At 37.8% G+C, this 72089-nt stretch overlaps 3 protein-coding genes across 3 annotated transcripts; all 3 read left to right on the top strand.

The window, feature by feature from the left end:
- The first annotated feature begins 5252 nt into the window (after positions 1–5252).
- Positions 5253–14719, top strand: LOC117668687 (vomeronasal type-2 receptor 26-like). Its single transcript, XM_087893597.1, has 6 exons — positions 5253–5295; positions 6192–6369; positions 7811–8084; positions 11031–11873; positions 14043–14270; positions 14696–14719. The coding sequence occupies exons 1-6, from the start codon at positions 5253–5255 to the stop codon at positions 14717–14719; spliced, it is 1590 nt and encodes a 529-aa protein (XP_087749723.1).
- Positions 14720–16319: 1600 nt separating this feature from the next.
- LOC148113989 (vomeronasal type-2 receptor 26-like) lies at positions 16320–19774 on the top strand. Its single transcript, XM_087894503.1, has 2 exons — positions 16320–16367; positions 18284–19774. Exons 1-2 carry the CDS (start codon positions 16352–16354, stop codon positions 19186–19188), a joined length of 921 nt encoding a protein of 306 aa, XP_087750629.1. The 5' UTR covers positions 16320–16351; the 3' UTR covers positions 19189–19774.
- Positions 19775–30956: 11182 nt separating this feature from the next.
- LOC132712407 (vomeronasal type-2 receptor 26-like) lies at positions 30957–40064 on the top strand. Its single transcript, XM_087893596.1, has 3 exons — positions 30957–31196; positions 35440–36270; positions 39822–40064. Exons 1-3 carry the CDS (start codon positions 30957–30959, stop codon positions 40062–40064), a joined length of 1314 nt encoding a protein of 437 aa, XP_087749722.1.
- Positions 40065–72089: the final 32025 nt, after the last annotated feature.

The following is a 72089-nucleotide window of genomic DNA, read 5'->3' as shown; positions in this document are numbered from 1 at the left end:
ATTCGCCAGTTGCAGCCCTTTCTTGATCGGGATTCCCTGTGCACAGTCACTCATGCCCTCGTCACCTCTCGCCTTGACTACTGCAACGCTCTCTACATGGGGCTCCCCTTGAAGAGCACCCGGAGGCTCCAACTGGTCCAGAATGCAGCAGCGCGGGTAGTGATGGGAGCAGCATGGCGCTCCCATGTAACACCGCTCCTGCGCGAGCTGCACTGGCTCCCAGTGGTCTTCCGGGTGCGCTTCAAGGTGCTGGTTGTCACCTTTAAAGCGCTCCATGGCATCGGGCCTAGCTATCTTCGAGACCGCCTGCTGCTACCGACGACCTCCCATCGTCCCATGCGCTCCCACAGAGAGGGCCTCCTCAGGGTGCCATCAGCCAAACAATGTAGGCTGGTGACCCCCAGGGGGAGGGCCTTCTCTGTGGGGGCACCTACCCTCTGGAATCAGTTGCCCCCAGAGATAAGGAGAATCCAAGACCTTAGTGCCTTCCGCCGTGCCCTTAAAACCCACTTTTTCCAGCAAGCCGGGCTGGCTTAAGAAGAAATTTTAAATGTTTTAATTGGTTTGTATTTTTAATTTTGGGCCAAATTTATATATATATTAATTGTTTTTTAATATTTGTATTTTATGTTTTTTAATTCTGGCTGTACACCGCCCTGAGTCCTCAGGGAGAAGGGCGGTATATAAATTTAAAATAAATAAATAAATAAATAAAATAAATAGCTACAGACTTTGATAGAAACAAATAAAGTTATATCTAGTGATGAGTTTGTTAAAAATAGATCATGCGAAAATAGTCTCTGCCAGTCCCAGTTAGGTTGCTCATATGGATGAATGTCCCAGTTTTGTTTTTTTAGAAGCCATTACAGATTAGTTATCACACTCACAGGAAACAAGGCCAGCAGTATGAACACTCTCAGACAAAATAATATTTAACAAAAAGAAAAAGACAGCTGAACCTGTGAAATGAAACAAACAAAATATTAAAAAGTTATGATATTTATGTAGTTATTTATCAAGCACATCTAAATTATATTAAAGTAACCAAAATATCTTTACAATCCCCAAGGCATGTTACGACTTTTGAGCACTCCTAATGTTTGGATATTGAAAGTTGAAAAATTTGATACATCCTACTATTACAGGGAAAATGTTTGATACCTCCAGCCTCCAGCCCCACCTAACAAACCCTCAGCAGGCTGGATGTTCAGCTGCTCTGGTAAATTCAGGGTCATTTAATAAATAATAAAGCTCCCTTTATTCATGACCTCATTGGAGAAATGCAAGCTGACCTGCATTTCTGATCATTTGGAATTGCTGATATACTATAGCAACCTTCCTGTCTCAGCTGCTAGAAGTTATCTCAGGCATGGCAGTGAAGTTCTTCAGGTCCTATGATATTTCAAACTTCCATCCCTAGGGTTGGTTTCAGAAGTGGCTCAGTTTATGGCCATCATGGCAGACACGGACCTATCCCAGATCATCCATGGCCAGATTCAGGACAGTAGCCACACTCCAGATATGTTTCTTTTTGTCAGAGCAATGGCAACATGATCTAATGGGGGAGCTCTCCTTATCCCCCAACTTGATCAGATCATTCTTCATACTTAGGGCTCTCGTATGTTACCCTATTCTGCAGAGTGGTTTGACTCATTCGAACAGCTATTTCTGGTGATTGAAGGAGCCAAGTTCCAAAGGGAACTCAGGGATACCCTGGAATTTTTGCTGCATGGTTCTACCAATTCTCTTGCTGCAACCTGGAATCAGAGGGCATCTGAGGCTATGAATCAGAATGTGCCTATGTAACCATTCTTCACCCACCACTCTCAGCACTCCTTGTGGTTTATGGAGGATTTCAAGGTGTTGAGAGAGGCCAATAAATTCCTAGACTGCTGCTGGAGGAAAATGAGGGATGAATCTGACTGGATATGGGTCAGAACTACAATTAAGGCCTACCTTGTGGCAGTAAGTGGTGAAACAGTATTTTCTCCACTATTATTAAATCCATTTAGGATCACCTATTGGTCTTGTTCAGGATCATCTGTTTTCTCCTGGGGAAGGGCAACTTCATCTCTATCTGAGGTGGTCTGAATGTTGCCGTTGCTGCCCTTCATATGGTCTGAAGGTTGTGACTATTTGGTGGGGAAATGAAGCAGTTTGGTCTAGTTCAGGGATGTCAAGCTCAAGGCCCATGGGCTGAATCCAGCCTGCCATGTGGCTAGATCTGGTATGCCGGGCTGCCCTTGAGACAAGCAAAGGACTGGCCCCCTTTGCCTCAGCCCTGGGCCAGGCCACCCAGGTGCTAATCTATAACTGGATGGGGGCCATCCAGCCTGGAACATGGTCAGCCTTAGATCTGTGGGGCAGCCGGTGAGGAACCATCCTACTGCCTCAGCCCCACCCTGGGTTCTAACCTCCTCCTGTGGGGGTGGGGCTGAAGCAGAGAGATTGACTTCTTGCTGGGTCAAGGGCTTCCTTGCAGATTTAAGGCTGACTATGTTCCAGGCTGGATGGCCGCCATCCAGTTATAGATCAGCGCCGTGGCCGCCACCAGTGCCTCCATGGCCTACTTGCTGGCCTGGTCTGGCAGCTTGTGCTGCTTCCCTTTCACTAGGACCACCCCCGCCCCACCCCACATGGGAAAGCCACACCTGCAATAAACATGGCCACTGACAGCAATGCTAAACTCTCTGGAACAAGATGGGAATGAGAAAGAGGCAGAGAAAGAAGGAAGGAAGGAAGGAAGGAAGGAAGGAAGGAAGGAAGGAAGGAAGGAAGGAAGGAAGGAAGAAGAGGAGGCAGCAAAAGAAGCAACATTCCTTGGCTGGGAAGTGGGCAAAGGCAGAAAGGGAAAGTAAACCTCAGACCCTGCAAACCAAACACAGTTCCTGTCCCTTGCAAGAAAGGAAGGAAGAAAGAAAAAGGGGAGCTGAAAGCTAAATCTCCAAGGCTGACATTGCTCTGGCTGGTAGTTGATCTCTCCTGCTCTGGCTTCCCTGCTCGATGCTGTCTTTAGTTCAGAAGCAGTCATGTGGGAGAGGAGGAGGCTGGAGGGGGGAGAGTTTTCTCCCTCTGACTTTGGATTCATCTCGTCTATGTGTGTGTATGTGTGTGTGTTTAGCTCTCTCTTCTTCTCCCTTCCTTCGATTTCTTTTTTTTCTTGGAAACAAAGGAGGTGCAGGGAGTAGGGGTGGGGTTGTCCCAAACAGCCAGACCCTAAAATTAAAAGTTATCTGTGTATTTATACACATAAACACACAACTCTGTGTGTGTTTGTTTGTTTCTCTCTCTCTCTCTCTCTCTCTCTCTCTCTCTCTCTCTCTCTCCCTCCCTCCCTCCCTCCCTCCCTTCCTCCCTCTCTCTCTCTCTCTCTCTCTCTGTGTGTGTGTGTGTGTGTGTGTGTGTGTGTGTGTGCATAAATGGAGATTTCAGACAAAATTGATAAAAGGAAATATTGAGGAATATGTATATTTTGTTCATGTATGCCAATAGGGATTTTCCCCAGCTACTGTATTTATATTTTTTCATATCATGATCTGCAAGATTTTGGGGATAGATCCATTTTCAGTTGGTACAAGTTCATCCTGTGATTTGGAACCAGGTCTTCTCAGTCATTTTCTGAGTTTATACAATGAGATATCAAAAATCTTCAGAAGAAGCTGCACTTTTGCTCTTCTTAATAACATCTATTTTTATAGATTTGTTTAATATTGATTAGCATATTACTTTGATTATTGGTTATCTGTTTCCTTTGTCTGAATGTGATTTGTGCAGTTCAAATTTAAGCATAAACTGTTTTGAGACATTTAAGATATTGAGTACAAACTCAAGGTAAACTGCTCCAAACTCGATTGCAGAAAATACGACTTCAGCAACAGAGTGGTCAACGCCTGGAATGCTCTATCTGAGTCCATTGTTACATCCTCTAACCCCCACAACTTCAACCTTAAACTATCTACCATGGACCTCACCCCATTCCTAAGAGGTCTGTAAAGGGGGTGTGCATAAGCCCACCAGTGTGCCTACCGTCCCTGTCCTACTGTCCCCATTTATTTATATTCATTTCTCTCATTCATGTCAATGTTCATATTGATACTTGCTATCTTGTACATGTTTGACAAACTAATAAATACAAATATAAATACAAATATTTAAGAAGCATTTTTCTTAGAAACATAAATTTTAAGATCGTCTTAAATGCTATCTTAAGAACTGTTTCTTAATTAGATAGTCATGTATGCTAGGATTAAACAAACAAGAACAGCTCTTCAATTTAAAAGATGATTAGCAAATTCAAGGACTATGGATATCTCAATTTACAGTTCCTACTGTAAGATTTGTTTTTATGATCATTGACAATATGAGCCATGGTAGCGCAGTGGTTAGATTGCAGTACTGCAGTTGCTACATCTGCTGACGGCTCACCCTGATTGTTGGGGGCAATATGCTGACTCTGTAAACCATTTAGAGAGGGCTGTAAAGCACTGTAAAAGTGATATATAAGTCTGTTGCTATTGCTATTCTGCTTTTCTCTTCTTGATAATAATGTGTAAACACCTCACTAAGCCAAGGAGAACTGCCTAGGACCATGATGGACAACCTATGGCATACGTGCCAGGTGGCACACGTAGCCATATTAGTGGGCATGCTAGCTCAGCTCTGGTGCACATGCGTGCACTGGCCAGCTGATTTTCGGGCCTCTGGGCCCACCAGAAATTGGGAAACAGGCTGTTTCCTGCCTCCAGCGGGCCTGGGTGGGTGGGGTGGGAAAGGCCCATTTTTCTTTCTCACCTGGCTCCAGATCCCCTCTATGCATCTGGGGAAGGTGATAACAGCCTTCCCCACCCAATCAGAGGCCCTCCAGAGGCCTAAAACGGCCCACTTCCCAACTCCCAGTTGGACAGGAAGTGACTTTTTTTGCTGTCCCCAGCCTCCAGAGACTCCTAGAGAGGCTCTGGAGACTGGGGACAGCAAAAAACTTCACTTCCTGTCCAACCGGGAGTTGAGAAATGGGCCATTTCAGGCATCCAGAGGGCCTCCAAGGGGGTGGGGAAGGTTGTTTTCATCCTCCCCAGATGCATAGAGAGGATCTGGAGCCAGGTGAGAAAGAAAAATGGGATTACAGGGCCATCACATGCCAGGAGCAGGAGGGGGAGGGGGTTGCGCATGCATGTGCAGGGCGGGGCACATAGAATTATGAGTGTGGCCACACGTATGCATGAACCTCTCCTGCTCTCCCGTCCTGGCACGCGATGGCAAAAAGGTTAGCCATCACTGTCCTAGGATATACTGCAGGTGAGAAGGCAGCTGCAAATGGAAAAATACACTTTGTTTCAAAGAGATGCAAAAAGGTACAAAGTATTCTGATATATATATATATATATATATATATATATATATATATATATATATATATATATATATATATATATATATATATATTTGTATGTAGGTCTTTGGTTATTCGGGTCTTCTCCCACGTAAAATTGGAAGTGTCTTGGCTCCTGGAAGCACGAAGCCGAGAACACCAGCCTGAAGATGACGAATGAGACTTCGTCGAAACGTCGCCAAGACACTTCCAATTTTACGTGGGAGAAGACCCGAATAACCAAAGACCTACATATGTGTGTGTGTGTGTGTGTGTGTGTGTGTGTGTGTATATACATATATATATATTATATGTATATATATATTTGGATCACAGGTAGAATAAAGATGGTCTGGCTTTTGAATGTAGCAGGAATACTTCCAACTTTGCCATGATTAATTTTAGCTTGTCTCAAAAACTTTTCTGTCATTACATGATGACATACCCTTACTATTTCAATAAAAATGTGAAGGTTGGAATTTCCTCTTTATCTTATAATTATCAAAAAAACTATTATTAACTTTGCTGTTCCTCAAACCTCTAATTGGCAAATTATTATGCTTGGAAGGATAAGAACTAAATGCTGATGGACAATTAAATATTTTAAAAATTAGGGGACAGATGAAATAATCTTAGTTATTCTTTAGAAACACCTCTCTGTCAATATTCATTTCAGAATGGATGTCGTGTGAGGAACAGATTCTGTTCAAGGTCATCCAATTTTGGGGACCCTTAAGAATTTCATGCCAACAATAGAAAATGTGTCAAACTGGGATTATTATAATATTGAATCTTCTGCTACTGCTATTGCCTTCTCCTACAGCTATGGCTTGCAAGTCTCAACCAATAAAATGCAGCATCCAAGATCCTATCCCCATTGATCACAAATATTTCCAACCAGGTGACCTAATCATTGGTGGCATGACTTCTTTTGTCTTCATAACTAGAGATGTAGGAAGCTTTGAGAAAGATCCCCATCATTCAACTGTGGGTGAATCTCTGTAAGACATAACTTTCTTTTTATAATCTATAGTTTATCTAGATAAAATTGTTTAGTACCTTTCTTCTATATGCCATAATTAATTATTGGCATATATAATTATTATTTTATAATTATTATTATAAAATAATATTTTCCAGCAAAGTATAAATGATATATTTTTCACTTAAAATTATTTTCTTGTACTCTTGTGAAGGAAATCAACAGCTAGAACCTATGTTCCTTAAATAATTTTTTAAAAATTCATACAAATTATTCAATATTTCATGACTCCTAGATACTGACAAGATGAGAATCTTCCCACTCCCACTCCCATCCAAAGGAATTGCAGCATGAGCTTTTAGAATTGAATCTATGGAAGATTTGACATAGTGTTGAACCAAAGGAATAACAATCTTCGATGCAGCATATTTTATATCAGTACATGTAGCTGGTGGTTGTATAAAGTACCGATGTGTGGATTTTATGCAAATTGCAATATAGTATTTTCTACTATGTATAATTTTAATCGACCATAGTTCATATAGATTGTAGCTAAAAAATTTTATAACACATGAACTATGAGCTTGACGGAGTGGTTTTTCTACCCCTGATCTTGTTGTTGTTTTGCATTTCAGTCTTATCGTGTGCCAGCTACATGCCTTGGATGTTTTGGTTTTTTGGTCTATGACCGCAATAAAGTATGCTATGCTATCAGTACATGCACAGAAATAATATTCTTATGAACTAAATAGAGGAGTAATATTCTTATGAACTAAAGTATTTTTTTCTGAGGAGTAGATGAAGGAGTAGAGGCAGGAGAACCACATATTCTCTATATTCTTTTATGGGTAAAATCCTCACTCTGCAATTCTTAATCCATTATTATACTGGGAAGAATAAGGAGTAAGTTTTGATGGACAATTAAATATTTTAGAAAATAGGGACAAAGTTTCTCTCATTTCCATATAATGTTTTAAAGTCAAGCATTATAAGAAAATGAGAAAAACTTTGTCAAACTGGGATTAATATTCATCATGAAGACATTGCTGCTTCTACTGCTAATGTCATATTCTTTAGTACATCTGCTCTATGTGTTATAATTAGCTACTTGATTAAAAATAATATTTCTAACTATTGAATAATGGTTTTGAGCTTACTTTTTTTTCTTGTACTTTCTGAAGGGACCATCATCTACAACCTATGTTCTTTAAATAAAATTAGAAGGAAACAAAGTAATCATTGCTAGCAGATTCTGATAAGAAAGAATCCCTTCGCCTTGACCTTCCAGTCCTTTCCTTTAACATAGGAATTACAGCATTTTTTGATGGAACTTAATTTATTAATCAGTTGACATGAAATTATTATTAATTTCAAAGACTCCCCCCCCATACTAGGTTTAGTTTTACTGACTTTTTTAGATGCACAATTTCATTTGATACCGCATCTAATTTCCTTTGCAGAATCCTGACTAAGTATTATCATCATATCTTGATAATGATATTTGCTGTGAAGAAGATCAATGAAGACCTCCAGCTCTTACCTAACATCACCTTGGGCTTCCGAATATATGATAAGTATGCTGGCTATCATGCCAAAATGGAACTTTTTTCCAATGAGAACAGATTTGTTCCCAATTACAAGTGTGGCATCCTGAACAAACTGATATCGGTTGTTGGGTCTATTGATCCTGGAATCTCTTTAGTAGATATTTTAGATACTTACAAAGTTCCACAGGTAAAATGGATTGGATTGGTCTTTTCAAACTGCAATGGATTGCAGGACCAAGATAGTTATAGTTAATTTGGATGTCAGGGTCACTAATTGAAACAGCATGTGACAAAGTGACACAATCTCATGAACTCACCTGTATTTTATTCTACCACTATCAGCTGAAGTAGGTTTATACTTCATGTTTCTATGAACCTATTAAACTGACAGCAGAAAAAGACCTAGTGGTCCATCAAGTCTGCCTTTAGAGATTTTTAATTTTTAATTTTTTGTTAGATGATGGATGCATGTTTATTTCAAGCATGTTTTAGCTCAGTTATTGATTATTCACCCACTACCTGCACTGGAAGTTGGGACCAAACCTCCACTACACTTTTTATAAAAAAGTGAATTTCGCTCCTGTCATTTTCAGGTTTTGCTCTCCCACTTTTCCTTCTGTCTCCAGGCTGTACAATGTACATAGTTCCATTAATCTTTCCTGATATGTTTTGTCCCTCAAATAAAAAGTGAGACTCGCACAAAATTAACCATTAAGCCACCATGGCTGAGGATTTTCATTAGAGTCTTTTTGTTCTTCATCCAGAATTTATTAATAATACTCCTTTGAAGCTGGGATTATCATAATAAAAATTAATAGAATATAGCTGTCAATCAAGAAGAAGTTTGTTGTAAGTTATGAACAAGAAAGAATCCATATTGGAAAGTTAGATAGAATAGAGTTGGAAGGTCTTCTAGTCCAGCCCACTGCTCAGGCAGGAGAACCTATAGCATTTCAGATAAGTGACTGTTTAATCTCTTCTTAAAAATCTCCAGTGATGGAGCACTCTCAACTTCTGAAGGCAAGCAATTCCACTGGTTAATTGTTCTCACTATTAGGAAGTTTTTCCTTAATTCCAGGTTGCTTCTCTCCTTGATTAGCTTCCATTTCATTGTTTCTTGTCTCTTGCCCTCTGGTGTTTTGGAGAATAATTTAACCCCCTCCTCTTGTGGCAGCTTCTCAAATACTGGAATACTGCTATCATGCCCCCCCCCCCTAGTCCTTCTTTTCTCTTGACTAGCCAAACCCAAATTCTGCAACTGTTTTTCATATGTTTTACTTACCAAGAAGTTGTCTGTTTTGTCAAATGCCTTCCTAAAATCTAAATATGCTATGTCCACAGCATTTCGCTGGTCTGCTAATTTAGTCACTTTGTCAAAGAATGAAATAAAATTGTTTTCGCATGATCTATTTTTAACAAGTTCATCATGCTGGCCATTAGATATAACTTTATTTGTTTCTAGATATTCACAAATCTATTTTTATTTTTTTCCAGTATCCTCCCAGGTATTGATGTTAGACTGATTTGTTTGTTTGTTTTACTTTTTTCAAGAAGGGAACCACATCAGTTCTTTTATTTCTGAGATAACATCTTCCAGCTCCTTCAGAATTCTGGGATGTAATCCATCAGGTCCCAATTATTTATATTCATTAAGATCAAATTCTTACCATGCTCTATTTATTCAAACCCAGATTGAATTAACTGTTTTGGCTGCTGCTGCACACTGCTGCCTTATACTCAAGTGATCATCCACTAGGACTCCAAGATCCCTCTCATAGTTACTGTTTTTGAGCCATGTCTCACCTAATCTATACTTTTACCTTTGATTTTTCCTGCCTGAATGTAAAACTTTGCTTTTCTCCACATTAAAATTCATTTTGTTGAATTTTCATCCATTGTTCAAGTTTGTCAATATCTTTTTGGTCTTCTGGGCATTGGCTATCAGTTTAGTGTCATCTGCAAATTTGATGAATCCCCCTTCTAGTCCCTCATTTAAGTCATTTATGAAGATATTGAAGAGTACGGGGCCTAAGACGGAGTCTTGTGATGCCTCACTATTTACTTTTCTCCATGTGGATGTAGTACTAAACAAATACTTGTTGAGTATGGTTTGCCAGCCAGCTACAAATCCATCAGATAGTGATGTTGTTTATTCCACATTTCTCTAGCTTACAAAGAAGTGGATTGTTGTCTACTTTGTGAAATGCCTTACTGAAATCTAAGTACACTATGTCCACAGCATTTTGCTGGTGTACTAATTTAGTGACTTTATCAAAGATTGAAATAAGATTTGTTTGGCAAGATCTGTTTTTAACAAACCTGTGCTGGCTACTAGTTATAATTTATTAGCTTCTAGTTTTTCACAGATCTGTTATTCAGCTACTAATTTTGATGAGCAATATATTTCACTAAAAGGAAAAAGTATTTTTGAATTTAGAACAAAGATGAATGATAGCAGTAAATGCAATATGAGCTAAATCAGAATTCTTCGTATCCTTTACAGTACAGCAGAAAAACCCTTGCTATAATCCCATTAGATGTTTTGTCCCTTTCCCTAATATCTCATCTTAACTTGAGAAGAACTTGAAGAGAATCTGGCAGGATTCTCTTTGGTTATGCAGTATCACAGCTGACTAATTTAACATTCAAGAAGCACATAAGCAATTGTAGTTCATAAAAGTCTAAAGTAGGGTAAAGCAAAAATACATTTTAAATTTTGTTAGGAACGTAGTTGGAAAATATATTTAAAATTTTGAGTTAAATAATTAAGAGGATAGTTTCTTAATATATATTTCAATATAGGGCAAGGTAAAAGAACTCCAAGTAACTAAATAAATACATAAATAAATAATAAACCAAGAGGAATTCAGATGTCACTGTTCTTATGGAAGCAAAATCAGAAGTTGACAATCCAAATAACCATAGAAATGTAGATGTGAAAGGGAACACAAGGATAATATACCCAATCATAATCTCTTAAGTATTTTGTGCACAGAATTATATGAAAATATTTGCTGACATACTTCAAGATTATTAATTTAGAGAGGATCTACACTTTCTTTTCTCAAACATATTTTTCTTGTCTACTTTTTTCTCTATTTTTTTCTACTTATCTACCTAATATTTTTCATAGTTCCCAACTGTTTCTTCACCAAATGAAAGCCCTTTCTACTACCACATGGTTGCAGATGAAGAACTTCATTACAGGGGGATTATTCAACTACTCTTACACTTCAGATGGACTTGGATTGGGGTACTTACAAAAAGACTTAGAGGAAGAACATTTGATCATCTAATCTTCTCAATGTTTCCTCTCCATGGCATCTGCACTGCCTTCGTGGAGCAATTGAGATCAATTTATATCAACAATTTTTTTGATATTTTGAAATGGCTTGTTGAAACCTTTCACTTTCTTGTTAAAAGCAAAGCTAATGTTGTAATACTTCATGATGAGAATCTCTTAAATGTAAGATGGTTGTTACGCCTACCTGAAATGGAAATAGTTTCTATAAAGCCAAAAGGTAAGGTGTGGATTGTGGCTTCCCAAAAGAGTCTTGCATCATTCTTTTATCAAAAAAGCTGGGATATCCAAGTCCTCCATGGGGCTCTGACCTTTGGAGCTTACTCAAATGAAGTTGAAGGGTTCCAACATTTTCTTCAGACAAGAGACTATTTCTCCTCAAAAGAGGATGGTTTCCTCAAAGATGTGTGGGAACAAGCATTTGGCTGTGTGTTTCCCAGTCTACCTGGGAATGAAGAAATAGAGGATGTCTGTATAGGAAAGGAGAAATTGGAGAGCCTGCCTGGGGCATTTTTTGAAATGAAGATGAGCAGTCATAGTTACAGTATATACAATGCAATATATGTTGTAGCTCATGCTTTACATGCCATGAAGTTGGGCCAACAATATAAGAGAAACATGAATGGGAAAAAACTCAGTCTTCAGAGTCATGGCAATCATTTGCAGTCATGGCAGGTAATTCTATGAATAATCAAAGATTTTAGAAATGGAATTTGAATTGCATTGCCAATCCAGTATTTCACAACTTTTAGATCACAAAAAATAGTGAGATGTAGATAGAAAATTAGTATAGGTAGTTCTCAACTTCCATAAGAATGGAAAATTATTGTCTTCTAGTTTCTTCTTTATCTATTTTTTCCTATTTTGGTAGTTTCAATGGCTTTCTTTTTGCTTTGAAATTCCCATCAGATTTATTTTCTAGCTTTCTTCTTGAGACAATAAACTGGAGATATATGGTTTGCCTATTCCTCTCCTCATCACATACTCATGTACAGAAACAATTTTCCATAATAAATTTTATTTCTGCTAAAAGACACAAGAAAGGTTTGCTCAAGTTGAGTATTCCTGTTGAGAAACTCCTAGTCAATAGATGTATGGGCTCAAAATAGTAAATACTGTCCATTGGAAACTTGTAATCAGTGTAAGAGCTGGTAGAGGTAGAAGTTTATATTTGATCATTCAAGATAAAAATCCCTTTGTAGCTACATGGCTTTGCCTTCGTGCTAGATAGAAAACAATATTTTGACTTTTAATGAATCAAAATGTAGCAATGGCAGATTTTTTAAAACATTTTTTACATTTAGAGAAAGATAATTTTTTTTAAAGTTTTATTAATTTTCTATTCTTTCCATTTTGTTAATCCTTAATAAACATCGTGTTGTCTGGGTTAATTTATTTGCTTAGCAATACAGATTACATTCTTAATCTCCACCCCCTTTTTCCAACCACTGGTAGAATAAAATCCATGTTTGATAATATTCTGTATCTTCTTTCTATTTAATCTTCATTTCTGCATAATCCAGTATCTTCCTAATTATCTCTTCATCTCATGATATTTCTTCATTTTTCCAATATTGTGCAAATATAATTCTAGCTGCTGTTAATACATGCAATATTAAATATACATTTTACTTATCAAATTTTTCTGTTGCTATACCTAATAGAAAAAGTTCAGATTTAAAATTTACATGTTTTCCTATCAACTTTTCTAACCACTTATGTATTTTTGCCTAAATTTCTTTTGCTTTACACAGGTTCACCACATATGATAATATGTGCCCATTTTTTGTTACATTTCCAACATTTGCTAGACATATTTTTAAACATTTTAGCTAACCTAGCAGGTGGTAAATGCCATCTATAAAACATTTTATATAAGTTTTCTTTATAAGAAGTTGCCATTGTTAATTTATAGTTTCTTTCCCATAAGTTTTGTCATTTCTCTAATTCTATATTATTCCCTCCACTGTACCATATTGTCTTTTACTTGTTCATCCTCCATTTCCCAATTTAGTAAGAAATTATATATTTTCTTAATTAGTTTTTCATCAGAATTCAACAATATCTGATTGAAGGCTGTTTGTCCTTTATAAAAGCCATACGTTTTCATGTTGTGAAATCATATCTCGATTGTATTTGCAATTGAGGACACCATGATAATTTAATACTCTGGTCTTCAAGCTCTTACTTAGATTTTAATTTCCCTTCAGTGTCCAAAATGTCTTTATATGTCACAATTTTTTCAAACCTCACCAGATTTGGATATGTAAACACTTCCACTGTTGAGAGCTATTCTGGGATTTTCAAATAAATCTTAGTTTTTATTTTTTTCCCATACAGATAATAGTGAATTTCTTATGTAGTGATTTTGAAAGTATCTGAGAAAAATAATATTAATAAAAATAATAATATTGAAAAGTAAGTCCAAGCTTGCCTCCTTCTTTTTACAGCTGCTTAATTTTACAAGTTACTTTAGATATTAAAATGATCTGATATTCCTGAACAGTTTTCTTCTTGAAAACAAAGCAGTAGCTTCTTAAAGTTCTTACAAAAAATAATGCAGCCTTGATTATATTTATTTGATATTTTCACAATAAGATATATTTTTGCATAATAAAACATATATGGTTTTCTGGCACTGGATTCTTTAAATTATTGAAGCTTAGTAGACTATTATAGAGCGATTTTGGATAAAGCTCACAGATAATTATGCTTAACATGAATAAAAGGACCTCAGAGTAGGTACAGTCTGCCACACATTTAAATTTTCAAGTAAAATGATTGCGATTGTATCACATGGATCTATACATTAACCATTTTTTTTCATTCTTTTTTCATATTCAGCTTCACTTCTTTTTGAAAAAGGTCTCATTTAACAACAGTGTTGGAGATGAAATTTCCTTTGATCAGAATGGAAAACTGATTACAGGACTGCAGATTGAGAATTGGGTCACTTTCCCTAACCAGTCCTTCCATCGAGTGAAAGTTGGGAAGCTGGATCCCTGGGCTTCTGAAGACCAAAAATTCACCATTCATGAGAAAGCCATCAGCTGGCCCAGCACTTTCAACCAAGTAGGTTCTGCATGTAGGTTATTTTATTTGAAATGATTGGGATGCTATTCTAAGAGTTAGTGTATAACACAGACAGTACTTCAAATACCAGGAAGAATTTTCAGCAAGGTAAAAAGACAAAATTTCTGAAAAAAAACATTAATTACATGAATTAGCATTGTTTTCCAAGCATATTTTGCTGTTAAGCTTTAAAAGACAAGGAAGATATGTAAAGTTTTTACAGCATTTTAAAGGATGAGGGCCAGTTTAGTTTAATGACTAAGCCACAAGGCTAGAGTCCTATCTTGGACACAAAGATAGGGCCTGTTATTTTTTCTCAACCAGCAAGAAGGCAATGATAAGACAAAATTATATTGTCTTATTATTATAAGACAATATATAATCTGTTATTATATAATAATAATAATAATAACTTTTATTTGCAGTTACAGACCCAAATACAAATATAATTGCAAAAGAACGTGGGGAAAGTAACATCATAAACAGTTGGCTACCAGAAGCCTTGGCTGAGAGGAATTACAGCATTCTCCTCTTATAGTTACAGCTCTTAAGAAGAATTTAGAAACCTGAAAAGTAATGTGTGAGGAAATATAAATTGTTTAGGGGATGGTTCCTCACACATTACTAGCATTGGATCCAGAGAGATCTGTTTCTAGGAGAGACAGTAATTTAGTCCTGCCTGCGTTATACATAGGGCAGTATAAAAGAACATGCTCCACAGTTTCAACCTCAGACATAAGACAAAGTTGTATGTGTGTGTATGTGTATTCTCTAACACTTCACATATTTATTTATTTATTTTAATTTATCACAGGTGACTCAGTGGCTAAGACACTGAGCTTGTCGATCAGAAAGGTCAGCAGTTTGGCGGTTCGAATCCCTAGTACAGGTTTCCTGCGTGAGCAGGGAGTTGGATTAGATGACCTCCAAGGTTCCTTCCAACTCTGTTACTGTTACATTTTTCACTTCTCATCTCCCATAGGGAGAGACTGTTAAGAACATGCAATGCTTAAAAATATGCTTTTACCTAATTAATATTTTAAAGTATTTTATTAAATTTCAGAAATGTATAAAATATAAATAACAAGAAAATAGGGTGATGCAGGGAAAAAAACCAAAATAGATGGTACAGTCCAGAAAAAAAGGAAGCCGTAAAGACAAAACACTATAGACTTTCTTCAGTACAGATATAAGCAAAAAAATATATTAACTCTTTGGATTAGAATATACCATAACACAAAGTACTTCTACAGTCCTAAAGAGTTTTAATCATCAAACACCAAGATTAAATTTGATTTTTTCATTTCAAGCATAAAAATCAAAAGTGTTTTTAACATAGTAGAGTTGAGTAGACCAATCAATTTTACCATCTCTGCCAACTCCAGTAACTTTATTATCCATTCTATGGACATTTGTAAGTCTTTCCATTTTTAGTCGTAAAGAAGCCTTTCTGTTTTTAATCATGTATAAGAACAAAGTTCCAGAATTTTTTAATAAAATATTTTTGTCCATCAAACCTAAAAAAAAGTTATTCATATCAGAATGCATTGTAAATCTCATTATTCCAGAGCTCAAGCATTATATTATATTTCAAAGTTTATTACACATTTAATCATATACAAAGTTCATATGATTCATTTACATATTCATTTTCAACAATACTTTATAAATCTTTGCAGTAAAATATTTATCATAAATTCAATTCAAATTCAGTCAGTAATGAGTCCCACTAAAATAATTTCAGAATTGGGGAATGGTCTAAACTGACATATTTCCTAGTTTCAGAGAGAAATGCCACCTATACAATTGGTAGAACTGAAAAAAAAAATCAATCTTCAGTAGTTTTAATGATTAGGTTGAAGAAAAATCCCAAATCCTTACAATTAGCATGCAATATTGATCAACAATGGTTTTTATTTTATTTTTTTAAATACATGATTAACATTTTCTTTCTTTCATTTATTGGATAGACCATACCTGTTTCAATGTGTACCGAGAGCTGCCCCCCTGGTCATTTCAAGAAAAAGCAGGAGGAGAAGCCATTTTGCTGCTACGATTGCCTTCCATGTCCCAAAGAGAAAATGTCAAGCCAGAAAGGTAAGAGATCTTGTGAACAAATTGAAAAATGTTTGTGCAGGTTATTTGAGACAGATTCATGAACATAAAAGTAAAAAGCTGAATTATATTCTTTGTGCATTAATAAGCTTGGATGGTCCAGCACATACCATTCCAGGGCACATTAACTTATTTTGAAAATACCTGAAATTTATTATTTCCCATTTAAAATTTTGATGCAGTTTTCAAAAACTCCAAGGAATTAACAGAATTGATTATATAAAAAAAATACAGTACAGGTTATCACTGAGTGGACACAATTGGAACTGTCTTTACAATGTTACTTCATCTTTCTATTTCTCTACACATCTGTAGCAAGGGATGTGGTGGCTCAGTGGCTAAGACACTGAGCAGTTGATTGAAAGGTCAGCAGTTCAATGGTTCAAATCCGTAGTGCTGCGTAACGGGGTAAGCTCCTGTTACTTGTCCCAGCTTCTGCCAACCTATCAATTTGAAAGCACGTAAAAAATGCAAGTACAAAAATAGGGGCACCCTTTGGTGGGAAGGTAACAGCGTTGCATGCACCTTCGGCGTTTAGTCATGCTGGCCACATGACCACAGAGATGTGTTTGGACAGTGCTGGCTCTTTGGCTTTGAAACAGAGATGAGCACAGCACCCTAGAGTCAGGAACTACTAGCACAAATGTGCAAGGGGAACCTTTACCTTTACTTTACACATCTGTAAAGCCGAAAATGCAGGAATTGGTTGAGAAGTTCCTTTCTCATTAGTTTTGCAATTGTGAATGTTGATAAAACCAGTAAATCACTTAGAAAAAGTACATGTGAACATTTTACCCAACTCCCATACCCTTTTGAATGCTCATCCCAGTGCTAGGATACTTAGCAAGAAGAGAACTCATGTTTGTATTTATATTCATTGAAGAGGAACAGATTACAAGAAAGTGAGAAATTATACAATGCAGTATATGCTGTATATTGTGGGCCTATAGGAACCACTTGGGGGGGGGGATTGGCTAGCATGTTGTCATTGAAGGGCTGCAGAGTCATCCAGCTGGAGGGTTTTAATAAATTAATTAAGATCACAGAAGTGAGCTTGTTAATTTGCAGTCAGCACTTTTAGGGAAGTGCTAAACTGTAGAAAAAAGGAACTGAGGAAGAGTTAGCAATCTCTGTGCTGTGTATGGAGGGCTAACAAAAATAGTTTAGGCACAGTAAATTGACTGTAAGGTGTGAGAAGAAATACTGCAATAGACATACATATGGGCATTGGTCAAAAAGTTACTTTTTCATCACTGACATAATTCTGAAGTGACATTGTCCGAATCAATTACTAAATGTGAAGACTATCTGTAGAATATTCAATTTCTCTTACATTGGGATTATTTTTTCCTTTTTAACAATATATTATACCAACTTTCACAAAATCTATTCCACCTGATTAAAAAAGCTTCCATAATTTTTCTTATAAGGAGAAGAGGGAAGACCTTTGATCCTTTATTTTTGGCAAAATATTTATTAATGGATCTGACCATTAGTTTGATATTTTCATACAGAACAATAAAAATTTAAAATATTAAACAATGACTGCTATTATTTTTATTTTTTATTCATATTTTCAACAATAGTCTTTAGAGCTCCTTGTTCAAAATTGATATACAATAAAACTCAAGAAATACATAGACGAAAACAGTTTGAAGCACAATTCAGAAATAAGTATCATGAAATGAAATCATGATTTAGTGACATTATCTTCCCTAGCACAAAATTTCCATATTCCACTATGCTCCCTTATGTGCCAAATATGAGAGAAGAAATTCAGATGGATAATATCAAGACCAGTTTTGCTTTCAGGAAAAAAAAAAAAACCCTTTTGAATGATACTAATAATAGGATGAATGTAGAACAAATGTATATAAGTTTATCTATTTAAATTCTAGATATGGATGACTGTCTGAAATGCTCAGAAGATCAATATCCAAATAAGGATCAAGATTCATGTCTTCCCAGGCAAATATCTTTCTTGTCCTATAAAGAACCAACAGGAATAAGTTTAGTTGCTCTGGCAATTTTCTTTTCTCTCTGCACACTTGTGGTGCTGGCAACATTTTTGAAGTATCACCATACTCCCATTGTCAAGGCAAATAATCGAAATCTCACCTACCTTCTACTTATCTCCCTCCTTCTCTGCTTCCTTTGCTCACTACAGTTCCTTGTTGCACCAAATAATATAATATGTCTCCTCCGACAAATTAGCTTTGGCATCATCTTCTCAATAGCTGTGTCTTCTGTGCTGGCAAAAACCATCATTGTGGTTATGGCTTTCATGGCCACCAAGCCAGGATCCAGGATGAGAAAATGGGTAGGAAGAGGACTAGCCATCTCCATTGTATTTTGTTGTTCCCTCATTCAAGCAGGCATCTGTATGGTGTGGCTGTTCACATTTCCTCCTTTCGCTGATGTTGACATCCATTCAGAAATTGAGGTCATTGTATTGCAATGCAATGAAGGCTCAGCTACCATGTTTTACTGTGTTCTGGGATATATGGGCTTTTTGGCAGCTGCCAGTTTCACAGTAGCATTTTTATCCAGGAATCTCCCCAGCAGTTTCAATGAGGCCAAATGTCTCACATTCAGCATGCTGATCTTCTGCTGTGTGTGGGTCTCCTTTGTCCCATCTTATCTGAGCACCAAAGGCAAATACATGGTGGCTGTGGAGGTTTTCTCCATTTTGGCCTCTAGTGCTGGATTGCTAGTCTGCATATATTTCCCAAAATGTTACATAATAATTGTTAGGCCAGACCTAAACAACAAGGAACAACTAACAAAGAAAAAATATTTGTAATCCATGCACAAACATTTCCTATTTTCAATATGTATCTCTTTTGATATCCCCCATGTTAAGTCTTCACACATTTAATTACTGAATTTGGGACTGTGGGAGAAATTATTAGGATAGTTTTTTTGTATATTAGTAAATATACAAAAATATGCATCAAATTAGTCCTTTTTCAAATAAAATTTAAATTTGGAGAAATAAAGAAATGAAGAAAGTATGATATTTAAGAATGCAGCTTGGTTTTTGAGGTTTTTGAACACTTGATTAGATTAAAGTTACATAAAGAATTAAGATTCAGTCTCAGAAAAAGGAAAAGCTTGTTCCTAGTCTAGAATGTATGGGCATTAAGAATCTTTTTTTGGAATGCTGTTGTCTGAGCCTGGACTAAATAGCAGGGGACAGATAAGAAAAGAAGTATATTTTTGAAGTGTTTTATTCTGATTGTATACATATGCATTGTTTTTTTGTTTTTTTTTAACTTTGTAAACTGCCCAAAGTCACCTTGTGAATGAGATGGGTTTCAAATAAATAAATTAAATGAATAAATAAATAATAAAGGAATAGTTAAGAAAAAATATGAGTATCCATCAAAAGGAATTTCTTGATCCTATTTATACTGATCTGATGAAGCAAAGCACATATAGGTAGTTCTCGATTTACAACAGTTCATTTAGTGACTGTTCAAAGTTACAACAGACCTGAAAAGTGACTTATGACCACTTTTCAGTTATGACCGTTGCAGCATTCCTATGGTCATGTGATCAAAATTCAGATGCTTGGCAACTGATTCATATTTATGAACATTGCTGTTCCCAAGGTCAGGTGATCATCTTTTATAATCTTCTGACAAGCAAAGTCAATGGGGAAGCCAAATTAATTTAACAACTGGGTTGCTAATTTATCAAGTGCAGCAATTCACTTAAGAACTGTGGCAAGAAATATCATAAAATGGAGCAAAACTCACTTAACAAATTTTCCATTTAACAACAGCTCAATTGTGGTCATAAGTTAAGGACCACCTGTATTGCATATTGGTTCTACAGGGACATAGTATCAACCCTGGAAACAGAGGATTACTTGTTCTGTTGTCAAAGCACTTGGCTGTCCAGCAGGTACACTTTAAAAGTTTGAGTAGGTATGGGCTTATGATTTTTGATTCAGTTTCTCCTGTTTCTCCTTTAGGAAATCCATGTGACAATAAATAGCAGCAAGCATTTCTGAGAATATATGTATAGATTGTGCTGGATTGTGATGCAGACAATTATAGCTATTTATTAATTTTAATACCTAATGACTATACAATCTGTTACTGGCTCAGTTCTCAAGCCATTTGCCATTGTTCTAAATTCTGGAGGTCTGTATCTCTGATAGGGTACAAATATGCTTTCCAGAAGATGTCACCACATTTCAAAAAGCACATATGAAAACAAAATGGATGAGTGCCAATTAATTTGAGTAACACTTCCCTAATTGTGACATTCACATTAATCATTTCCCAAACAAATAGTTGTGTGACATCTGGATGAAAAGATAGTATTCAGAGATTTTAATGACTTTTGTGCACTTCACCCTAAAGAAATAATTTTTCTTGCATAGCAAGTAGTTCAATAGTATAACAAGATCCATAAAATTTAGTATGAATTTTCTATAATTGCCAAGCTGTTATAGAAATTTTTATGACTGATAAGCAAGCATGTTTTTGGACATATTTGGGATTGTTACATCTGGACGGTATTTACCTTGTTATGGTGCAGGTTAATGCCAATAGGGGATATGTAGTGGCCCAAAAGATCTATAGCTCTATTTCTCCTGTCTGTCAATGAGACAATGCTTTCATAGACATTGTAATAAAGCCTGAATGTGTTTTTCATGTTTGGAGTAGAACAGAGTATATGAGTATGTCAGATAATTATGAAATGCTGGTCATGGAAAACATCATTCATAAAATGCTGAAAGATGTTACCAGCATTACATAGATTAAATGTTGAAGCCATGTATTCAGAATGATCAAATCTGATATAAATCTGATATAAAATGTTGTCTTCTTTATATATCCTTTCTGAATATGTCCTATGTAGTCTGCTACTCATTCTACATCAGGTCAGTTTCTCCAGCTTTGGTTTCACTGACAGTAGGTGCACCTGGTTCTGATGAATGCTGTGTATATCAGCCTCAGCTGCCTGAATGATTGGAGTTTTCCTTCTTGGGATGGGGTTTTTGCAGTTTTCCCTGAATATTTTCCATGGTCTCAGATTCATCTGAACTGTAGCTAGCTGTGATAATTACTAGTTGCAAATAGTTTGAAAACAATACCTGCCTACTGATCAATATGCCTACTATAGAAGGTCAAAAGTCAAGGATGACATTTCTGTCAAATCTAAAAGAATTCTTTTAGGATAAGTTCTTTTCACTTTAACAATCCAAAATTTCCCACCCGAGTGTTGAGTCTCGACATGCCCAAACTTTGCTCCAAAATTACATCAAGACTATTTTGGGAAATTTTAGCCGAACACAAGTTTGTTAATATAGCAACATTTCTCAGACTCTTACATTTGAACATTCACAGCCGTGAAAGAACAAATCACACAGATGTGACTTTTATATTACATTTTCTGGGATTGAAGGAATACTTTCATGGTATTTGACTTAAGTAAAGTGGTAGAAAGGAATGTCATATACTGAATGCCACTGCTCTGCTTTGAGTTGCTCCAAAAGAGGCAGAGTGAAATTTATTTTTATAGCTTTAAGAACCTCATAAATTATTGGCAGGCTGTGTAGAAAATTGCAATTATGATATGGAGAAGTGAACAGGTCTCGGCCAGTCCACCCAACTGCACTGGAAACAAGCCAACACCAGAACGGAATAAAGCAGTTGCAATCCTTTAATTAGGTTCAGCACAGCAAACACAGGCAGGAGAAAGGCACAAGCCGGAAACAAGGTTTAAAGTTAGCGCTACACGCAATCGCAGTGTAGCGCCTTTTATATACACAGCAATAAATCAAGTGGCAATCACCCCTCCTTCCCCTAGCTGGCCTGAAGGAGGAGCACAATAAATCAATTAACAATCAAACAGTCAACATCATCCCTCCTTCCGCAAGCTGGCCTGTAGGAGGAGCGCGCCTCTGTTACAGCACAAGGCAGCGTCATCTGCAAACACCATGCCCCCCCATCTCCGATGAAAGAGTTTGCTTCGTTTTGTGTGCGGGTGGTAAAGACTTCTCAAACAGCTGATGACATGCCCCCGGAGAGTCCAACAGCTTGCCCCCTCCTCGTCGTCCTCCCTAGTGATGGCGAGATCCAACCAAGGCTCGACAGGTGGCTCCTCTCTACCAGGAGTCCACCTGCAGGAAATAAAATAAAGATGTTAGCATAGCAACCGTTCTACCCACTGGGACCTGGTTTATTTGGATATTTACGATGATACCGACGGAGCAACCGGTCGGCATGAACGTCTGGAGCTGCTACCCAAGATGCTTGTGCTAGTGGATAACCCTTCCACCGTACTAAGTACTGTAACCTGCCTCTACGTAGACGTGAATCCAATACTTTATCTATCTCATATTGATCTGAATGACTCGGTCCCGGGGAAACAGGCTGATGTGTGGGCCTTTCCTCTTTGACAGGTTTAAGGAGGCTGCTATGAAAAACAGGATGTATTTTTCCTAACAGTGAAGGTAGCTTAAGCATGACAGTGACAGGGTTGATCACACGTATTATAGGAAAAGGACCTATGTATTTGGGACCTAGTTTCCTACTAGGTAATCGTAATTTCAAGTATTTTGTCGATAGATACACATGATCCCCTACAGAAAATGGTTTTGGGTCGGCTCTTTTTTTATCAACATAAAGTTTGTATTCATTTGCTGCTTTTTGAAGCGCCGTTTTTACCGCTGGCCACGTTTGTCGGATCTTGTCGGCCCAACCGGAATGTGTAGATACCCCTGTAGCTGGAGGTTCTACCTCAGGTATGGCAGGGAATTCTCTTCCATAGATGATTTGGAAAGGAGAAAATCCCGTGCTACGGTGGCTGATATTGTTGTACGCGACTTCAGCGAACGGGAGTAAGGCAGACCAATCAGTTTGCTGATACGAAACGTAGCAACGTAGATATCGTTCCACAGCGGCATTAGCCCGTTCAGCTGCTCCATTTGTACTGGGATGGAAGGCTGAACTTAATCCTTGAGTGGACCCTATCCTGTGAATGAAAGATCTCCAAAACTGGGCGGTGAACTGGACACCCCGATCTGATATAATACGCTTCGGGACCCCGTGAAGGTGGTAGATATGTTGTATAAACATGTCTGTCAATCGTCGGGCAGATGGTAAACCCCGACAGGGTATAAAATGCGCCTGCTTTGAAAATAGGTCTACTACTGTCCAAATAACGGTATGTCCATTGCTGGGCAGTAGGTCCACTATAAAATCCATCGCCACTTCCTCCCACGGACGACTAGGATCAGCCACCGATTGTAATCGACCGAGTGGTTTTCCTGACCATGGTTTTGCTGCCGCGCATGTGGGGCATGATTTAACATAACGTTCAATTTCACCACGCATTCGTGGCCACCAAAATTGACGTCTAATCAGGTGAAGTGTTTTAAGGAAACCGTAATGACCTGCTGGTTTGGCATCATGGCACCGTCTTAAAACTGTAGTTCGAAGCGGTTCTGGAATGTATAAACGATCCCCATTCCACCCTAATCCATCTCGTAAGATTACTGACATTTGGTTTTGATTTACCCACGTATCCTGGCTGATAGCTATCCGAAGATTCGTTAAGAAGGATGCTTCTTTCCGTAACACCGCCGCAACCGCATGCCCACTCTCAATAGGTGGTATAAGAGATTCCACTACTTCCTCGCACTTACTGTTATATTGTGGCATACGAGAAAGTGCATCGGCGAGGAAGTTCTTTCCTGCTGGCACATATTTGAGTCTGAAATTGAATCTTCGAAAATATTGTGCCCAGCATAGTTGTTTTGGGGACAGACGTCTAGGCGTTTGTAATGCCTCTAAATTTTTATAGTCTGTCCATACCTCAAATGGGATAGTAGCCCCTTCCAGGATGTGACACCATGTAAGTAGAGCCCAATGGACAGTGAAGGCCTCCTTTTCCCAGATCGCCCACCCTCACTCTGTGGTGTTTAATTTACGTGAGGTATAAGCATAAGGGCGTATCCTATCCTGTTCATCTTTTTGCAGCAACACAGCTCCCACAGCAATGTCGCTAGCATCGGCTTGAACGATGAATTCACGAGACAGATCAGGGTGTTTAAGTACCGGTTCTCTGGTAAAAAGATATTTCAACTGTTCAAACGCACTTTGACATTGAGCTGTCCACTGCAATAACTGGTTTGGTCTTGGTTTTATCACAGGAGATTTAGTGCGTAACAGGTCTGTTAACGGTAGTGCTATAGCGGCAAATGCAGGGACGAATTGGCGATAGAAATTTGCGAAACCAAGGAAACTTTGGAGTTGTTTCCTGGTTTTCGGTGCTTGCCACTCAACTATAGCTTGGACTTTACGTGGATCCATTTCTATCCCATCGCTTGAGATCCTGTACCCGAGGTAATCTATCTTCGACTTATGGAACTCACATTTCGAAAGCTTTATAAACAGTTTAGCCGCTAACAACTTCTCTAAAACCTGACGGACTAACACAACGTGTTCTTCCAAGGTGCGCGTATATATTAGAATGTCGTCTAAATAAACAAGAACTCCTCTATACAAATGTTCACGCAAAACTTTGTTGATAAGCTGCATGAACACCGCTGGAGCGCCTTGAAGTCCAAACGGCATAACTCTATATTGGTAGCTACCAAGAGGGCAGTTAAAAGTGGTCTTCCATTCATCGCCCTGTTTGATACGTACTCGGTAGTACGCTTCCCGTAAATCGAGTTTTGTAAATACCCGTCCTGTAGATAGCGCAGCTAACAAATCCTTCATAAGCGGAAGGGGGTATAGATGTTCTATACATACTCCATTCAAATCTCGGAAGTCAACACATAACCGAACCCCACCGTCCTTCTTCTCCCTGAAGAAGACTGGGGCAGCCATCCTAGATCTACTAGGGATGATGAAACCTCGAGCTAAATTTTTGTCGATATATTGTCGTAACTCGGATAATTCTTGTTGGGTCATGGAATACATCCGAGGTTTCGGTAACTTAGCCCCAGGCACCAACTCGATAGCGCAATCCGTAGTCCGATGGGGGGGTAGTACTTCGCATTCCTCTTCACTAAACACAGCTGAAAGGTCTTGGTAAACAATAGGAAAGTCCGGTGTAAGCAACACCTCTGTGGAGGCACAGGTATTGTCCTGTCCCTCATTCGACTGTCCCACTGAAGAAGCAGGGGACGGGACAGCAGGTCCCAAAGGGATTCTAAGCTTACGATAACCTCCCTCCCACCAGATGTGAGGTTGCCATTTATCTAACCATGTGAGACCCAGAATAACTGGCTCTATCATTTTTTCAACCACAATAAACTGGATGGACTCTTGATGTTCACCTATCACCAACAACACTTGTTCAGTTACGTGGTTAGCAGGCGCCCCCCCCAATAATGACCCGTCCATCTGTTCGAACTTCACAGGAACTTTTAGCTTTTTTATCTGTAGGCCCAGAGCATCCACCACACTTCTCCGCACCAGACAATGGGTACATCCAGTGTCTATTAAAGCACCATACTGAAAACCCGTTGTGCTTCGGGGATTCCTCAGCACCACAGGTATGACAAAAGGGAACACAGTTTTGCTCACCATAGGGTCCTCCGGCTCGTTGTCATCACTGTCCCCTGACACCACCGGGAATCTCCCCGCCACAGTGGTTGGTGTAATATCACGAACCTGATGATCTACAACGGACTTTGGTCCTTGAAGTGCTTGGGTATGTTCTTGTGGCTGCCGTGGTCGGCCTCTGGTCGCTACCCCCGTAGCCGGCTTTCGGGTTTGTACTCGTACCGGAGGTACAGGACATTCAGCCGCTCTGTGTCCTATCTGATTGCAGCGAAAACAACGAAACGCTGGTCGCTGAGACCTTTCAGGTAGGACGCTGCTGGGCGGAGGTACTTGAACCCGCGTGGTTGGCAGCTTTTCTGAGGCCCTCTCCATGGGAACCCGTCTCTGTCCCACATTAACTTCCGACCGAGGCCTAAACTCCCGGAGTGTAATGTCCAGTTCAATAGCGGCTTTAAACCAAACAGCCAGGCGCGGAGCCAGGCCTCGGTACGCACAGGCTTGACGTAACTCACGATCCAGCCCCATCCGAAATTGCTGGACTAGCATCCGTTCGGGCCAGTCCCTTAAGCGACTAGCAATTTTCCGGAAATCACGTACATAGTCCTTTGCAGGAACACCCCGCTGTTTGAGGGCTACAAGATCTCCTTCCGCAATTTGTACACTGGAGTCATCCTCAAAAGCAGACCGGAGAGCTTCGTAGAACCTACCCACGTCCACTAGTTCTCTAGCATGGTTGCGATGTAATCCTGCCACCCAGTCTGCTGCATCACCGGTTAACACAGCTGTAATGGCTACCACCATGGCCCATTGTGATGGATACCAGCGACCATACTGGTCTAGATGACTAACCACCTGGCTTAAGAACAACACCACACGGTCTGGGCTCCCGTCAAAGGTGGCTTGCAGTGCAGGAGGGCCCCAGATTGGAGGTGGTGCCCACATCCCAGGAACCGGGATCCATGCTGGGGGTGGTACAGGCGGTCTGTTCTCCCCATCTCTCCTCAGATCTCCAACGGGCCTCCGTTCCCCCACAGGACGTTGTGCCCACCTTCCAGCTCCTACCTCTCTTCTGGTCGATGGCTGTTCGGAGCCCCTGGTGCTATCCTCCCTCTTAGGCAGGTGGTAGTCCCGGTCTTCGAATTGGCCCTTTCCTTTTCCTGTTTCCTGTTCCCTTCGGAATTTGGGGCTAGCGATGCGAAACCGAGCCTCTGGCCTGGAAAGGCCCTCATCCTGCCAAGACTTGCCTTGTAATGGTTCCGCCCCAACGGCCCAGGGTTGCCAAGACGGGGCGTCCCGGAAACTCCCTTCTCCAAACCGATCTCTTATGGCATCCATAGCACTGGATTATCATAGCCCCAATCCGCCTCTTCCTCGTCTGTCCAACGTCTCTCCCGCCAACCTCTAAATGACGGACCCAATGGGGGGGTAGATGGCCATTGGGGCCCGGTATGAGTAGAACTAGGCCACCAGCCCCCACTGAAAACCTGTCCCGAAGAGTCTAGCCCTTGACTCTGCGCACCAACCGTCTCCACACAGTCCTCCTCACGTGGCTGGCACAGGTTGGGTCTGACTACCGGTTGATGAGGGGTTGCAGTTTGTAGCTTCTCCTCTTCCACAACCACCTCCTCCACGTCAGCCTCTAGAGGGACCTCCAACTCCGAATCACCCAGCGCCGTCCCTTCTGCCATCACCGACAGCCTTTCTCACCGGACTGCAGCTAGGGAACGTAGGCAGTTGAAATTGGTGAGTGGGGGAGCGCTAACTTTCTCTCGGCCAGTCCACCCAACTGCACTGGAAACAAGCCAACACCAGAACGGAATAAAGCAGTTGCAATCCTTTAATTAGGTTCAGCACAGCAAACACAGGCAGGAGAAAGGCACAAGCCGGAAACAAGGTTTAAAGTTAGCGCTACACGCAATCGCAGTGTAGCGCCTTTTATATACACAGCAATAAATCAAGTGGCAATCACCCCTCCTTCCCCTAGCTGGCCTGAAGGAGGAGCACAATAAATCAATTAACAATCAAACAGTCAACATCATCCCTCCTTCCGCAAGCTGGCCTGTAGGAGGAGCGCGCCTCTGTTACAGCACAAGGCAGCGTCATCTGCAAACACCATGCCCCCCCATCTCCGATGAAAGAGTTTGCTTCGTTTTGTGTGCGGGTGGTAAAGACTTCTCAAACAGCTGATGACACGCCCCCGGAGAGTCCAACAACAGGGGTAACAAAATTGGCATTTTATTCATGTATCAGGGTTTTTTTTTCCCCAATCACAATATTTCACATTTTTTCTGGTCATGATCTGGAAAACTATCAGGATAGATTCCAGGTGCTACCATTATCATGGGATGATTTGAGAATGGGGTTCTCAATCAATCTCTGGGATATGTGATATTAAAAGTCTTCCAAAGATCCAAAAAGCCCTTCTTATCACTTTTCTTAATAATATTTAATTACACTATATCAATCCTAATATTGATTAAACTTAATTTTAATTTCATTTGTTTTCTTTGTTTGAATGAGTTTAAGAAGTGAGACATTTAAGTGTAAACATTAAGTGAGACATTTAGGAAGCAATCTTTTCAGAAACCTAACAAACAAACAAACAAAAACAAATAAACAAACAAAAGAGTTCTTAAGTGTTATCACTCAGCCCTATTCAGGGTTGTTTCCTAATTATATCATAATCCCAGTAAAGCAAGAATTAAACAAACAAGAGCACCTCTTAAATTTAGAATAGAATAGAATAGAATAGAATAGAATAGAATAGAATAGAATAGAATAGAATAGAATAGAATTCTTTATTGGCCAAGTGTGATTGGATACACAAGGAATTTGTCTTGATGCTCAAAATAAAGGAATGGTAATCTAAATTTAAATTTTCTACTTTAAAATCCTGTTTGTATAAACATTAGCAACATTGTGCATTTTATTTGAGTTATAGGCAAGGACCTTATTAAAGAATAGCAATAGCAATAGCACTTAGACTTATATACCGCTTCACAGCAGTGGTAGATTGCTACCAGTAAGCCCCGGATTGGGCGAACTGGTAGCGGCAGTGGCAGCGGTGGGAGGTTCCACCCACCAGCCTGGATGCTTCTGCGCATGCGCAGAAGCGCCGTATGAGCGAACAGATAGCAGACTAAATTGAAACCCACTACTGCTTCACAGTGCTTTTACAGATCTCTCTAAGTGGTTTACATAGTCAGCATATTGCCCCCAACAATCTGGGTCCTCATTTTACCGATTTCAGAAGGATGGAAGGCTGAGTCAACCTTGAGCCAGTGAGATTCAAATTGCCAAATTGCAGGCAGCTGGCAGTCAGCAAAAGTATTCTGCAGTACTGCATTCACTGTGCCACTGTGGCATTCTAAGAAAGAGAATTTTTCTTAGAATCTCATTGTAGCTGTGAAAGAAACTGAAAGGGGAAAAATGTACCTTGTTGCAGAAAGATACTATATTTATGCCCCCACATTCTGTGAAACATTTATTTTTTCACCTAAATACTTTCGGCCTTAATTTAGAATGCAGCAGGAATTTCTTCATCTTTGCCATGTTTAACTTCTCATCTTTAAAGCTTCTTCTTCATTCTGTGAGGATTGTGACTCATTCCACCATTACCATTTCATTAAAAGGATGAAACTTAAACTTGAACTTGAATTTTAAAGTTTACAATTGTTTTCCCCTTATAATTATCAAAAAGACTATTATTAACTTTGCTGTGTCTCAAAGCCCTGACAAGCAAATGATTATGCTTGGAAGAACAATGACAAATACTGCTCGACAATTAATTTTTTTACAGTTTAGGGACAGGTAAAATAGTCAGAAAGGATAATTAGAATTGTAAGATTCAGCATCGAATGAAGATCATATGAAGAATAAAGAGAGATCCAGCTCAAGTTTGTATAATATTCCGGATTCCAAAGCATTAAATGAAAATGAGAGAAACTTTGTTAAACTCGGATTAATATTTATCATGATGATATTGCTTCTTATTCTACTGCCATTGCCATATATGACTTGCAAGACTCAGCCAATAAAATGCAACCTCCAAGATCCTATTCCGATCGATCACAAATATTTCCAACCAGGTGACCTAATAATTGGTGGCATGACTTCTTTTGTCTTCATAACTAGAGTTGCAGGAAGCTTTGAGAAAAATCCCCATCATTCAACTGTGGGTGAATCTCTGTAAGACATAACTTTTTTCAATAGTCTATATTGATCTAGATAAAATTATTTAGTATATCATTTCTGTATGCCATAATTAGCCACTGTGATTTAAAAAAATATTTCTAAGCATTGAATGATTGAAGGAAACTAACTGCTAGAATTTATGTTCCTTAAATAAAATTAGAAGAAAATTAAGCTAATCATTGTTAGGAGATTTGGACAAGAAAGTATCTCTTCCCCTTTACCCTCCAGTCCCTTTCCTTGACATAGGAATTACAGCATCAGCCTCTAAACCAGATTTTGCTGATGATGCAAAATTGCATTGAACCATAGGAATAATAACTCTCTTCAAGCAGAATTACATATATTTTATGTAGGCAAATAAGACATGCAGTTATTGCAGGAATAATATTCTTTTTGAACTCATTCTTTTTTCAGAATATTAAAAGGAACCACATCAAGTGTAAGAAAAAATAATTAATCCAATTTTATTTCCCAGTTATGCAATGCTAATGTCCATGTTACATGCTTGATAATGATTCTGGTCAGTTTTACATAATTAGAATTCATTACAAAGAGAAAAGAGATTTTTTTTAAAAAAAAGCTGGTGATTATTCCTTTCAAATATATTTCTGCCATTTTTATAGGTAGTAACAATATAGTGTGAAGTGGTGACTATTACTTTCTAAAATCATTTTAATAGAGCTAAATCTATTGATCAGATAACATGAAAAAGTAATTATTGGTTTCTTTTTTTTTCAAGGAGTATAGCCATATTGCCCTTTTTAGTTGCAGAATTCCATTTGATACAGTATCTAATTCTCTTTGCAGAGTCCTGACTAAATATTATCAGCATATTTTGACTATGATATTTGCTGTGAAGAAGATCAATGAAGAGCACCAACTCTTACCTAATATCACCCTGGGTTTCAGAATATGTGATAGATATGCTGGCTATCATGCCAAAATGGATTTTTTCTCCAGTCAGAACCGATTTGTTCCAAATTACAAGTGTGGTATCCTGAATAAACTCACATCAGTTGTTGGGACTATTGATCCTGGAATCTCTTTGATAGATATTTTAGACACTTACAAAGTCCCACAGGTAAGATGAATTGGATTTTCCTTTTCAGATTGTGGTCAAAGGCAAGACATAATTAAATGTCCTGAACATTTCTGTATTTTTAAGTAAAGATATATAATGTATCATAAAATAAAATAATATATCTTTGAGTTTCAAAGATTAGCCATAAATGATCATTACAAATTACATGTACAATATGTTGCTGATGTGCTGAGAAAAAAAAACCTATACAAAGTTTATGAATTTTATTTATTTATATTTTATGATGTCATTAGATTTATATCTTTTTTTATTCAGTGGTTAAAGAGGCATAGCTAGCATTTTCTTCTCCTAGATGTAGTCATCACTTATTGATTACAATGGGATTGTCAGCTTTATCACTAACTTCCAGAGCTGCTAACTGGAACAACACCTGATCACGCCAGATTTATAACTTCAGCCCTACTTCCATCATTAAGTGAATCTCCAGAAAGACAATATTTCATGTCACTATTATTACTTGGGATTTCATATTTGTGTTCTCCATTAAATCTGGTTGTTAACTTTGTGAAATGACAATTATGTGACTTTTGATGGTCATAAATGTGAACTAGTTCTGAAGTTCTCGATTGGTGATCATATGACTGCAGACCACTGTGATAGCCATAAATGCAATGATTTGTAGAAAAGCAAATTCCCCACAACTGTTAGAATGCCAAACAGTGGCTAAATGAGACAGTCAATAAGTGAAGACTATATATTTATCTATAACTATGCAATGAGTTAGTAGTTAAGTTAAGAAAGTGGGACTGGCCAGAATAGAATAGAATAGAATAGAATAGAACAGAACAGAACAGAACAGAACAGAACAGAACAGAACAGAACAGAACAGAACAGAATTCTTTATTGGTCAAGTGTGATTGGACACACAAGAAATTTGTCTTTGGTGTATATGCTCTCAGTGTACATAAGGAGAATAAAATACATTCATCAAGAATAAAAAGATACAACACTTAGTGATAGTCAAGGTTACTAATAAGCTATCAAATTGTACTAGGAAACAAAAACAATATAAATTGAAAGATACAAGCAACATGGTTATAGTAATAAGTGGAAAGAGATAGATACTAGTAAGGAAGAGAAGAATAATGTTAATACAGTCTTAGTAAATTATTTGACCGTGTTGTGGGAATTAGTTGTTAAATAGAGTGATGGCAATTGGGAAAAAATGTCCATGTGTCTAGTTGTTCTGGTGTGCAGTGCCCTATAGCTTCTACCCTCGTTTTGAGGGTAGAAGTTGAAACAATTTATGTCCAGGATGTGAGGAGTCTGTAGATATTTTCACAGCCCTTTTTTTGACTCATGCAGTATACAGATCCTCAATGGAAAGCAGGTTGGTAGCAATTGTTTTTTTCTGCAGTTCTAACTATCAGTTGAAGTCTGTGTTTGTCTTGTTTGGTTGCAGAACCAAACCAGACAGTTATGAAGGTGCAGATGACAGACTCAATAATTCCTCTGTAGAATTGGATCAGCAGCTCTTTTAAAGTTATCCAATGAGCAATCATGGTTGAAAACAAGCAACAGGGCCTTCTTAATCTTTAATCAAATTTACTCATAATATTTCTTTGAAGCTGTGGTCATCATGATAGATGTTAACAAAGAATATGCCATTCAATCAGGTAGAAGGTTGTTGTAAGAAATGAACAAGGAGAGGTATTCAAACTCTAAATCTAAAATGATACATTTTAGTAAAAAAAAAAGATATCATTGAATCTAGAACCATACTGAATTATTACAGGAGATGCCATGTAAGCAGAATCAGAAGCCTCATTACTATTAACAGTGCAGAATAGAAATATTGCCTCTCCCTAGTAATTCCTCCTTGATGTTTTGTTTCCTTCCTCCAATATCTCATCTTAACTTGAGCTGATCAGATACTTGAAGATGAATTGATAGAACTGTTCTTCAAGATACAGTATAACAGTTGGCAGGGAGGGAGGGAAGGAAGGAAGGAAAGAAGGAAGGAAGGAAGGAAGGAAGGAAGGAAGGAAGGAAGGAAGGAAGGAAGGAAGGAAGGCAGTCAGTGGTGGGTTCTAAAATTTTTTGCTACCGCTTCGGTGGGTGTGGCTAGGTGGGTGGTGTGACTGATTTGGCATGGCCAACATGACATCACTTACACGCTCAGTAACATGACCACCAAGCCATGCCCACTGAAAAGGTGTCTAAAACTTTTGGAACTTTTTGACAATTTTTTTTTGACACTCCAGCCCCTTATCCAGGTCAGGATGTGGTGGGGTGGCAGTGGTTGTCTTGGCTTTCCCTCCATTGCCCTTCCTGGCCAAAAAGCACCCTTTCTCACCTCTGACAGGCCTTCCCCATGGTTACAGCCGGAGCAACTCACTCCGCCAGCTCAAGGCTGCAGCTCAGACAAGCCAAGGAATTATGGGGAGCCTCCCATGTGTTGCACACCCTCCCAGCCTTCTCCCCATGCCTTCGTGTCATTTTCAGGCACCCAGTTTACTGGGCTGCTCCCGTCCTGTCGTGGCTCCAAAGGTGGCAGCTTCAGGAGACGTTGGTAGCACAGAGGCATGGGCGAAGGCTGGGAGGGGGTGCAACACATGGGAGGTTCCCTGCAGTTCCTTGGCTCATCTGGGCTGCAACTGAGCCCACTGCCCTGAGCCGGTGGATAGAGGCACCCCTTCCCAGCCAGATCTTTCCAGATTTGACTTAGAGGCACAGCTTATGGCTGCTACATTTCACTGTGTTGCACGAGCGAAGGGGAAGAAACCAGAAGTGGTTTAGCAGCCATGAGCCGGGCTTTCCTCTAAGAGCTGTGGGTGGCAGAGGGAAACAAGTGCTTCTCTCTGTACAGAGCTTTCTGGATGAGATTTGGAGGAAAGTGCAGATCATGGCTGCTAAATTTCTCTGTGCTGCACTAGCGAAGGGGAAGAAACAGCCAGTGGAGAGCACACAGAGCTGCTCCAGTCCACGTGTTCTCCAGGTCAGCGGATGTTTCTCTCCTTCGTTGCTCTTTATGGGAAAGTGTTTGGCACAGCACAGCAAAATTTAGCAGCCACGAGCTGCACTTTCCTCCAAGTCTCATCTGGAAAGCTCTGTACAGAGAGAAGCACTTGTTTCCCTCTGCCACCCACAGCTCTTAGAGGAAAGCACAGCTCATGGCTGCTACCGGGCTGCCCCAGTTCCTGTTGCAGTCCAATGGCAGCAGCTTCAGAAGATGCTGGCAGCATGGAGATGTGGGCAAAGTCTGGGAAGGGGGTGCAACATGCAGGAAGCCAAGTCCACTCCCCTTTGCCTCCCCACACTTGTTTACCCATCCCAGAGAGCTCGGGCTATGCCTTCCTCGGACCTGGCAGCCTTCTTGGGTGTGCCATGCCTGCTTCGTTCTCTTTGAAAGCCACTTTGCACCTTGTTTGCAAAGCTACTCTCAAAGAGAAAGAAGTGGGCATGGTGCACCCAGAGCTGCTGTTTCTTCACAACAGTCAAGGACTTCTTCCACTTGGAGCTCCAAGCTGCGGGGAGGAGGGACAGCTGCAATGCCGGCAGCTTTTGGTGGGCTCCTTCCCTCAGTGGTTCATTTTCTTTTACCTCATCTAGGCGACTTTGTCATTAAAGGCTGCTCCATGCCTTTTTATCTTTATAGGGCATGGAGAAAAGTGACCCTGTGTGAAGGGACTGACCCTGCTGCTGAACTTGGAAGCCGAAAGGCTTCTTTTCCACCCAGCCACTGGCGCACAGAGCCGGAAAGACCTCTGGTCACTGCCACCATCTTCACACATGCACAGCTTTGTTCTCACTAGCTGTGCCAGGCAGCTGAGAGGATTCTTTGCTTCGGTCAGCTTACCATGCAGCAACCGGGAGACCGGTTCGGGGGCATGGCCTGGCTGCTGTTACTACTGGTTTGGAGAACTAATTCCCAAAGTTACTACCTATTCAGTAGAACCGGGCCAAACTGGTAGCAACCCACCACTGAAGGAAGAACATATGTAAATAATAAGCCAAAGTAGGGATTCTTTATGGAGGTAAATTCAGGGTATGAATTCAGATGGTAAGATTGTAGTTTTCAAAGGGAATATAAGGATCATCCAGTCACACAATAGCCTCATTAGTATATTCTGTATAGAAATTATGTGAAAGCATATGATGATGTTTTTCAGAACTCTAAACTTAAAGTGGATACATATTTTACTTTGTCAATCATATCCCCCCCCAAACACACTAGTTCTTAAAATTTATTTATATATTTAATTTTCATTTCATTTCCTAGTTCTCAACTGGCTCTTCTACAAATGAAAGCCCTTTCTACTACCACATGGTTCCAGGTGAAGAATTTAATTACATGGGGATTATTCAACTACTTTTGCACTTCAGATGGACTTGGGTTGGGGTCCTTGTGAAAGGACTTGGCGGAAGAACATTTCAGCACCTAATATTTTCATTGTTTGCTCTCCATAAAATTTGTGTTGCCTTCTTGGAGCAATTCAGACCAGTGTATTTCACCAATGCTTTAGAAGGTATGGAATTGCTTGTTGAAACGTTTCACCTTCTTCTTAACAGCAAAGCCCAAACTGTCATAATCAGTGATAATAATCTTTCAAATTTAAGGTGGTTGTTGTATCTACCTGAAATGGAAATAGTTTCTATAAAGCTCCAAGGCAAGGTGTGGATCATGGCTTCCCAAATGGATCTTGCATCATTCTTTTATCAGAAAAGCTGGGATATCCAAGGCCTACATGGTGCTCTAAGCTTTGCAGTTTATTCAAATGAAGTTGCAGGCTTCCAACATTTTCTTCAGACAAGAAATCATTTCTCCTCCAAAGAGGATGGTTTCCTCCAAGATGTGTGGGAGCAAGCATTTGGCTGTGTGTTCCCAAATCCATCTGTGAATGAGGAAATGGACAATGTCTGTACAGGGAGGGAGAAGCTGGAGAGCCTTCCTGGAGCCTTTTTTGAAATGAGGATGAGCAGTCACAGTTACAGTGTATACAATGCAGTGTATGCTGTGGCACATGCTTTACATGCCATGAAGTTGAACCAAGAACATAGGCGAAAATTGAGTGGCAAAAAGTTTGGTCTTCAGAATCTTCAGCCATGGCAGGTAATTTGATGAATAATCAAATATGCTGGACATGGGATTTGAGTTCTACTGATTTGCCAGAATCTCACAAACTCATGAACACAAAGAGTAGTGAGATGTACAATAGATGGAAAGTTAGTAAAGCTTTTTACATTATCTCTTTACCTCTTTTTCTCTTTTTAAATTAGGGTGGTAATCTTGGCACACTTTCTTTGAACATCCCACCTCACTTACTTTCTACCTCTTTCTTGAAGGCTGTATCTGTTGGGACACGTTCTTTGCCTATTCTCTCTTCCCCCCACTTGTTATTCCAAGAAGCTTTATTTTTAGTAGAATTACAAGAATTGTTTGATTAGGTTAAGTCTCTATTGTAAGAAACATCCTCAGAAGCATTTCAATCAATAAAAGTAGGGGCCTAACATAGTGAATACAATAGGAAACTTTCAGGATGTGTAGAAACTGGAAAAATAGAGAATTCTATTTGGTGTTTTGTAATGAAAATACTCCTGACACTACAGATGACTGTCCTCAAGAATGAATGACCCATGCATGCAGAATGGATATTATGAATGACACAACAGCAGGAATGCTTTGTCTTGGGGTGCATGTTTCAATTTTTATTCATCTATGAATTGAAATCAGTCCATAACTATTTAAAATCCTTACCACACCATATAGAGAAAAGGACCAGGTTCTCAAAAAGATATATTTTCAGGAGAGTACAAAATGAGAGTATAAGATAATATCAACTGAATTAGTACGTGAATGAAATGTGAATGTGAATGAATTAGTATGTGAAAGAAACTAGAAAATATCTTAAAGATCAGTTTATATACATATAACAGAAATATTTATTATTATTATTTATTAATTGACAGTTTTTTCCTTTGTTCTTAGAAGTCTAACCATGGTAGAGAAGGTAGATAAACTAACCAGCTTCCATCTAAATTGTATTTCTCCTGTGAACACAAGACAAAAAATGGAATGAGAACCATTAATATGCAGTTGAAAGCAGACAGTTGTGGATTGTGCAGAGAGGCAAAAAGTATAGTGTTACCAGTATTTTATAATTCTGCAAAGACAAACTGTGCATACGATGTAGAAGAGGATCAGAAATATTGCAGTTTAGCCAAAAAAAAAAAAAAGAAAAGAAAAGAAAAGAAAGAAAGAAAGAAAGAAAGAAAGAAAGAAAGAAAGAAAGAAAGAAAGAAAGAAAAAAAAATCCTGCAAAGCCCAATGAAATATCTCTTTCTATTTAAAGGCAAAAGGGGAGAGACATTCATTGGCAAAAAGGAAGAGAAAAGAGAGTCAGAAGAAAAAAAATCAGATATGGCAATTAGTGAGCTTGCTGTTTAAAGGAAAAAGTCAGAGATAGAAAGGGAGGGAGGGAGGGAGGGAGGAGGGAGAAAGAAAGAGAAAAGGGAGGAGAGAACGAAGAGAGAGCACTGGTAGGGCAATTGATAATCTCTCTATTTTTCAATCTCTTGGTCTGGTGACCAAAGCAATCATTTCCTGAGACGATTTCTGCAGTATTTTCCATTCACTTTCTTTTCCTAATCTTTATTTTCCTATGTGCTCTCAATCTGATTCAAACTGCTCTCAATTTATTTTGCCTGTTTTCAATTCCTCCCCTAATCATACCCTCTGTTATTTAATAACCTGATTCTAAATATTAGTCTCATTTGAGAAGAAATTTTCAGTAACAAAATTATTTTCCTTCCTTTTGATCATGGCATCTTATAGAAACAATGAAAATTGATCCTTGAAGCCATAATCTATCCCAATGTGTTGGACATAAACAAAGTAATAATGTACTTGGAACTTTTAGATTAAATTGGAAACTTAAAATCAGAGCAGGACTGATAAAATCAGGGGATAAAAATTGATTGATGGCCATACCTGCAAATTAGAACAAAATGCAAAAAAGACCAGGAACAACATGGTATAAATACAGAACAATTGGAATTTGATAAGATATTATTAGGAAGAGGAGAAAAAATGATTACAAAAATGTATAATTTTTTGTTAAAATTCAAAATGGAAGAAAAAACAGTGAAAGAGACAATGATTAGTTGAGCGAGAAATTTTGGTCATAATATTCAAATAGAGCAATGGAATAGAATAGATTGTGGGAGAGAAACTACAAACTAACAATGTCAGCTGCTTAAAAGGAGAACCTCTATAAAATGTTTTATCGATGGCATCTGCCACCAGCGGAATTGGCCAAGATGTTCTTGAACAGCTCTCTGGAATGCTGGAGGTGCGGTCATAAACAAGGAACGTTCTACCACATGTAGTGGACCTGCCCTAAAATCCGAAAATACTGGTGTAATATACGAAAGTGGCTGGAGGGGATAACAGAACAGAAAATAGAGATAAAGCCAGAACTTTTTCTCTTGGGCATTCTTGAAGGGAAAATGGAGAAAAAATTACAATATATGATAATACACATATTAACTGTAAGTAGAATTGTCCTAGCACAGAACTGGAAACAACCGGATATTCCTCCAGATCAAATTATAATTAAAAAAATCTATGATTGTGCAGAAATGGACAGATTGTCCATGGAAATGAAGGAGGAGGAAACCGAGTATTATCAAATTTGGAACAGATGGTATTCCTGGCTTGAGAGGAGATGGAAAAAATAAGAGATAACTTGTTAAATATAATATGTAGAAGGTAAAATTGTTGAAGAAATATAGGATATGAAATTGAACTATGAATAGAAGTAACTGTAAATATAAATAAGGATGTAATTTAAGATAGAGATCTATAGAATTGGAAATTTTATAAATATGTTCGTTATGATAGAGATACCGATATAGAAAAGCTCTTATTAGTGGAAATTTTTTGTTATGTTGTTTTTCTATATTTTTTTTCTTCCTTCTGTGTTGTACTTTTGTATTGCGTTTTTAAATGTTGGAATTTCAATAAATACTATTTTTTTAAAAAAGAAAGAAAATTGACCCTTTCTTTTTTATTGATTTTTAAAATTTATTGCGTCCAAATACATCAACAGCAGACTGTTTAGCAATACAAAATGGTAATATTGACTAATAAGTTCAAGTTTTAACTATTCCCTTTTTTTGTAGCTGATTAATTTGAAAAGTTACTTTAGATATTAAAGTGATTTGATCTCCCCTTATCAGATTTCTAATAATATGATATGATTTCTAATAATATGATATGATTTCTAATAATAAAAGGAGACAAGTTTGTTAAGGTGATGACAAAAATAATGGAAGTTTGATTATATTTATTTGTTCAATAACATGTTTTTCCTAATGAGTTATATTTTTGCACATTAAAATATGTATGGTTTTCTTGAACTGCATTATTTTTAACGTTTGAAAATTAGTAGACCAAAAGAGTGATTTTGGATCAAGAATCATAGATAATTATGCCTGAGAGAAAGTCTACCACTTTAGAATAGGAACAGTCTTCCACATAATACATTACAAATAAAAAGATATATATGCTATTTATCTACTACATTTTTTATCCCACCTTTACTGTCTTATAGTTCTATATATTAGCCTTGCTTTCTTTTCACATATTTGTTTCATATTCAGCTTCACTTCTTTTTGAAAAGAGTCTCATTCAACAACAGTGCCGGAGATGAAATTTCTTTTGACCAGAATAGAAAATTGATTACAGGTCTGCAGATTGAGAACTGGGTCACCTTCCCCAACCAGTCCTTATATCAAGTGAAAGTTGGGAAGTTGGATCCCTGGGCTGCTAAAGACAAGAAGTTCACTATACATGAGGAAACCATCAACTGGCCCAGCACTTTCAACCAAGTGGGTTCAGTCTGAAATGTGTGAGATGATATCCTAGGAGTAGTTCTAAACCGAAACCTATGAAGTCATTCCTTCCTATTATTAAATCCTATTTTCTAGTACCATTTAGGAAGCTACTTCAGAAACATTTCCTTACATTTGGCTACTACATAAATTTGTTTTCATTTCAAATTATTATGTAATTCAATATTGGTTTAAATTGTAACCATTTTAAAATAATCAAAAGTACCTGTAGATAAACACATATGTAACTTAGACATTCAGTCATTTTTTGACTGTAGAGTTTCTTAAGTTTTTGGTCTCAACATTCCTTTAAACCTGATATATTTTGTGATAATATTTATAACTGATGAATCCTATTAAAAATGATATTTTTTCTATATTATATACCATCATTTCCAATTTAAGAAAAAGGACTGAATTAATGACATCCTATAATGGTTTTCTTTTAATACCTCTTTACCTCCTAAAATATTAAAAATAGTAAATAATGTTGAGCTAATAATCATCATATGTTTTATAAATTATTTGGAAATTTAATGATACATTGAGATTGTATCATTTTACTATTGAGTAATGCTAGCTAAAATTTAATTATTAAATTCATTGATGGAGTTCAATAGAATTTATTTAAAGTCTGAAAAACAGATTTCCTTATCTCTGTATCACTCTACTTTCTAAAATCTTAAAACATAAAAAAAATCTTAATACTACAAACTATTTCTCATTAGCAAATTAAAGAAAAAGAATCTATTATCTTTCCTTTTTTAATTTGTTAAATTACCTACTTAGAATTCCCACTTAAAAATCTAAAAACTTACCGATGGTTTTAATTGTTCACCAGTGGATATAAATTTGACTAGTTGGCTATTGTTAATCTATTTATTTTTATTTTATTTATTTGTCCAGCATATATTTATATATCTATATCTATATCTATATCTATATCTATATCTATATCTATATCTATATCTATATCTATATCTATATCTATCTATCTATCTATCTATCTATCTATCTATCTATCTATCTATCTATCTATCTTCTCCACAACTTCAGTTTTATTCAGTGTTTGGCATCTTTTTTCAGTATGATGTCTTCTACCTCTAGAACCATAATCTTCTTATAGATTTTTTCAAATATTTAATTTTATTCTGCATTATATTCTTTTTCATTTAAATAACAGAACTCTTAAATAACTCTGAAAAATGTATTCCTCTTTAATTACGGTATATTTAATTATTTCTGTTATGCAATGGTAAGATTAGATATTTTCCAGTGTCTTAAAAAATCTTTTTCTTTTAGTTCCACTGAAATAATTTCAGCACTAGGGTTCTAGTGTAGCTGAGTATAACATATTTCCAATTAAAGTTACCTATATAATTCATAGAACTGAAAAAAAATTCAATTTTGAATAGTTTTGGTAATGCAACTCATGAAAAAAAAACTCAGATTCTTACAATTGAAACTTTATAGAATTTCAATCATGATTTTTCAATTTTTTCTCCCAAAATACATGATTAACATTTTCCTTCTTTCATTTATTGGGCAGACCATACCTGTTTCAGTGTGTACCGAGAGCTGCCTACCTGGATATTTTAAGAAAAAGCAGGAGGAGAAGCCTTTTTGCTGCTATGATTGTCTCCCATGTCCCAAAGAGAAAATGTCCAGCCAGAAGGGTAAGAGACATTGTAAACCAAATTTCCTTATTGTTCTCCAGGTCACTCCAAGCAGATCCATGAACATATAAGTACAGGACATGAATTATATTTTTATCAGTTAGAGACTTTGCCCTTTTGATAGAGAAATTTTCCAACTTTTTCAAAGAAAGACCTCCCACAGAGTTAAAAATTTAAGGGGTTTCACTGGTGTAAAGTGTGAAATCTTCATATAAGTTTGGCATCTAGGTGACTCAGCGCATGCTCCCATTGCGAACCAGTAGTAAAGGTAAGTTGAACCCACCCCTGTTCTAATCAACTAATTAGTGTCCAGAGATGTGTTTCTTAATAGTTTTTAGCACTTTTGCAGGACCTCAGAAAACAGCAGCTTCTTCAAACAATTCTGCTCTAAGATGGAACAGGCATGGCATCAACTAACTAAAATCAATCAACTAAAATATCAAACATATGTCTGAAAGATGTATGCTGCCAACTTTCACAAAATCTTTTCTATTTTATTCATAAAGCTTCAGAATTTTTTTATGCAAAGAGAATCAGGGACACCTTTCCCTCTGAGCATTAATTTTGTTTTATCATACAGAAATATAAGAATTGAACATTAAAGATAAATTATCTGAAAGCAAGAAAATTCTGATATATTTATATTTAGTAATATTTTATTCAAGACTTTGTTGAAGATAGAAGTAGAAGTAAAACTAAATAAATTAATCGAAAATTAACAGATTAACAAATAAAATTGGAAGGGATCTTAGAGGTTTGAAGCATGAGAACTAAATAAGCAACATGAAATAAACCTATGACAAACTAATATTTTTCCATATTCTCCTGTGTTCCCTTATGTCACAAATATAAGAGAAAAAGGTAAGATAGCAATAGCACTTAGACTTATGTACCACTTCACAGTGCTTTACAGCCCTCTCTAAGCAGTTTACAGAATCAGCATATTGCCCCCAACAATCTGGGTCCTCATTTTATCAACTTCAGAAGGATGGAAGGCTGAGTCAACCTTGAGCCTAGTGAGATTCGAACTGCCAAACTGCAGGCAGCTGGCAGGCAGCAGAAGTAGCTGCAGTACTGTATTCTAACAAGGAGTGGTATTAACTTACTTTTGCTACTGATTCACAAAGATTAGCACTCATGTGCAGAGCCTTACGTGTCTGTGCAGAGCATCAAAAATGGGATGTGGTGATGTCTGGGCAGGTAGGCAGTGCATCTCGCAGCCACCGCAACTGGTTCACATGAACCAGATAGAACCGACCGAATACAACCACTGATTCTAACCACAGAGTCAGTATTGCTTCTAGAAATAACCTGTGTGATGATTCAAATAATAGTGTGATTAATAAACAAATATTTATATATATTTCTACATTTAACTTGTAGATATGTATGACTGTTCAAAATGCCCTGAAGATCAATTTCCAAATAAGGACCAAGATTCATGTATTTCAAAGAAAATATCTTTCTTGTCCTATGAAGAGCCAATGGGAATAAGTTTACTTACTCTTGCACTTTTCTTTACTATCTGCACAACTGTGGTACTCACAACATTTTTGAAGTACCACAATACTCCCATTGTCAAGGCCAATAACCGAAATCTCACCTACCTTCTACTCATCTCCCTTATCCTCTGCTTCCTTTGCTCACTGCAGTTTCTTGTTGTACCAGGCAATATAATATGTCTCTTCAGACAAATTAGCTTTGGTATCATCTTCTCAGTGGCTGTGTCTTCTGTGTTGGCAAAAACCATCATTGTAGTTCTGGCTTTTATGGCCACCAAACCAGGATCAAGGATGCAGAACTGGGTGGGAAGAAGACTGGCTACCTCCATTGTTCTTTCTGGTTTCCTGATTCAAACAGGCATTTGCATGGTGTGGCTGTTTACTTTTCCCCCTTTTCCTGACATTGATACCCATTCAGAAATGGAGGAAATCATTCTACAGTGCAATGAAGGCTCATCTACCATGTTCTACTGTGTCCTGGGCTATATGGGTTTTCTGGCAACTGCTAGTTTCACAGTAGCGTTTTTCTCCAGGAACCTCCCCAGCAGTTTCAATGAGGCCAAATGTCTCACTTTCAGCATGCTGATTTTCTGCAGTGTTTGGATCTCTTTTGTTCCATCCTACCTGAGCACCAAAGGCAAATACATGGTGGCTGTGGAGGTTTTCTCAATTTTGGCTTCTAGCGCTGGATTGCTTGTCTGTGTATATTTCCCCAAATGCTACATAATTATTTTTAGGCCAGAACTAAACAACAGAGAACAATTAATAAAGAGAAAATATTAATAATTCCAACAAAAATCCTCTTTCCCTTAGGATTTTAATGCTGGGTGTTAGCAAACAACTATGTGAATAGGATGTGTATACATTTGTGCTGTGTCATTGTACAGATAATTTTGGCAACTTGTTAAGTTTAAAATCTAGGTGGGCTAAGGCTAAGAATAATTGCCATAGAATCTGGCAATTTTCAAGCACTCAGCAGAGAGAAAAGGCTTTGCAGATTTTCTCTATGGATTCAATAATTAGAATTTTGTCAGCCAAAGCTGACAATTACCATGGACCACATAATGTGAGGTTTGTGATCATATATATACTCAAGCCTCAGCAAAATGGGAATGCAAGATATGGAACCTAAATGGAGCTTGACCAGGGAGATGATCAAATTGCATATGCTATTCCTTTTTCACTCAGCCAAAGTTAAGACTGTTGGGGTTGGCCATCAATGATTTCAACAACCAGTGGTAATTGAATGGCATACAAATAACTGAGAGACATGTCACTATGTCACCTCCATTACATGTTACCATCATGTGGCATCTAGGATTCATGCATTCTCTCTTGTAATCCCTCAAAATGCCTCCTAAATTGATGATGATGTCCCTTTCTTAGGTTCTTTGAAAACTTGGCCTTGTCCAAGACGCGGGTTTATGTTTATTTGATTAAGGATCCGATTTTGTTTGATGGATTTTGATAGAGCACTGTAGATCAGGCTATTGATTTAATGTCGTTGTTTTCATGCTTTTTTTTTAGTTTTGTACACTATCAAGGTCTACTGCAGATAGGCAGTCAATAATTTTAAATATATATATATATATATATAAAGCAAATAATTAAAAATGTGAGATTTCTTGCTTTTCAGACAACTTTTGCAGTGGCTTCAACCTAGACTGGGATTGAAAGATTGACCTCCTAAGTATTTTCATTAGGATGAAGACCCAAATGCTTGGGGGGAATTGCTCTTCAGATTTGGATTTGAGTTGCAAATATTAAACCCCAGTCCTATAGCCTATCTATGCAGGGCAGCAGTGTCAAACTCAATTTCATTGGGGGCCACATCAGGTTTGTGTTTGACCTCAGGGGCAGGGTGGGGATGGCCAGGGGACATGGCCAGCTCAATGTCACTCATGGGGGTTGTCTGTGGTGGCCCAAGCACTCTGCCAGCAAAAATGGAGTTCAGGAGGGCTGCAATTGGCCCTCCTGAGCTCTGTTTTCACTGCAGAGGGTTGCAGGAGGCTATCGCAGCCAAAAATGGAGCTCAGGAGGGCTGCGCATGGCCCTCCCAAGCTCCATTTTCATTGGCAAAGGCACTACAGGCTGGTCCTTTGTTGCTTTCAGGGTGGCCCCACTGGCCACATCTAAGCACCTTGCAATCCGGATCCAGTCCAAGGGTCTTGAGTTTGATACTCCCGATGTAGGGCAATGCCAATTTCCTGATAGAGTTGGGTTTCAACAACCAATCTGATACTTAAACACAGGCCCTTATTTAGTCTTCTTAGCAAGAGTATTGTGTGGCTGGACACTTCCACTTGCATGGACTCCCCAGCAGGATGTGGTGGACAGCATTTGTGTGTGTGTGTGAGAGTGAGGGAAAGAGAGAGGGAGACCTTAAAGAAGCATATTCTATTTGGCAGAAATAGAATATGTAAAAAAAATGCCAGTGATCATGTGAAGAAATAAACATAGGTAACCCTAGAGCTGATTTTAAAGATTAATTTTCCATTTCATTAATTAATATATTGCTATTTAAACTAAGGTTATGGAGCAGAAAGGTTTTTTTTTTTTTATTCTAGCTACATAATGAAGAACAAATTAAGGGCACCAAGAAGAAAACATCTAAATATATCTCACAGTAGACATTCCATCTTATATTAGATGCTCTCAGATAGTAAGCTATTCCAAGGAAATTTAGCTTTAATGTACAAAAGTAATTGATCAGATTAGATAGATGGCAATCCTAATGAAAGGGTCCTAGGGATAGTAAATGAAAGTAAAGTTGAGAAGGTGCCTGATGCTAACTTTCAATAGATCTGCCTATGTCATGGTTGGTGAAAGCCTCCATGATAATGAACTCCAGGTGGTTTCAGGTAATATGATAAATTGATCACTGCAAGAGGAACTTGCCCAGCATCTTTTAAGGAGATCCTTTTGTGATTGGATCTGAGTTAGGTGATGCAGGCTTATCTTTTTTGACTTCTTTCTTCAAAGTCATGTAGAAGATTACCAGGCTTAACCCAAGGAAGGGGCCAAGTGCATCATCAATCTCTAATCCCTTCACCACACAAGAGATCTAAGTACAAAAATTGACTATACATATAGTCAATTGTTTCATGAAGTGGAACTTTCGTGAATAAAGACTGAACATCCACCAAGTACATGATATCATTTTTCACATTGAAGGCATTCAACTGCATATATTTCCCCGAATGTTACATAATTATTGTTAAACCGGAGCTAAACAACAAAGAACAATTAATTAAAAAATATTAATAATACAGAAATCAAAATTATCTTTTTCCTTTATTTCTTGGTTTTAGTTTAGGATTTTTCAGGAATGGGAAATAAATTCTTCAATTTTTCTGAAGAAAAGCAGAGGCTAGTCAAATTTTTCCTAGCTAAATTGAAATTGAAACCCTGAAATGAATAAGGATTGGGTCTATTTAACAATGTAGCTCAGATTATGAACAAAAATTGATTAGATTCAGTTTACTTAATTAAAAACTAAATTCAATTGAAAATTGAATTTACTTAATTTGAAAACTGGGATACAGAGTGTGTGTGAGGATTCCACTTCCATCGAGGGAAGGATTTTCCACTTTGGCATAAAATGGATTTTTTCACTCCTCTCTCATACCATCTATCTTCCTTGTCTTCCAAAATGTGAACAGCTAAGGGATGAAATGGGTTCTAAGATTGAGAAAAAGGTAAAATATTTTAGAATTGTTGTGACAAACATAAATGGTATGTTATTTCCAAATAACTATGTAAACATATGAATTGAAGTTAAAAGAAAGATATTAAGGTGAGATGAGTATAATTGCCCCTATTGGAGAGCACTTCTGTGAATAACAATAGCAATAGCACTTAGACTTATATATCACTTTGTAATACTTGACAGCCCTCTCTAAGTGATTTACAGAATTAGCATATTGCCCCCAACAATCTGGATTCTCATTTTACCAACCCTGGAAGGATGGAAGGCTAAGTCAATTTTGAGCTGCTCAGGACTGAAGTACTGGAGTGAGCAGTGAATTAGCATTCTAACCACTGCACTACCATGGCTCTTACATGAATAATATCAATGTTTTAGCTGAAATATTACATGTATTACAGGTCTTTGATTTATGATCATAACTGAACCCAGATTGTAAATCATTGCAATCATTAAGTGAGAATGCTTTGCTCAACATCCACAATACCAGCACTTCCAATTCTGATCATTAATCAATTGCATGGGTCATTAGCAAATGAAATCCTACCATGGGGCTGTGTTGGGGTGGGAGAGGAAAGACTCTGGGAGGCCCACTGCAAGCCACGCACAACGGTATGCTGCACTGCAGCATAAACACACAGAGGCTAAATGCCACAGCCTTCCTTGAAACCCTCAGTGGGCCCAGCATGACCCAATAATACAGCCAAAAGATGCCACACACTGGGAAACACCAAATGCCTGGAAAGCTTCAAGAACATAGTATGGGAACAGGAAGCTGATGTCATTTCAGGACAGATGGAGGATTCTGGTGGTCCAGGATCATCACTGATAGCCCCGCTGCTAGACAGTCCTTTTTGGACCTCATAGTCTTGTTTTGACTGTGATAATGGAGGGCACATCCTGATGTTCCCAGGATATTGCAAAGTCCCTGACTGATTCAGGAGAAGCCCTTTTTCTTGCAGCGGGGTGGCAGCCATTCTGGCTGCTAAAGCTGTGACAGCTCTGGAAGAGAATTTGAATGACAATAAGACGATGCGGTGAGAGAGCTTAACTTTAACTTTAACTATGCAAAGAACACCCTGCTGTGAAATAATAAGAGAATTGAAGATTAAAGGAAACTAAGAAACTAAGTGGCGAATTTAATTAGGACTTTTTTTTTTTTTTACCCAAACTATCTAATTTGGCAGACTTTAAAACTCTGTTTTATTAAGGACCGAGACTGGATTGAAAAAGATTGACAAACTAAGAGGCTAACATTGGCAAGCCTTTGTGCCTTTTCCTTTTAAAATATTTTTTTTTTTTGGGATTGAATTTTTTCTTTCTTTCTTTCTTTTTTTTTTTGTTTTCTTTCTTTTTATGCTTTTGGAGTAAAGTTTAAACTTCAAAATTACTATTTTTCTGACAAAGAAGTCTGCAATTATAAACTGCAGAAAGGAAAGGAGAGTGTGTAATACTGCCATCTGCTGGAAAAGAAACTTTGTAACTTTGTTATTTGTTTTGATTTGTTGAGGAGATTAACCCAAGGACTCTGAATCTACTGGCTGATAAAATTGTTGTGAGAGCATCTGAGGAAGTTGGAACTATCTATATTGTATACCTAGGTGCTCCTTGTAGATCTATAAAAAGTAGGAGTCCGGAAACATTGTACAAACATTGTAGAAGAAATTGGAACCTCTTTTGATTTTTATTACTCTTTCCTGCCTTGGTTAAATGATAACTCTTTGTATGTCTTTTCTGCATAGACATGTTCAATGGACTTTTTTTTTCTTTTACACAACTGAATTGGATTAAGGCGACCAAGAGCCTGAAGATTGATTTTTGATTTTTGAGTTTTGAGTATTTATTTTTTGGTCTTTCTTTTTTTAAAAAATATATTTTTCCTTTCTTCTTCTTGCCTTTTCTTACTTCTTTTTTTAAATTCTTTTTGCCAGTAAAAGTGGATTAGGGGTTTGAAGAATCTGAACCCCATTTCTTTCTTTTCTTTTTTTCTTTCCTTTTCTTCGCTTTTTTCTTTTTTTAAATTTCTGATTGGGTTTTTTTTTGGGGGGGTGGGTGGGTTGGCTTTGGCCTGGCCTTGGTTTTGGCTGATTACTGGACAGAATGAGCAGAAAAGTAGTGACAGTGGGATCCACTGCTACCACACCTTCTTCGTCACCATCTGGAGGACAGTGATCAATCCAGACCATGCTTCAGCAGGAGAAAGATAAAGAAAAGGAGAAAGAGAAAGACATGACAATGCAAATGATTCTTCAAACAGTCCAAAGGATGGAACAACAACTGCACAAGACAGATGAAAAAATGGCAAACCGTTCTTTATATGTCCTTGTTTTTCTGTACCATCAAGGGTCTACTGCTGATAGCCAATAATTTTAAATAAATCAATAAACAAATTAATAAACATTGAGCGTTCCATTGTTCTTCAGGAAACCCAGTGGTGAGTTGCTCCCAGTTCACACAGGTTCTTGAGAACCGGTAGTTGAAATCTCTCATCGTTCAGAGAACCAGTAGTAGTTGCTGGCTGGCCACGCTCCTGAACCGGTTCCCCCGGCCGCTATGTTCATCATCACCATGTTCTTTCCACATGTAAGTCCAATGGAATGTGCATGCACAAAGAACATGGTGACAACAGCAGATGCTTTTTGGCAGCCTGCGGAAAAAGTGGCTCACAAAAAAGCCTTTTTGGAGGCTTTCTGGCCAACCACTTTCCAGCAGTGATGGCTGGCTGGGGGCTGCCAAAAAGTCAGGTTAGATTGCCTTTCTGACTCTGGACCAGCCGCCGTGAAAGGTAACCAGATGAAAAAAGAAGCGGTGGTGGGGGAGGAAGGTAAGCAAGCAGGCCTGGCCACGGGGACCACTGGAAAGGCAGGCAAGCATGTCGGGGGCACTCGGCCAGCTAGCTCCCTTCCCCATGGCCCTACCATGCTTGCCTGCCTTCCAACCTGGCCAGTGGGTGGGTGGCCGGCCCTTCAGGGAGACGGAGCCACTGTGCTGGAGGTGAGAGGGGAAGGGGCAGCAGTGGTGCTGGGGGAGGGTGGCTGGATGTCTCTCTCTCTCTCTCCCTCTCTCTCTCTCTCTCTCTCTCTCACACACACACACACACAAACACACACACACCCTGGCCTGTTGCCTCCACTGCCGCTTCTTTTGCGTTGGCTTCTCATCTCTCTTAAAGTTGATCATGAAGCGGCAGCAGAGCCAACAGAGGCTTGTGTGTGTGTGTGTGTTTGTCTTTCTGCGGTCCTCTCCCGGGGGACAGCCAAGGCTTTGCCGCCTCTTCTTTCCCTCAAAGGGGCTGCCTCCAAGTCCTTGCGAAGGGATCCACACACACCCTGCCCTGTCACCTCCACTGCTGCTTCTTTTACATTGGCTTCTCACCTCTCTTAAAGTTGATTGTGAAGAGCTGGAAGATTTTTTCTTAGATCTCTGATACTCCAACAGTGACTTTGGGGAGGAAACGGCGCCTGGTTCCACTTCCGGGACAGGAGAGGTGAGGAGCAGCAGCTGCTACAAAGTTGGAGGCTCTTGGAAATGTTGTGGGGGATGGCGAGAGGGAAATCCTACACCTGGTTGGAAGGCAGAAAAGGGAAAAATTAGGAAGTAAGTGAAGTGACCTAATATAGTAATAGGAATATAAACTACGAACACAGGTTAACAATGAACCACCAAGATAGACATAAGAGATAGATTAATAATAATGAGGAGTCAAAAGCACAAATAAGAACATACAGTACAGTCACAATAAACTTGATATATATTTGAATTTTTGTTTATATGTTTACATGTTTTGTATGTTTTGTCGTGATTTGTTTTGTTTAGTTTGTATCTTCAAATAAAAAAATTATATATAAAAAAAGAATATTCCATTTATTACAGTTCCCTTCATTAATTAAAAATATTCCAATTATTACATTTATCATACATCCATATAGTTTAAAATCACTTCATTAAAAATACAATTTCATCTTTTCTCTAGTATTCATTTCATTTACCGCATATTCCTCTTCCATTTCTTTCTCCCTATCTTTATATTTTATTTTATTTTTCTTTCTCCTTCTTTTCTTTTGTACTTTAAAATCCTGAACTTTCTTTTCCCTTTTTCTTATTTTTCCACTGTTAATCCTAGTATAATCAATTTGTTTTTTAAGATCATAAACTCTTCTATTTTGCTGTGTTTTTCCCATTATTTTCCATCCCTTTTCCCTTTTTCTTATTTTCTCACTGATAATCCCAGTGTAATCATTTAAGTTGTTTATATTCTTTCTATTCCACCCTCTTTTCTTTCTTTGTTTCTTTTCCCTTTTTCCATTTCTTCCATTGTTAATCCCAATGTAATTTTTAAAGTTCTCCTTTTTATTATTACTACCCACATAATCATTTAATTTTCTATAATCAATCTCCTTGTCTTTGTCTTCTTTATTGACAGTCTCTTTTTCTTGCTTCTCATTAGTTATTTCTTTGTCAGCTAGAATGTATCCTAAATCAATTTTTTGGTCATCAAGTTTCAATTTTCCATGCAACATTGTATGGATTGAAGATGGCTCTCTACAATCCACAATTACAATCAACAAGCTTGAAAAGCCTCCATTTTGTTTGCAGTCCACTTTAACAGTTTTTACTTATTTAATTTTTATTCTTCTTTCAGTCCAGATTTGCATAGTCCAAATTCCACATTACATTCCAATTTAGTTTCAATCTAGAGTCATTAACCGGTCCTTTCTATTACAGGTTTTTCTTCATTCTTTAAGGTTTCCAAATTAAAGAAGGATCTTTTTGGGTTCTTAATTCTTCTAATTTTTTTTAAAGTTGTCCAAATACTTAAATCCAAAAAAAAAAACAAATTTCTGATCGGGTTTTGTCACTTTATAACTTCCACCTTAATCTTCTTCTTCCATCCTTTCCCATGCCTATTAGCTGTTGTTATAGTGCCAGGACATTACAATTATTTTGAAAATCCTCTTTTTTTTCCTTTCTGCAATGAGTTAGATGTCAGTCACCCGGCATCAATATTCCACTCAGTTCTCCATTCCTGCACAATGCTTGGTCCGGTTGCCCCATTTTACTGGCGGTCATAATGGCCTCTGCCCCCCTGCTGCAGAGTCAGAGAGAATTTCCTCTGACCTCCGAGGAACTTGCCTGTTCCCCTTGGTCTTCCAAGGTGCCTCTCCTTCTTCCCTGTCCCTACAGGACATATCCGGTCCAAAGACTCCCCTGCAGCGGTTTGTCAGTCTGGGATTTTGCAGGGCTCATCAGAGCCTGCTAATCCCCGACTGTCTAACCATGATGCACAACCCTTTATCTCGCTCTAATTTACTTTTTTTAAAATAATTTTTTAATATTTTATTATAACATAGTATGACAAACATATAACATACCTCTAAATATATCCTCTTTTTTAAACAATGTTTCTTGGTGGTCTTTTTTCCGTTTTCTTCCAGTGGCAGAAATTCTGGAATATCCCCCATTCTTTTTAGAACATGTTCTATCATCACCAAGAGTAGACTGTTGAAATCAATTCAGTCTCTCTGCAGAGTAGGACAGTAAAAGAGAACCTCAAGGACACCAGGACATGATCTGACCAAGACGGGGAAGGGGGGAATGAAGACTGCTCCTTCATTAGATCATGTTGCCATTGTTCTAACAAGAAAATCATATATGGAACATGGTTGTTCTCCTGAAACAGGCTATGGATGATCTTGGATATGTCTATGGCTGTCATGGTGGCCATGAACTCCTGAGTCACTTCTGAGACCAACATCAGGGATGTCAATTTTAAGTATCCTAGGGCCTGGGGATCTCCACTGCCACTCCTGAGATGATATCCAGCAAGATCAGGATTATTATTAACTGAGTTGGCATTTACCTGCAGCAGTTGTACACTTAGATTTCTGAGCAAGGACTAGGTGTGATCTTGGACTGAACATGACATTGTTATCGAACATTGGAGGCACCTTCCCCTATAATGGCCTGTCCATGGGCTCCCCTAACAACCTTTGCTCATCACTACTTGAATATATTATCCTGCCTTCACTTCCCCTAAATCAGTGATGGCTAACTTTTTTGCCATCATGTGCCAGGCGCAGGGGAAGTATAAGTATAAGTATAATTTTATTTCTATACCGTCCTTCTCCTGAAGGACTCAGAGCGGTGTACAGCCTATTTAAAAACACAAGACAAACATCAATTAAAAATTTAAAATTATTAAATAAATTCAGCTAAATTTAAAACCCCAGGAATTTAAAATACCCCAATTTAAAATTATTATGTTGATAGCCCGGCCTGGTGGAACAACAGGGTCTTCAGTGCACAGCGAAATACCTGGAGGTCAGAGATCTTATGTATTTCCGGAGGCAGTTCATTCCACAGGGCTGGGGCTCCCACAGAGAAGGCCCTCCCCTTGGGTGTCACCAGCTGACATAACTTGGCCGATGGCACCCTGAGGAGACCCTCTCTGTGGGAGCGAACTGGCCGGTGGGAGGCTATTGGTGGCAGAAGTTGGACTCAAAGGTACCCGGGTCCTATGCCATGGAGCACTTTAAAGGTGGTGACCAACACCTTGAATTGCACCTGGAAGACAACCGGGAGCCAGTGCAGCTCGCGCAGGAGGGGTATCACATGGGCACAATGAGTTGCACCCATAACCACCCACGCAGCCGCATTCTGGACCAGTTGGAGCCTCCGAGTGCTCTTCAAGGGGAGCCCCATGTAGAGAGCATTACAATAGTCCAGCCGGGAGGTGAGAAGGGCATGAGTGACCGTGCGCAAGGCATCCCGGTCCAGAAAGGGCTGCAACTGGCGGATCAGGCGAACCTGATAAAAGGCCCCCCTGGCCACAGCCGTCATATGCTCTTCTAAAGACAGCCGTGCGTCAGGAGGACACCCAGATTGCAAGCCCTCTCTGTGGGGGGCAAAGATTCACCCCCAATAGTCAGTGATGGTACCTGCTGACTATATCGGGATGCCGGAAGCCACAGCCACTTGGTCTTGGAAGGGTTGAGTCTGAGCCTGTTCCTCCCCATCCAGACCTGCACGGCCTCCAGGCAGCAAGGGCATCGTTGGGGTGGTCTGGGGTGGAGATGTACAGCTGAGTATCATCAGCGTACAGATGACATTTCACCCCAAAACCATGGATGATCCCACCCAGCGGCTACACATAAATGTTGAACAGAAGGGGTGAGAGGACCGACCCTTGAGGCACTCCCCATGCGAGGTGCTCGAGGTCGACCTCTGCCCCCCTGCCAACAAAAACTGAAGGCGGTCGGAGAAGAAGGAGGAGAACCACTGCAAAATGGTGCCCCCTATTCCTAACCCCCTCAACCGCTGCAGCATGATACCATGGTCGATGGTATCAAAAGCCGTTGAGAGATCTAATAGGACTAGGACAGAGGAGCAACCCCTATCCTGAGCCCTCCAGAGATCATCCACCAATGCGACCAATTCTCTTTCTGTGCTGTACCCCTGCCTGAATCCCAACTGGCACAGGTCCAGATAGATAGCTTCATCCAGGTGTGGGGGAAGCTGTTGTGCCACCACGCACGCACGCACGAAGCGTGGGTGCACGCATGCATCCACACCCATAATTCTATGTGCCCCACTCCTGTGCATGCCTGTGTGATCCCCCCTCCTCCTGCTCCTGGTATGCAATGGCCCGGTGGGCCCAGTAGGGCCATTTTCCTCTCTCTCCCCAGGCTCCAGAGCCATTTTCTAGGGCAAAAATGGCCTTCACCCCTGGAGGCCCTCTGGAGACCAGAAATGGCCTGTTTGCCAACTTCTGGTGGGACCAGTGGGATCGGTAGGCCCGTTTTTCTCTCTCCCCAGGCTCCAGAGCCTTTCTAGGAACCTGGGGTGGGGGGAAACAGCCTTCCCCACCCCCTAGAGGTCCTCTGGAGGCCAGAAACTGCCCATTGGAACCAGAAGTCAGAAAATGGGCTGTTTCCCTGCTTTTGGTGGGCCCAGAAAGCCCGAAAATCAGCTGGCCAGCACGCACATGTGCGCCAGAGCTGAGCTCGCATGTTCACTGATATGGCTACATGTGCCATCTGTGGCACACATGCCATAGGTTCGCCATCATGGCCTTAGGTGATCCTTCTTCTCCAACCCTGACTTCAATCTTGTAGATAGTTAGCTTGCAAAGAACTTGTAGTCATTTGAATTGACTTGCTTCCTGATTTCGTGTGCCTGACAAGCCAGTCCCAATTGGTGCTGGTTAATGCTTTAACATTTTTATATCTGTTCTTATGATGTTGCAAGCTGCCAAAACTCACTTGACAATGCAATGGACAGTATATAAGTTTAATTAATTGCAAATTCAACATATTCATTGACAATGACTAGAAACAAGTCTTTAAAAGATCTTTAAATTAGAAGTTGGCCAGCTCCTGAAAAATGAAAGTTCAATAGATTGATCTAAATGTTTCCACGCATAATAGAGAATTAGAGATAAATATTAATAAAAATAAATGAAAAGTAGATCAGTATATTTCAATAATTGAAATTATTCATGTATTTATACAAACACATAAAAATGTGTGTACACATGTGTGAAATTTTGTGGGTGGAAGCAGTAAAGATGAACTGGCTTTTGAAGGCAGCAGGAATTTGTTCATCTTTGCCATGAGTAACTTCAGCTCATCTCAAAAACTTTTCCATTGTTACAGAATGAAATGTTTATATATTCTACTCTTATTATTTCATGAAAAATCCACCTATAATTATCAAAAAAGCTATCATTAACTTTGTTTTCCTCAAAGACCTGCATGATAAAATATTACACTTGCAAGAATAGGGACTAAGTGTTGGTGGACAATTAAATATTCTTAAAACTGATGAAACAGTTTAAATTATCTCTCAGAACCATCTCTATGTTAACATTCATTACAGAATGGAAGCCATATGACAGAGATTCAGTTCAAGTTAGGAGATTCTAAAGAATTTCATAGCAATGAGAGAAAACTGGGATTATTATGATGATATTGAATCTTCTCCTACTGCTATTGCCTTCTCCTACTACTATGGCTTGCAAGACTCAACCAATAAAATGTAGCATCCAAGATCCTATCCCAATGGATCACAAATATTTCCAATCTGGTGATCTAATCATTGGTGGCGTGACTTCTTTTGTTTTCATAACTAGAGATGTAGGAAGCTTTGAAAAAGATCCCCATCATTCTACTGTGGCTGAATCTCTGTAAGACATATTTTTCTTTCCTTAGTCTGTATCAATCTACTGTAGATAAAATTATTTAGTACATCTCTCCTATATGCCCTAATTTGTTATTGGGATTAAAATAAGCTTTTCCAGCCAAAGTTTAAATGAGATCAATTTTGTTTCTTTAATAATTCTTTTCTTGCAGCGTTGTAAAGGAAACCAACAGCTAAGCCTACATCTAATTTAAGAAAAATTTAAACAAATCATTCAATACCTGATAGCTCTTGACAAAAACCTCTTGCATCCCAGCCCAAATTCTTCCAAGGGGATTGCAGCATAAACCTCTAAAGCTGTTTCTGCAGAAGATGTGACATTGTTTGAACCAAAAGAATACTAATGTTCAATCAGAGATACAGCATTTTTATCTCAGTTCATGCAGTTTTCTTTCACAAGTAATATTCTTATGAAATATAAGATTTTTTTTTTCCTGAGAAGGGGAGGCCAGACAGGAGAACCATGTACTCTCAATGTTCCTTTACAGATAAAATGCTCACTTTGTCTTTCTTAGACAACTTAACTATTTTCTTCCCAATTTTTCCATTACAACAGGTTCTTACATTGAATATTATGATGGCCATAGATATCATGCTAGTACCACCTATTTTTACAGGTGCTATTAGGGAAGAAAAAGTCTGAATTTTGGTTACTGTATTTTTCAGAGTATAAAATGCACACACACCCCAAAAAAGGGGGTGAAAATTTAGGTGCATCTTATACACCAATTGTAGCCCTGCCCACCCACAGGCCCCCACCCTTTGGCCTTTGCCTCCCAGCAATTTACCTCCTTGCAGCAAGCAGCAAGAAGAAATAGCCCATTTCAGCTTCAGCACAGCCTAATTAGCACAAGTTGATTGTCCCTTGGATCAGCCTCCTGACTCTCAGCTGTTTTGCACAGGCCTCTGCTGCTTGCTGCAAGGCGGTAAATTGCTGGAAGCAGATTTTTTTTTCTTGTGCTAATCAAGCTATGCTGAAAACTAAAATTAAAGCAGGCTATTTGTTGTTTGCTGCAACAAGGCAAAATTGCTGGAAGGCAGAGGCGGATTTCTTTTTCTTGTTTTCCTCACCAAAAAAGGCAGGTGCGTCTTATAGCCAGGAGCAATTTATACTCTGAAAAATATGGTAAATTGTAGTAGTGTTCCTAATATTCAGGAAGTTTGAATATTTTTCAATGTAACAGAAAAAGCTACAATTTATGCATTACTGAAGCATTTATACTTCTATAAAATTCATTGTTCCTTATAGTCTTTTATACATATTTTTAAAAGTCAGATTAAATTCTAAATGTAGGCCATTTTTGCAGTCACTTAAATTGAAATGAAAACATTTATTTTATGAAAAAGTGATTATTTCAATGTTTCTTCCCAGATGTACAAAACTAACACTGTTTCATGCTTGGGAATGATCCTTGTCAGTTTCATATAATTATAATTGCTTAAAAATTGCAGAGAGAGAGAAAACTGACTATTCCCCTAAAAGTAATTCCAGAATATTTACACTGGGTAAAAATATATAAATCAATTAACATAAAACTGAATATTATTTTCAAAATGATTAATTTGATGAAGCTTAATCTTGAATCACTTAACATGAAAGAATTATTATTAGTTTGTCAGATACTTTTTCCTGGGGTTAGATTCATTGTCCTTTATAGATACAGAATTCATTTGATTGATTCCTGTTGCAGACTACTGACCAAATATTATCAGCATATCTTGACCATGGTATTTGCTGTGAAGAAGATCAATGAAGACATCCAGCTCTTACCAAATATCACCTTGGGCTTCAGAATCTTTGATAGCTATGGTGGTGACTACATATATCATGCCTCTATGGAACTTTCCTGCAGTCAGAAAAAACTCATTCCCAACTACAAATGTGGCATCATGAACAAACTTATATCAGTTATTGGGAATATTGATCCAGCTGTTGCTAGTGATATGGCAGATATTTTAGAAACTTACAAAGTTCCAGAGGTAAGATAAATGGCTTTACTTTCCAGTTGTATGATACTACGAGATCTTAAAATATAACTAAGCTTCATGTAAAATTCTCCAATGATCATATTTAAGGAAGTACATTTAATATGTCATAAAATAAAACATCAGTTTCAGAATTTGGTGTTGCTATTAATAAATTAATGATAATTAAAATTATTTATTAGTCAAGAATTTTGGGTCCCTGTAGTCTTCTCCTGTAAGTTGCTAGTAATGGTAAAAAAACTATTTAATGTTTCTGCTTTTTATTAATTTATATTTTATTTCATTATTATATTTATATTCTGCTTTTCATTCAGGTGCTCAAGGTGTCATAGCTTTCTTCTAGAACAGGTAGTCCTCAATTAGAGATCACAGTTGGATTGGCAACTCCATCACTAAGCAGCATAGTGTTTAATTGAATCAATATGTGACAATGAGAGATTTATAGCCTCACCTGTATATTAATCTACAACTATCAGATGAAGAAGTTTTAGTTATGAAAGTGGGTGATAATTAACCATTGAGCAATCATGTCTTTTCACTCTTTATCCAGAACTTTGGATGAAGGTTGTTGTGAGATATGAAGAAGGAAAGATTTGAAAAGTATTCAGATAATAAATTGTGTGTCATTGTTCCAGAAAACCTCCCAACTCCAAGTAAAGACTCTGAAGCAAGCATTTTTCAAAGTTCTATTTACTAGAATAGGTAACCTGGCACATCTAGGAAAACCCGAATCTGAGAGGTTCGGGTTTTCCCTCAGTAAATCAAAACCCCCCAAACCATCCCCTCACTCCTTAGTCGATCACATGCTCCAATCAAACGTTGTCCCATCTCAAGACATCACTCCAACCAGTCCTTCTCCAGATGCAGGATCGCCCTGACCTTGACCGACAGAAAGAATGCTATTATGTCTACAGACAACCCCTCTACTAAATCCCCCCTCCTATTTTCCCACACATGAGAAGGTGGCAGCATGAAAGCTTCCGGCCTAATATGGCTTCCAAAGCTGACATTGTGATGAACAATATATTTCAGTAAAAAAAAAACAACCCAACCCTATTCTTGAATTTAAGCAAAATTGGATTATACTCTACCCAATTATAATCTTATAACTATCTTGTGCCCAGAAATTATGTGAAAGTTTATAATGACATGTTTCAAAATATTAATTTAGAAATGATTCACATTTCCTTATCTTTATTTTTTTCTATGTACCTATCTAATGTTTTTCATAGTTTCCAATGGATGTCTTTTCAAATGAAAGCCCATTCTACTACCACATGCTTCCAAGTGAAGAACTTCATTACAGTGGGATTATTCAACTACTCTTGCACTTTAGATGGACTTGGGTTGGGGTACTTGTTTATGGATTTGGTGGAAGTACATTTCAGCACCTAATCTCAATATTTCCTCTTCATGGTATCTGCATAGACTTCTTAGAAGAATTGAGAGCAAATCATATCAACACATTTTTTGACAATATGAAATCACTTGTTGAAACCTTTCACCTTCTTGTTAAAAGCAAAGCCAATGTTGTCATAATCAATAATAACCATCTTTTAAATTTTAGATGGTTATTACGCCTACCTGAAATAGAAATGGTTTCTATAAAGCCAAAAGGTAAAGTATGGATCATGGCTTCCCAAATGGGTCTTGCATCATTCTTTTATCAGAAGAGTTGGGATATCCAATTCCTTCATGGTGCTCTGAGCTTTGCAGTTTATTCAAATGAAATTGAAGGATTCCAGCATTTTCTCCAGACAAGAAATCATTTCTCATCAAAAGAGGACAATTTTGTCAAAAATGTGTGGGAGCAAGCATTCGGCTGCGTATTTCCAAATCTGTCTGTGAATGAAGAAATAGAGGATGTCTGTACAGGAAAGGAGAAATTGGAGAGCCTTCCTGGGACCTTTTTTGAAATCAGGATGACTAGTCACAGTTACAGTATATACAATGCAGTGTATGCTGTGGCACATGCTTTACATGCCATGAAGTTGGGACAACAACACAGGGGAAATTTGAGTGGCAGAAAACTCAGTATTCAAGATGTCCAGCCATGGAAGGTAATTCTATTAATGAACAATTATATTGGAAATGGGAATTGCATCAAATCTCTATCATCTTGCAGTCTTATGATCTATAGTCAGATTTGTATGGGAAGTTAGTAAAGGAAGTCCTTGATTTACAAGCATTTGTTTAACATTTGTTTGAAGTTATAACAGCACTGAAAACAGTAGCTTACTAACAGTTATTGCCCTTATGACAGCAGTGGCATCCCAGTTGTCATATGATCACAACTAAATGAGCTAAATCTTCATTATTGTAAAGCTACATTAACAGAATTTTGCAAGTCTGAAATACAAACATCACACATTTCATTTTAAACTGTTTGACACAGTTAAGTTCTTCCTAAATTTAGTTCTTTGGCTATTAAACAATTCTGGCTTCCTCTTTCTCTTGTCTGATAGATTTTTAGGCATAGTTTTCTCTCCCCTTTCATAAAGGCTCTCTGTGCATTGCAACAATTACAACAAAATTATAACACGCAATCCACTTAAGGACAACTTTATTCACAAATCAACCATTGGCAAAAATGTCATAATTTTAGGGGTGATTTACTTAATAACTACATTGCTTAGCAATAAAACTTCTGTTCCCTTGTTGTCTTAAATTGAGGTGTAATTGTAATTTCTGACAAGTTGCTGCTTTACCTTTTTCTTTCCATGTCTAGAATTGATAATGTCAAAGAATTTTCTTCCACTTTAAAATTCCAAAGTCACTGATTTTCTAGGTCTCTTCCTGATAGGCTGTAGCTAGTACAGAGATGCCTTTCCTAACCTCTATATCACACATATTGGAACTATTTCCTGTAAGAAGCTGTATTCCTGTCAGAGTGACAAGAGCTGCTTGCTCAAGTTAAGTCTTCCTTTCAAAAACCACATAAAAACCACACCCAGAAGCATTTCAGTCAATCCACCTGAGACTACAATAAGAAAGTTTTCATCTGTTTAGGATCAGGAAGAAGTAGAACTTTCTATTTGTTTCTTCAAGATGAAGATAATTCTGAGGCCAAACATCCTTGTTTCTGTGCTAGAAAAATCTGCAACCATGCTTCATCCTCTTAATCATTTTTATTCTTCTTCTCTATACTTCTCTGTCTAGAGTCTCAACTTCTTTTTTCTATTGTGGAGACTAAAACTGGATGCAATATTCCAAGCCTGGTCTTTCCAAGGTTTTATAAAGTGGTATAAACACTTAATGTGATTTTAATTCTATCCCCCCATAACCTAGGACTGTGTTAGCTATTTTAGCAGCTGCAGTTCACTTCTGGTTCATATTTCAGATTATTCAGATTATTTGCTAGGACTCCAAGATTTCTCTTGTAGTTACTACCATTGAGCTAGTAGTTATTACTATTGAGTAGTAGTTACCACTATGCACAATTGAATTATTAAATAAAATTCAAGAAACGAGAATAAGTTTAAAGTGCAGAATATAGGTGCATAAACAGAAATATTATTATTCTGTTTCTAAGCTCTCTTCCAGAAACTTTAGTAGAAATGGCAGATAGAGCAGTTTTTGTCCATTGTCCTTAGAAGCCTAATTATGTAAGAGAAGGTAGAAGGTAGAGAAACCAACTTCCATCCAAACTGTATTTCTCCTTTGAACACAAATAAAGACAGAAAAGAGCCATAAAATGTAATGAAAAGCAGACATTTATGGATTGTGCATTGAAAATTAGTAGACCATAATAATTATTTTGGATCAAGAATCACAGATAATTAAGATTGAGAGAAAGTCTATCACTTTAGAAAAGGAGCAGTCTTTCAGTTATGTAACATTTTTCAAGTATTTATTTATTTTTAATTTGATTTATATGCTGCTCTTCTCCAGAGACTCAGGGTGGCTTACAATGCGTTAAGCAATAGCCTTCATACTTTTGTATATTTATACAAAGTCAGCTTATTGCCCCCACAAACTGGGTCCTCAATTTACCTACTTTAGAAAGGATGGAAGGCTGAGTCAACCTTGAGCCTGGTGAGATTCAAACTTACAGTAATTGCAGACAGCTAGAAGTTAATTACAATGCATTAATCTGCTGAGATATCCAGGCTCCAAGTATAAAGGATAGATATGCTATTTATTTATCTATTACATTTTTATCTCACCTTTATTACTTTATAGTTCTATACATTAATCTCATTTCCCCCCCCCATATATTTGTTTCCTATTCAGCTTCACTTCTTTTTGAAAGGAGTCTCATTTAACAACAGTGTTGGGGATGAAATTTCCTTTGATCAGAATGGAAAACTGATTACAAGTCTGGAGATTGAGAATTGGGTCACCTTCCCCAACCAGTCCTTCCATCGAGTCAAAGTTGGAAAGCTGGATCCTTGGGCTGCAGAAGACAAAAATGTTCACCATTCATGAGGAAGCCATCAACTGGCCCCAAACTTTCAACCAAGTAGGTTCTGCATGGAAATTATTTTATTTGAAATGATTGAGATGGTGTACTTAGTTCTACACCCTTTAATATAGAAAGAATTTCAAATACGATTAGGAATTGTCAGTAAATGAAGAATTCAAAATTTCTGAAAATCAGGGATATCTAATTGATTACATAAATTAATATAGATTTTCCTAACATATGTTGCTTAAAAAGTCGGGTTATATACAGTATATGTTGTTTTAAAACCTATATTACTGTAAAGGATGAGGGACAATTTGATGTAGTTTTTAAGCCACAAAGTTAGAATCCTGTCTTAGAAATAAAGCCAACAGGGGTGACTTTGGGCCAGCCACTTTCTCTCAGCCTAGAAAGACCATATCAAAACATTTCCAAAAATATTTGCAAGGGTCTAATTTACACAGTTGCAGATAGTTAAGATTAACTAGAAGGCACATTCCTGCATGAAAAAATATAATGGACACTATGATAAGTAGATGATAGACAGACAGACAGACAGACAGACAGACAGACAGACAGACAGACAGAAACATATAGTCAGACAGACAGTCAGTCAGTCAGTCAGACAGACAGATCAGGAAGAAGGAATATAAGAAAGTGGAGAAATATCAGGGGTTGAAGGAGGAATTGGAGAAGATGTGAAAAGTAAAGGCCAAAATAGTCCCAGTGATGGTAGGAGCACTTAAGGCTGTGACTCCTAAGCTGGAAACAAATATCCCAGGAATGAGAACTCTCTGTCCAGAAGAGTACAGAGCTAGGTATAAGCTTAGAAGTAAAATCACATGTGTTTTTACACATTAGATTTTATTCTAAGCTTATGCACCTAGGACTCATTACATACACACAAAATAAGTGTGTTCATTTTTATTTTTCTAATGCTTCACATGAACAGTATTATTAAGAACAGGTGAAGCTTAAAAAGGATGCTAATGGAGTTTTGACTGAATCCAATATTTGAAATATATGAATATTTGAATATTTGGAATGGATGCATGGTTCTAATGAAAATTTTTTTTGAACTATCATCAATTATTTGAGAACCAAATTGCCAGGTACTCAGAAGTCATGGATTATGGCTACTATTCCTGAAGATCAGCTATCCTCCTCTTGTCATCCAGGATTTAATCTTCCATGAAAATAAAAAGGACCAACCCTTTGGATTTGTTCCTACTATAGTAGAAGCTCTGATTATGAACAGTTCTGACCACGACCAAATTGGGTTATGACCAAAAAATTCACGTGTTTTTTTTCATGGCCGATTTCCCCTTCCGTGCCAATTTTTTTTTTCCAAAATTAGGTTTGGGTCATGACCAAATAGGGTTGTGACTAAAGTTATGGAACAAATTATGGTCATGACGAGACGTTCTACTGTATTACTAAAATCAAGTGATTTTAGATTGTTAATTACAATTTAGCAAGCTACTTCAGGAATATTTTCCTACATTCAACTACTACTTATAAAGGGATTTTTGTTCAAAATTGTGTGAAAATTCTCACGTAATTGAATATTATATATATTCAATACAATATATATTGTAATACAATCTTTCATTTTTTCAGTTTGTTATTTAATAACTTGGAATTCCTTCTTAAAAATCTCAGTTATACTGATGGTTTTAATTGCTCATATTTGCCTATAAATGATTATTGCAATTAGGCTATTGCTAATCTCCACATATGCAGGGTTGTTTTTGTTTTGTTTTTAATATTTGTTCTCTTTTCAGTATGATGTTTATTTACCAGTTCCAGAATCAACAGGTTCTAGTAGATCTGCTTCATTGTATTCTGCATTAGATTTTTTTTACTTAAGAAATTTTGAAAAAAAATATATAGTCTCTTTAATTCTCTTTAATTATTTCTATTATCCAATAGTAAGAGTGATATTTTAGTGCCTTCTTAACACTTTTTAAAGTGTTTTTTGAGTTCCACCAAAATAATTTCAGCACTAGAGAATGACCTGACTGTAGCATATTTAAGAAGAAATATAGTTAAGAAGAAACAATAATTCATATAATTGAAATAAGAATTCAATTTTGAGTAGTTTGGATGATGCAACTGATAAAAAATCTCAAATTCATACATTTGGGTCTCTTTTTATTTTTTTAATAATGATGAACTATGGTTTTTCAACTTTTTTTCCAAAATAAATGATTAACATTTTACTTCCTTCATTTATTGGCCAGACCGTACCTGTTTCAGTTTGTAGCAAGAGTTGCCTTCCCGGATATTTCAAGAAAAAGCAGGAAGAGAAGCCATTTTGCTGCTATGATTGCCTTCCATGTCCCAAAGAGAAAATATCAAGCCAGAAGGGTAAGAGACATTGTGAGCTAAATTGAATTATAGTTCCACAGGTCACCTCAAGCAGACTCTACATGGGCATATAAATACAGGAACTAAATTATTTTTTTTATCAATTAAGGTTTTTTTTATCCTTTCTACAAAGAAAATTTCCACAACACTTTGAAAGAAATCTTCTGGCACAATTAAGGGTTTAAAATGGCTGAAGTCTTCATATGATTTTGGGGCCTAGATGACCCAGCATCTTTTCCAGGGTACTTTTTAAAATTCATTTAAAATCTTTGTACATTACTTCCAATGAAAAAAGCTTCTGATGCGTCTCATAAAATCCTAAGTAATTAACATATTTGATTAAAATCAGTACAGTTGTTCTCCTTTAGTGGCCACAAATAGTAATGGCCATTTGGTCATTAAGTGAGGCAACTGTGCTTATGATGTTCTTTCAGATTTTTGTTTCTCTACAGATCTGCAAAGATCTTCAATAAAAGGATTGGTGACACAGTCCAATTACAATCCAATTACAATTACATGACGTAATTGTGAATATATACTAAACAAGGCAGTCACTAAACAAAAATTACCTGTAACCCTTTTTCCTCACTTCTCCATTATTCGGAATGCTCATCGAACAGCTAGGATAATTAGCAAGAAGGGAATTGAAATTTGTATTTATAGTCACTGCAAGATAGTCAGCAGGCACACAATGGAAAAATTGCTTTGAAAGGAAGATGGTAGCGCTGGCTTATTGGTGGTGCATTGTTCACTGTGGGCCATGGGGGTCTTAGGAAGCGAACAAAAGCCTTTAATGTGAAACTGATTAGGATTTTGTCAGTGTCAGCAGGACATTTTTAATCACCCAATTAACGTCTCAGAACCGAGCCTGCTATCCTTTACAGCAGGGTTCATCAACCCCTGGGCCATGGTCTATCAGAAATTGGTAATGGCTGGCTGGAATGCATGCCTGCACGCAGCTCAACTTGCATGAGTGGTGGGCTGGCGGGTGCTTGCACATGGGCTGTGCATCAGCTGCCAGTTATACAAGTCAAGCTGTGTGCAGCACATGCTGGCCTGCTTCTCACATGGACAGTTTCCCTCTCTCCCCCACAGCTGGGCCACCAAGCTGTAAAGGCTGGGGTAAAGCAGCTCAGGAAGAGGAACTTCTTCAGGCAATCTTTCTGCTCTGCAATGTGGGTGGGGTAGAATGGTCAGTAGGTAACATCTGCTAACTCATTACAAATGCAAACGTGTGTATGTGTGGGAGAGAGAAAAAGAGGGAGAGACTGCTAAGGTTGTAGGTCAAATTGTTACTCATACATCAAAATCATGATGATGAATGGTCCCTGGAAGGAGAGGGAGAGAAGTCAATAATTGAGATTTCGTTGTACCACAGTCAGATTCTTTTACCCTGAGATTATTGCCTCCATTTTAACAACATAATTTTCCAACATTCTGTTAGATGTCACTTTATTAAGTGTTTAATAAATGTCACTTTATTAAGTTTTTAATAAATGTCACTTTATTAAGAAAGATTCAGAAATTTTTAATGTAAGGAGAATAGGAAACACTTTTCCTCCAGTTCTTTCAGCAAAGCTCATGTTTATGGATATTGTTATTAGTTTGGTTTTATCATAGAGAAATATAAAAATTGAAGAATATTAAACATAAATTATCTGATATGAAAACAATTCTAATACATTTATTTCCAGGGATATTATTTTCAAAGATGCTCCCTAAAATGCTTAAACGTTGATGTAGCAAAACACACACACACACACACACACACACACACATACACACACACATACACACACAGAGACCCCTGCACAAGTAATAAATATCAGGAAATGAACACATGAGTAACATTTACTCCCTTAGCATTGAATCCCTAAATTCTCCTACATTGAAATTCAAATGAATAATGCCAGTGTGAGCCTTGCTTCCAAAAATATCTTATACAATGATACAAAAATAGTATGACAGTAGAATAAACATATATGCACTAATTTATTTAAATTCTAGACATGACTGACTGTTCAAAATGTCCAGAAGATCAATATCCAAATAAAAACCAAGATTCATGTATTCTGAAGAAAGTATCATTCCTGACTTATGAAGAACCAATGGGAACAAGTTTAGTTACTCTGGCACTTTTCTTTTCTCTCTGCACAATTGTGGTGCTGGCAATATTTCTGAAATACCATAACACACCTATTGTCAAGGCCAATAACCGAAACCTCACCTATGTTCTCCTTATCTCCCTCCTCCTCTGCTTCCTTTGCTCATTGCAGTTCCTTGTTGCACCAGGAAATATAATATGTCTCCTCCGACAAATTAGCTTTGGCATCATCTTCTCAGTGGCTGTGTCTTCTGTGCTGGCAAAAACGGTCACTGTAGTTCTGGCTTTCATGGCCACCAAGCCAGGATCCAGGATGAGGAAATGGGTGGGAAGAAGACTGGCACTCACCATTGTTCTTACTGGTTCCCTGATTCAAGCAGGCATCTGTATGGTGTGGCTGTTCACATTTCCCCCTTTTCCTGACATGGACACCCATTGAGAAATTGAGGAAATCATACTGCAGTGCAATGAAGGCTCAACTACCATGTTCTACTGTGTCCTGGGATACATGGGCTTTCTGGCAACTGCAAGTTTTACAGTAGCGTTTTTCTCCAGGAATCTCCCCAGCAGTTTCAATGAGGCCAAATGCCTCACATTCAGTATGCTGATCTTTTGCAGTGTGTGGATCTCCTTTGTTCCATCTTACCTGAGCACCAAAGGCAAATACATGGTGGCTGTGGAGGTTTTCTCCATTTTGGCCTCTACTGCTGGGTTGCTGGTCTGCATATATTTTCCCAAATGTTACATAATTATTATTAGGCCAGAGCTAAACAACAAGGAACAATTAATAAAGCGAAAATAATAATCACACACACACACAAACACAAATCCTATTTCCATTTTTTTCATTTCAGTATCCTTCCTGTTAAATCTCCAAATTTAAATCAGTGACTTTTGGAAGGACACATAAATTCTTAGAAGAGTTTTTGATATATGTGTAGAGGCTGATAAAATTTCCCCTAGTTGAGTTAAAATTGAAACTAAGAAAAGAAGAGGGTATGGGTTTATTTAAGAATGCAGCCTCTATTTTGAGGGAAAAAATGATTTGATTCAAGTTGGTTAAAGAATCTAGACTGAATCCCAGAAATAAATAAAAGTTTGCTTTATTTTATAGTGGGAAGTTACAAAAGTGCCTGGAAATGGATCTCTTATTGGAATGATGTTGTTTAGGCCTAAGCAAAACAACAATGGCAGTTAAGAATGGGATTAGATTAACAGTGTACACAAAAAGACTCCTATTTCTATTATTTCACTCATTGCAGATGGGTGTGACTTGATATAAGAGATTCAATAATATAGAAACTATTAAAGCTGTAATGTTGAATGATCAAAATGCCTGTCATACTTTCTAACTTGGTTTGATGAAAATGGCAATACAGCAACTTAGAATGTCTTTAGTGAAAAAAGAATGGAATATGTACCTGTTTAACACAGATACCAGAAAGGAGGGATAAAGCAACATTGTCCAAATTGACATGAAAGGTCTTGAATTTCACCAATCCAATGATGTGAAGCACTATTCTGTACAATGGCTATGCAAGGACGTAGATCAATCCTGGAAGTAGAGGAGCATATTTTCTCTAGCGCAAGCAGTTGTTTGGGCAGGAGGTGTATTTGAAGGGCATGAGTAGGCATGGGAATAACTAGGTTTTGTTCCTGTATCTGCTGCATGAGATTTAAGGGACACTGGCTATCAGCAAACCTATCTGGGATTATGGTGTGTCTATATTCTTGTAGTTTCTATAGAGTCTAACAAAGTTCAATGTGCCTTCCAGGAAATGTCACATTCAAAATGCAGCTAGATTGCAAGCACTTTATCCCAGATGATGTAGTTCTGCTGCATCAGTATGAATTTCTGGGAGAAATAAACAGACAGGAACAAATGGATGAACAAACAGACGGGTGCCAGTGGACCTGCATAATACCATCCCAATTGCTACGTTGGAAGCATTCAGTATATCTCAAGTACAAATGATGAAAAGGTCACTGTTTCATGGAGTTCAATGTGTGGCTAAAAGAGTGGTGTGGAGTGGAAGGTTTTGTTTATGTTAGTCATGATATTTGAAGCTGGTCTGATAAAAAGCTGTGCAAAAGAGATGGTTTGCATCTGTAATAGAAAGGAACCCAGATACTTAGTACTAAATTCAGGGGTGTTCTGGAGAAACTTTTAAACTGTACATGAGGACAGAGAGTTAATTGATAAAGAACATTTCTTTCCCCAGAAATCTGAAACTAATAGGGTTATTAGCACTTCTAACCTAGATGTTTATGTGGTTAAGAATATCAACCATGCTATCAAGGAAAATCAAGCTTTTGATAGTGTGTGCTATACCATGTGCACTAATCAAACAGGTGGTAAGGTTGAAAGGAAACTCAGACACAAAACAGGTGATGTACAAAGTATACACAGGACTCAAATGTGTATACACCGAGATGCTAAGTATGAGGAAGAAACAGGGTGAGTTAGAAACTCAAGTACATGAGGGCAGATATGATATTGTTGCCATTACAGAAACTTTTTTTACGGGAGGGGGAGGCTAAATACTTTCATCTTTAATTCAGAAAGCAGCAAGAATGTTTCCATCTTTGCCATGTTTAACTTCCTCTCCTCTGAAAAACTTTTTCTTCATTCTATGATGATTGCGATTCATTCCACCCTTACTATTTTATTAAAAGACTGAAACTTGAAATGTAAAGATTGCAATTTTTTCTTCCCCTTCTAATTATCAAAAAGACTATTATTATCTTTGTTGTGCCTCAACACCTAGACAAACAAATTATTATACTTCAAAGAATGATGACTAATTGCTGATGGACAATTAAGTATTTCAGAATTTAGGGACAGGTAAAATAATCAGAAATTATAAAATTCAGTTCAAAATGAAAGCCATGTGAGGAAGAGAGAGAGATTCAGTTCAAGCTTGTGCTCAAGCTATATAATTACATTACATAGAAATTAGAGAAGCTTTGTCAAAGTGGGATTAATATTTATTATGATGATATTGATTCTTCTACTGTTATTGCTATATATGACTTGCAAGACTCAAGCAATAAAATGCAGCATCCAAGATCCTATCCCGATTGATCACAAATATTTCCAACCAGGTGATCTAATCATTGGTGCCATCATTTCTTTTGTCTTCACAACTAGAAATGCAGAAAGCTTTGAGGAAGATCCACATCATTCTCTTGTTACTGAATCCCTGTAAGACATAATTTCATTTCAATAGCCTATATCAATCAAGATAAAATTATTTAGTATATTCATTCTATGTGTCATAATGAACTACTGTGATTTTAAAAAAATATTTCTAACATTGAATGATGGAAGGAAACCAACAGCTAGAACCTTTGTTCCTTAAATAATATTAGAAGAAAATTAAACTAATCATTGCTAGTAGATTCCAACAATAAAGAATCTCTCCAGTCCCTTTGCTTGAAATAGAAATTACAGTCTATAAAACAGACTATACAGATAATATGATTGAACCATGGGAATAATATCTCTCTTTAGTCAGAGATACAGCATATTTTATCTCAGTATATTAGGCATGCAGTTTTCTTTCAGGGATAATATTCTTCTGAACTGATTTTTTTTCCTAGGCTATTAAAATGAACCACCTCACGTGTAAGAAAAAATAATTAATGAAAGTTTATTTCCCAGTTACTGTATACAATGCTAATCTCTATGTTACATGTCTGACAATGATTCTGGACAGCTTCCAAACATAATTAGAATTCACTGCAAACAGCAAAGAAATTAAAAAAAAACCCTTGTGATTATTCCTCTGAAGTGTATTTCTGCCATTTTTATAATGAGTATCAATATATCAATCAATTAGTATGAAAGGGTGACTATTACTTTCTAAAATAATTTTTAATGGAGCTAAATCTATTAATCAGATAACATGAAAGAGTCATTATTAGTTTTTAAGCCTTTTTTTTAAAGGAGCATAGCCATATTGCCCATTTTAGGTGCACAATTCCATTTGATACAGCATGTAATTCTCTTTGCAGAGTCCTGACTAAGTATTATCAGCACATTTTGACTATGATATTTGCTGTGAAGAAGATCAATGAAGAGCACCAACTCTTACCTAATATCACCCTGGGCTTTAGAATATGTGATAGATATGCTGGCTATCATGCCAAAATGGATTTTTTCTCCAGTCAGAACAGATTTGTTCCAAATTACAAGTGTGGCTTTTTGAACAAACTCATATCAGTTGTTGGCACTATTGACCCTGGAATCTCTTTGATAGATTTTTTGGACACTTACAAAGTCCCTCAGGTAAGATGAATTGGATTTTCCTTTTCAGATTGTAGTGGAAGGCAAGACAATAAGATATAATTAACTTTCATGTACATTTCTGTATGGAGCTTATTTAAGAAAATATATTTAATATTACATAAAATAAAATATCTCTGAGTATCAATGATTAATTATGAATGGTCATTAAAAATTACATGTAAGGTGCTGATGTGATGAGAAAAACAATTCAATATTTTTGAATTTTATATATTTATATTTTATTAAGTCATTAGATTGATGCCTTGATTTCATTCACTGCTCAAGGAGGCATAGGTACTGTAGCACTTTCTTCAGCTAGAGATAGTCATCACTTATTGAGTACAATTGGGATTGGCAACTTCATCATTAAATTCCAGAGAGAGCTAAAACAACACATGTCCATGCTAGACTTACAACTTCATCTCTACTTCCAGCATTAAGTGAATTGCCATGGGTATTAAGAAATACAACATTTCATGTCACTATTATTTGGGATTTTACATTTGTGTTCTCTATTAAATCCGCTTGTTAGAATCTGGTTGTTAACTTTGTGAGATAGAAATTATGTGACTTTTGGATGCTATGAGGATCATAAATGTGTACTAGTTGTGAAATTCTTGAATGATGAACATATGACTGCAGGCTACTGTGATATTCATAAATTCTGTGATATTCATAAATTGCAGAAAAACCATTATAATGCCAAACAGTGGCTGAGATAGATGAGACAAATTTAAATTTTGTCTATGGCTATTATATGAGTTAGTTTTAGTTAATAAAATTGGATTGACTCCAAAAT

The sequence above is a fragment of the Pantherophis guttatus genome, chromosome 4, assembly GCF_059756535.1.
Source record: "Pantherophis guttatus breed Tessera chromosome 4, ASM5975653v1, whole genome shotgun sequence".
NCBI classification, from domain to species: Eukaryota; Metazoa; Chordata; class Lepidosauria; order Squamata; family Colubridae; genus Pantherophis; species Pantherophis guttatus.
The sequence above is the reverse complement of the archived record's forward strand: the minus strand, read 5'-3'. Positions and strand labels throughout refer to the sequence as shown.

Excerpts from the sequence above, each read along its gene's own strand:
- LOC117668687 (XM_087893597.1), top strand. The coding sequence starts at position 5,253 with ATGGCAAAAAGGTTAGCCATCACTGTCCTAGGATATACTGCAG. Across the intron at positions 5,296-6,191 it reads TGTCCTAGGATATACTGCAG|CTATGGCTTGCAAGTCTCAA; the intron begins GTGAGAAGGCAG and ends CTTCTCCTACAG. Across the intron at positions 8,085-11,030 it reads ATACTTACAAAGTTCCACAG|TTCCCAACTGTTTCTTCACC; the intron begins GTAAAATGGATT and ends TATTTTTCATAG.
- LOC132712407 (XM_087893596.1), top strand. The coding sequence starts at position 30,957 with ATGATATTTGCTGTGAAGAAGATCAATGAAGAGCACCAACTCTTACCT. Across the intron at positions 31,197-35,439 it reads ACACTTACAAAGTCCCACAG|TTCTCAACTGGCTCTTCTAC; the intron begins GTAAGATGAATT and ends TTCATTTCCTAG. Across the intron at positions 36,271-39,821 it reads AGAATCTTCAGCCATGGCAG|CTTCACTTCTTTTTGAAAAG; the intron begins GTAATTTGATGA and ends TTTCATATTCAG.